At 38.6% G+C, this 71162-nt stretch overlaps 7 protein-coding genes across 8 annotated transcripts; 3 read left to right on the top strand and 4 right to left on the bottom strand.

Moving 5' to 3' along the window:
• Window positions 1-7724: 7724 nt before the first annotated feature.
• On the bottom strand, window positions 7725-8832 carry hamp (hepcidin antimicrobial peptide). Its single transcript, XM_062422694.1, has 3 exons — window positions 8541-8832; window positions 8363-8440; window positions 7725-8201 (listed from the first exon to the last, which is right to left on the bottom strand). The coding sequence occupies exons 1-3, from the start codon at window positions 8625-8627 to the stop codon at window positions 8094-8096; spliced, it is 273 nt and encodes a 90-aa protein (XP_062278678.1). The 5' UTR covers window positions 8628-8832; the 3' UTR covers window positions 7725-8093.
• Window positions 8833-15256: 6424 nt separating this feature from the next.
• On the bottom strand, window positions 15257-32190 carry LOC133982860 (upstream stimulatory factor 2). Of its 2 annotated transcripts, XM_062421710.1 has the most exons (11): window positions 31616-32189; window positions 31102-31142; window positions 30727-30833; window positions 29118-29237; window positions 28247-28400; window positions 23016-23103; window positions 20887-20925; window positions 18894-18952; window positions 18448-18542; window positions 18211-18339; window positions 15257-17332 (listed from the first exon to the last, which is right to left on the bottom strand). In XM_062421710.1, the coding sequence occupies exons 1-11, from the start codon at window positions 31648-31650 to the stop codon at window positions 17243-17245; spliced, it is 957 nt and encodes a 318-aa protein (XP_062277694.1). In that variant the 5' UTR covers window positions 31651-32189; the 3' UTR covers window positions 15257-17242. The 2 variants fall into 2 exon arrangements, with proteins under 2 accessions (XP_062277694.1, XP_062277695.1); XM_062421711.1 differs by lacking the exon at window positions 20887-20925 and having other exon boundaries at window positions 31616-32190.
• A 3636-nt stretch (window positions 32191-35826) lies between these two features.
• Window positions 35827-41362, top strand: etfb (electron transfer flavoprotein subunit beta). The gene is made up of 7 exons (XM_062422833.1): window positions 35827-35972; window positions 37522-37680; window positions 38297-38455; window positions 38592-38654; window positions 39262-39420; window positions 39606-39821; window positions 40685-41362. Exons 1-6 carry the CDS (start codon window positions 35919-35921, stop codon window positions 39774-39776), a joined length of 765 nt encoding a protein of 254 aa, XP_062278817.1. The 5' UTR covers window positions 35827-35918; the 3' UTR covers window positions 39777-39821; window positions 40685-41362.
• A 1178-nt stretch (window positions 41363-42540) lies between these two features.
• Window positions 42541-47572, top strand: LOC133983955 (V-set and immunoglobulin domain-containing protein 10-like). The gene is made up of 12 exons (XM_062423171.1): window positions 42541-42544; window positions 42672-42995; window positions 43967-44239; window positions 44357-44623; window positions 44886-45128; window positions 45259-45537; window positions 46094-46186; window positions 46571-46792; window positions 46904-47023; window positions 47159-47190; window positions 47320-47406; window positions 47498-47572. The coding sequence occupies exons 1-12, from the start codon at window positions 42541-42543 to the stop codon at window positions 47570-47572; spliced, it is 2019 nt and encodes a 672-aa protein (XP_062279155.1).
• A 7192-nt stretch (window positions 47573-54764) lies between these two features.
• lim2.5 (lens intrinsic membrane protein 2.5) lies at window positions 54765-57270 on the top strand. Its single transcript, XM_062422898.1, has 4 exons — window positions 54765-54954; window positions 56089-56238; window positions 56429-56563; window positions 56895-57270. Exons 1-4 carry the CDS (start codon window positions 54777-54779, stop codon window positions 56954-56956), a joined length of 525 nt encoding a protein of 174 aa, XP_062278882.1. The 5' UTR covers window positions 54765-54776; the 3' UTR covers window positions 56957-57270.
• Window positions 57271-57296: 26 nt separating this feature from the next.
• On the bottom strand, window positions 57297-58211 carry LOC133983954 (free fatty acid receptor 2-like). Its single transcript, XM_062423170.1, has one exon. The coding sequence runs from the start codon at window positions 58209-58211 to the stop codon at window positions 57297-57299; it is 915 nt and encodes a 304-aa protein (XP_062279154.1).
• Window positions 58212-61073: 2862 nt separating this feature from the next.
• On the bottom strand, window positions 61074-62602 carry LOC133983583 (free fatty acid receptor 2-like). Its single transcript, XM_062422715.1, has 2 exons — window positions 62553-62602; window positions 61074-62050 (listed from the first exon to the last, which is right to left on the bottom strand). Exon 2 carries the CDS (start codon window positions 62041-62043, stop codon window positions 61123-61125), a length of 921 nt encoding a protein of 306 aa, XP_062278699.1. The 5' UTR covers window positions 62044-62050; window positions 62553-62602; the 3' UTR covers window positions 61074-61122.
• Between the last annotated feature and the right edge of the window lie 8560 nt (window positions 62603-71162).

The following is a 71162-nucleotide window of genomic DNA, read 5'->3' as shown; positions in this document are numbered from 1 at the left end:
CTCTGTATGCATTTATTTATCAGGCCTGTGTGTGTGTGTGTGTGTGTGTGTGTGTGTGTGTGTGTGTGTGTGTGTGTGTGTGTGTGTGTTTGTGTGTGTGTGTGTGTGTGTGTGTGTGTGTGTGTGTGTGTGTGTGTGTGTGTGTGTGAAAGCTTGCTGCCCACACTGGTCACAGCTTATCACAAATTATGAGCTTGTTTATTCTGGCGATGTCTTTGATGGTGTTGCTGTGAGCCCATCGCTGCAGTGTTGCACTCTGCTCCCCAAAGACAGTTCAAAAAATTTGACTCTGTTTAAAAAGATCTTTTATAACATGTACTACACTCATTTTACCCCACAAAAATATGTAAATGTTACTTGTAACATATGTCAGCATGCCTGTGTTTTTATGCTGGAGTATACATAGGGTGTCCATTTAAAACCTGCACTATACAATGAATGATGTTTATAATTTATCATTTAAGTATGATAGAACGACATGTATTTAAAGGTATTATAATAAATTTATGGTGGTCAGCGGCATTTATGTTATCTGAGATGTAGGAAATGAAATTGCTTTATATATTTTTTACAGACAGATAACAAATTACCTTGAAACTAAATGGTTTAGTTTACAGATGATGTGAATCAGATCTCACAACAAGGGAAATAAATATAGATAGATATTAATATTGTGGTGTGAGCACAGTGTTACATATCCTTTAACGTGTATATATCTATAAGCTAACACCTGACCTGTTCTCCACTGATTCTCCTAACACCACAGCTCACTCTCTCTCTCCTCTGACCATTTATTCTCCTCCATGTCTCTCCCTGCTCTCTGGGGCGCATAACTGGCTCCTAATTGTACGGCTGTGGTCCGTCATACGTGTAAGAGTTTACATTTAAAGTTTCCTCAGCGTCAGCACTGGTATCGGTATCCACTGTTTTTTGTTTGTTGTTGTTTATTTTGGGCTTTTTTGCCTTTATTTTAGAGAGTAACTGGCAGAGATGCTGACAGGAAACAGGGAGAGGGGGGGGGGGACCTGACCTGCAGCATAGGTCCCTGGCCGGATTCGAACCACTGCGTTTATGAGGCATGTGCTCTAACCACTCGACCTCGAGTTGAGCACTCGAGAGCGGTCAACTATTGTTCAAGTTCTCCCTCCCGTTAGATCACTTCCGGTTTGGCTTCTTCAGATGCGGGAGTCACAAAAACGACTCCAGAAGCATCCATAGTGTATTTATAAGTATATTTTAAAGAAAGTTCCTACATTATTTTTCTAGACATTCATTCAATGGGGGCTCAAACCTGCAACCTGCTCTTTAAGACTGAACAACGCTCTCCTCCACCATCATGAAGACAAACACTAAATGAGGGGCTATATTCTGGAGGAATGGTGTTAATCCCTCCTGTAAGAGCTCCACAGACTTTAACAATCTGTGATAAGAGGGTTTGTGAGTGCAACACAGCTAACAACGACACCTTAAGTTGCCTTTTTCCTCTAATTTGTCACTGTGATGACCCCCTTGGTGTCATCCTTGTTTTGCTGTGTGATTCACCTGAATGTTTGCTCCACGTTTTGCAGCTGATTGTTAGTGCGACTGGGAAGACCTGAGGGTGCTACCAGGTTATTTAAGTCTGGGCTGCAGCACAGCTCATTCTCTGGCTGAGTCTCTGGCACTCAGCTGCTGCTCCTGCTCTCTCTCCTCTTCCCCCACAGACGCCTTTTTGATTTGGTTATGCTGCTTTAGTTCTTCATCTTTGCTTTTATGCATTGCACACACATATCTTCCACTCATGCACATAACACCACTATTATACTGATCTCCACACCCTATATAGCAAATATTTAGGCCGTCATCCTTATTTATATCTCGTTACTCCTGTATCATGTCTCCTGTTTTATTGTGGCCAAAGAGCGGGGTCATAACTATCACCCATCTGTGTTTATAAATAATATATTAAAAATATTAAGGAATGTTTTTCTGCAATACATGAGGTACATTTGAGTGTTTGTAGGCTTTTTGGAGCACTTAGGCGATTATGCTATTTCTTCATTGTGTTTTGACTTATTATCTGTTGTAAAATATTGTGCACTGCCGGCGAAGAATTGATATTAGTCTAAAAGAAGAAAAGTTGCAAACAGGTATAAAATGTTTTCACAGTAAATACACAATAATTCTGTCCTTCATCACGTCAATTCTTATAATCTGGTTGTTGATTTGTCTTTTTTGCTTTGGCTGAAGAACACAGTCTAAAATATTCTGCATGAAAAAAACTATTTATTCACTGATGATCACATATTGATAAAGAAGGTTGGATGTCAATTATTCTTCAGGGCAACCTGCAGTATAACCTTACTGTTAAACCCAACAGTCCATGAATAAAATCATTTTCAGATGATAATACAGAGAAGAGATTTTTTTGGGTGAAAGCACCACAGGAAATCATAAAACACACAGTCCACTTCTCAGGCTTTTAACCTGATTTGTTGGGTTCGATGTTAGATATCATTCTTACAGAAGTGGGTTAGTGAAGGCTACATATTTGAGTTATCAGTGGTGTTTTTATATGTAAAAAAACAAACTGGCACCACCACTTCGATTGATAGACTACATACCAGGAAAACTTCAGTATTCACTCTTGATGCATTTTTTAAAAACACACAGATCCATGCATGGCTCCACAAAACACTTAATAATAATTTTCACATCTCATTTTCTACTCCATGTCATGAATTAGCGCTCATTTAAATATTTAAAACAAGTTAGTTTTTTTTTTTTTTTTACGATGATTTCTTTGTTTCCCTGTGAAATAAATAACAACAAAACATAATAAAATTATCAATAATGTAGGGATGTCCGATATTATTGGCCCTCCGATATTATCGGCCGATATTCACTTAAAAATGTAATATCGGGAAATATCGGTATCAGGTTTTTATAACCGATATTTGTTCTGTAGGCTTCAGCATTTCCGAGCCTGCATGAACGCAGCATGGGACGTTTACCGGCACGCGCCTGATGACGTATAACAACAACACGCTAGACTCGTGGGTCTCTAACCGTGGCTAACAAGTTCATAGCGTCCACCGCCATGTACATGAACACACAAACAAAATGTTTACCTCCTCGTTGTCATTTTCTCTGTTATGCTTTCAGCGAGTCGCCCCTGTGAAGTCACCGTCAGAGTCCGGTGGGTCCTATCTGGGTCCTACTCTGCTATGGAAACACAACAGCTGAGAGGACTGAGTGAGAGGACGTTCCTATAAAAGGTCCCGCCTCCAGAAACGGGGCTTATGTCTGTGGTTTGGAACTATTTCCAAGTGTTCCCTACGGATAGTAAATTTGTAATTTGCAATTACTGCAAAGCAGCATAATAAATATGGCAGTGCCATATTGGCACTTATTTCCATAGCTTAAATTGAAGTTGTTCTCTTATTTTGCACAGACATTGTTTAAATTTGGAAAGTAATGTTGCAATTATGTATGCATCCAGTTAGGCATAAAATTAGGCAAAATGTGTTAATTCAACAATAGGAGATATGATATGTTGTTACCTAATAGTTTTGGTGTAAAAAGCCTGCAAATATCGAGTGATATCGGTATCGGAAATTAAAAGTTGGGGAATATCGGAATATCGGATATCGGCAGAAAAGTCAATATCGAGCATCCCTACAATAATAATAATTGATAACGATTTTTAAAATAAGAATTTGGCCGATATTATCAATATTGGTATCAGTATATATTTATATATACCGCCCGCAGGTTCTCCAGACTGTCTACGGCTCGGTGGGGGCAGGGCACTATGGGAACGCCAAGACCCTCAACTGCCTCAGGGGGCGGTTCTACTAGCCTGGCTGCCGACAAGATGTGGAGCTACACATGCACTGCTGCGACTCCTGCACCGCCCAGAAAGGACCAACTCGGCACTCCCATGCCCCACTGCAGCAGTACTTGGTGGGGGCCCCGATGGAGCGAGTAGGAGTGGACATCCTTGGGCCCTTCCCGTTCACCGACTCCGGCAACCGATATGTGTTCGTGGCCATGGACTACTTCACGAAGTGGCCCGAGGCATATGCGGTGCCAGATCAGAACAAACATCTCCTCCACCAACCTCTCTGCTGTTGTGGTGGCACAACAGCAGAGAATACTTTGTATTTTGTAGTAACAACTGCGTTTCGGCGTCCCTGCCAAGCTCCACAGTGACCAGTGGCGGGACTTCAAGTCCCAAGTCTTCGGTGAGGTCTGTCGACGGCTCGGGGTGAACAAGACGAGGACGACGCCGCTCCACCCTCAAAGTGATGGGTTGGTGGAGCGTTTCAACCGCACCCTAGCCACTCAGCTCGCCATCCTCACCAGCGCGACTGGGACTGCCACCTAACCCTGGTCCTGTGGTCCTACTGGACTGCTGTCCAGGAGTCCAGCCAGTGCACACCTGCTGCCCTCATGTTCGGGCGGGAGCTCCGGACACCAGTCGACTTGGTGTTTGGTGCCCCGCCTGAACCCGAGATTCCTGGTGGAAAAGAGATGGACTACTTTCGTAGGCTGGGGGATCGTCTTCAGGTGGTCCACGACCAGTGTTGGGGAGACTTAAACTACATGTAGTTGAACAACATAGCTTAATTACAATTTGCTGTAACTTGCTGGTAGTAAAACTACATTCATATTTTGTGCTGCGTCAAGTATTTCAACTACTTTTTGGGTCATTTTTTGTAGTTCAACTACTCAATTTACAAACTACAATTTTGGCCAATAACATGAAATATTTTTTATAAAAAAAAGACCTATATAATATACATTTTATTTTACCATTATTGTGTTCCAGAACTCTCTTTGATAAAAGGCATGAATCATGTCATGACATGCCAACATTGTTGTTCAAGACATCGATCTAGAATATGTCTACCTCTTTGTATTTTGTATTACATTTTTTGTTGACTGATTTAGATTTCTGATTTACATGTGGGTATTGGGTATTTTCTCTTTATATTACCCAACATGTCTATAGATTACCCAGTCATGTTTTAGTTATGTTGTGTGCATGTTTAATTATACCACGTGAGCTCACCACAATACACTGATCAGCACCGCAAAGGTAAAATAAGCGTTCACTAATAACAGCCTATAAAACTATTGATTATTTTATTATTCATGTGGTAAAATGCTAAAAGAGGACAGTATTCCCCTTTTTAATAACGTAAAGGAAAAGTCCAGCGGTAATAAATATAATAACGCCCTCATTACACCAAAATGACAGTTATATCATACACAACCTATTTTTTAGACAACAAAAAATCGTATTTAATGCACTATAATAAATTCAGTTAAATGACTATTATTAATAACTATTAAATAAAAGATTTATAGATTAGAAAACAGTATTAATTACCGCCCACTACGTGACGTTGTTGAACCGGGGAATCCGTGTGTCCACCACGAAAGAGGATTCCCATTGATTTTACATTGGTATTGTTTCCGTGATGGGGACACGTAAATTTGACACATTACGTGTCCCCATCACAAAATTCAGTGTTAAGAAGTCGTGCCCCCGTCACGTATTTCTGAGAGATCAGGCTCGGTTCCTCCTATGGGCAAACTCCTCAGTGTCGTTGGAGTCTTGTAGCTGCTGATGGGCAGCATGGCCTGGCTGTCCTACAGTATAGCAAGTGAAAGTTGTTATCTTTTCAAGGTGGAAAGTTCCTCTGTGGCTCGGATGTCTTCATAGGAGTTGTGATGACATTCAGTAACAGTCTCAACATTAGCCTCCTAAATTGTTCTCATGGATGGATCTTAGCAGAGACAGGGCTATCTTACAAGTATGACACTCAGTGTGGTGGCACATAGTGGTCAGCTCAGACTTCAGCTTCAGCTTCTCTTCGTTTTCTACAGTCAAGCTCAGATGTAAGGAAAGACGGGACAAACTGTGGGAAGAGCGCGCAAACCAGCACAGCGATCGAATGGTCACTTGGATAGATGACTGTGCAAACCCTCATCAATTATTCTCATTAATGCATCCAGAGTCTGCTGATTCATCGTGGCTCCGCAGTGTTGTTTCACACTTTCCACACAGTTTAATATGTGATGATCCGACAGAGCACATACCTGCTTTCCTCCAATTGTTTGTTATGCTAATCAGCTGAGCACCTGTATGCACTGTCAATTTGGGGCAGCTGCATTTACTTTTCCAAGTAAGTTAAGCACAGCTTCAAAGCATTATCCAGATGACCCCCGTTGCTCCCATGTTTTGCAATCCTCTAGTAACCCTTCCTCGACCAGACGCTATTTCTTTGCGAACTGTTCCAAGTTAAATCCGCATTTGTGACTAATGGGCTCCAAGGTGTCTTAATTCTCATTTCTCCTCCACATAAGGGGTTTACAATCTGTGATGGAGTATGAAATCTACTTCGTTTAATGTTTCAATTGTTGGCTAAGAAAGTTTCCCCTTTTTTCAGGCGAGTATAAATTTCAATTTGAAATATTTCACAGCTGATTGGCCACCTGTCAGACGGATCAGCTGTGACATAAGAAATGACAGTAGTGAGGCCATGCCGTGTGCCTACTGCCCAACTTGCCTCTTGACCTACATTAAAATACTGAGCATGCTGTTCATCCATGATTTTTTCACGCACATTACACATTGTATTGTGAGAGAGACAACCTTCAAATTCCCGCCACCTACTGTGGACAGTCTGAAGCAGCAAGGCTTCAATAAACATGAACTACAATCCTTATAAAATGGCATCATACAATTTAAGAACATTAAATAAAATCCTTATAAAAATAACATCATACTATAGTCATAGATTTTATAGCAGATACATTTTTAAAATTGATAATAACAATTTGTTTGCACAGTTCTTTCTGGTGCCATCAGATGGGGCTGTGCTTCCCTCCTACTGACCAGACCCCAATGGACTGATTTAGTTTTACTCGCCAGTGGAAGCTGCAAGCATAAGGGCACACTTTCTGTGTGTTTTCTTGAATTCTCCAATAACATGTTTCACACAAATACTGAGGATCAGACTGATCAGAACTGAAGTAGGCTACACACAGCAACGTATTTTTATTTTCTATTTTTAATATATTGCTTCTAAATGCCACTGCAAATAATGATCAAGTTGATTAGTCATTTCCTGTGGACTGGACTTCTCCCAGAGTAAACTCTAATTCACCCTGTGAAGATCACTATACTCATAACACAATGCTCTGATTAAAAAAAAAAAAAAAAAAGGCTAAAAACTTTAAATATTGAAAAAGGAGCAGGCAATCCTACATATGTTAATGCTTCAGGAGATGTATATCAATTAAATCATTATTGTTTTAAAGTTGTCAGTTAAATTAGTCAGTGACAGAATAAAATCAACAAAACGGGTCTTATCAAAGTTAGTAATCCATATTGGTAATCATTTTGTGTTATGCATTATGTTAACAGTGCTAATAAATGTTAATGTGATTATTAAAGAATAGTGTCTAAAATAAGTATAATTAGTATGTTTAACCAATGAAGTCACCTCACCAACAATATTATCAGAATTGTAAAAGTACTTTTACAATTCAAAGTGCCACCAATGGTCTTTTATAACTTTATATCCCATAATGATTTATGTGACACATATGTACAATATGTACCACAATATGTATCCCATAACGATCAAGACAATTGTGTTATTCAGTGTAGACCTACATCTAAGACTCAATGCTGTTCATTATTTCCTTTTAGTAATGAATACAAAACATTTTTGCAGTTGCTTCAAAGGATCATAATTTATTCGAAAACAAATATTAACTCCGTAGACTTAATTTAGATGAAGAAACAGTCACATCTGAATTATTTTTAGAAACAAATTTACATATTGAGCTTACAAAAAAGACTAACAGGGTGAAAGTATTAAAAACATACAAAATAAATACAAAAGACTAGCCATTTTTTCATTATTTTCCAGTGCTGTTCAGTCAATCACACCTCTTAAAAATATGATATAAAAAAGATAAAGAATGTAGCTCAGGCAATGCATTGGAGAAGAGAGGCCAAGAAGAGGTCACTTCTCTGTGTGAGACAAAAAGCAAAGCAATAAATTAATATTTAGTGGTTGTTGCGGGAATCCTCAGAACTTGCAGCAGAAACCGCAGCCCTTGTTGCCCTTGCAGCAGTTGCAGCACCAGCGGCACAAGGAGAGGTGGCTCTGACGCTTCTGCCTGATGTGATTTGGCATCTGTGTGAGAGACAACAGGCATGAGTAAGGTATTCATCTCCAGCATTTCATCCTCTCCTTGTGTGGAGTGAGCACCAGGGTACTCCGTGGGGAAAACACATCCACTTAAATTTTAATTTGTTCATGTAATTGGCTTAATTCATTCAGTCAATTGAACATACCATCCATGATTCCATTGACATCTCTTGATGTGCCGCAACTGGAGTGTCATTGCTCCCTGCCTCCTCCAGCTCTTGCACCTGTTAATGAATTATGCACGTTTAAGAGCCACGTCTTAGCATCATGACAAAACATTTATGGCTAATAAGCAAATGAAGTGAGTTTAAGTCAAATTCTTACCCCTTTGAATGGGACTGCAGAGCTCTCCAGAATGCAAATAAAGGCGAGCACGAGTGTCACTGCAACTGCAATGCTGAATGCCTTCATTTTAGCGGGGGTTAAATGGTTTAGTTATTAAATCCTTTGAAGATTAGCTGATAGATCTTCTCTCTCATGGGTGTCAGGCCAACGAAGAGCACCACAATATCTTCAATTTATTCTTCAGCCACAGTGATGGACGGTGATTGTTTGGGCAAGTGGATTTCTTCAGATCTTCCAGTGACCCTTGCCAGCCTTTTCTCGAGTCCTTCCACTGTCTGATGGTTGAGAATACTGAGTGTGCTGGTATTTATACACACTTGGGCCAGTGTTGCCTCATCACCCTGGGAAGCCCAGCCCATTCCTGGCAGCAGTTACCTAACTCCACTGTGGAAGTTTTGACTTTTTCCCCTTTCATATTTCTGCAACACTTGGGGAAATTCTCTGATCTATTTATGATTGTGGGCACCACTCTCTGTTCGGCAATATCAAATCAACTATAAACTTTTAAATTAAATTACTTTCCACAGACAGAACACATAATTCCACACATGAACAAGCTGCTGCTGCTGCTGGAGACCATCAGCTTTACAATATATGAAAGCAATATGTATTCTGAATTGACACAGTGATTCATACTCAGAGAGATTCCTCTAAAAAGATGACTTTTCCTGGAAAAGAAAACATGGGAGAGAGATTTGGAGATTCCTACAACAAAGACATAGGCTGCATTGGTCAATCTATTGCATGGCTGACTGAGCTGCACTTATTTTGACCCACGAAATCCTTTACTAAGGAGAGGGAGCCACTTTGGAATATCCATTGCTGTGTCTAAAGGATGTAATTACAATCTCTCAAATGGAATAATTAGCCCCTCATTTTCAACACATTGAGTTTTTGCATAATACACAGGAACCTGCAGTTGAACCAAATTAAATCCTTTTGAGCAGCAGAAGAGTAGCCAGGATTAAAAACCCCTATTTGAAAGTCAAGGTGTTTCAATAAGCAGTAGTTATAGATGAATAAAATGTAATCTGATGAGGTTTATTACTGTATGTGTGGATGGCACAGACTTGCATAGCTCCAGGTATTTTACCCTACAAAAAAACATATCATGACTTAATATCCATGCACAGATCAGTTATATAATAACTGATCTGTGCTTCTTCAGTTATATAATACGTATATATTACATAATAATAATATTTTCAACAGTGTAAAAAGTCAACAGTGGGGATTTAGTGACAATGACATCATGATACTGACCCAAATTTTAACATTTGCACAGAAAAATCACAACTCTAATTATTATTTTCTCCCTTATCACTGAAAGAGCAGCATTAACCTGACAGTTATTGTTAACCTGTCAGTTAAAAACAACTATTCTAAATCAACATCAGGCTGCAAATGAATATCGAAATCAGCAGTGGTGGAAATTAAATAGCAAAAAGCAAAATATAGGTACAAACTAATAAACTGTTAGCTGTGCAAGCTGATAAAATCAGAGGCTGTTTGAATTCTCATTACACCTTCAACGTCTTTCCAAATTGCCTGTGCTGACTCAATTAGTGAAACAACATGTCGCAGGACCCCTGCGTCAGTCTGTCTCGTTTGCTGATAACCTTGCTGGCCTGTGTGCTTGCTTTGGGTGACCACAACGTCAGTGTCAATAAATACAACCATGAATGGCTCCACATCTGTTGGAATCAACCCATATTTTTCGAATATGGAGCAGAGACATTATGTTATCTTTTATTTATGGGTTTGAATGTGTGTTTATGTATGTATGTATGTATGAATGAGAGACCAGCACATCATGTCTACTCATGATGTACACAGGTCATTTTGTTTGCCATTTTCTACTAAGTATGACTCAGGTCATGAGCAATCTGAATAACACTGGTTGACTCCACAAAGACAAATATATATATAATATATACAGAAATTAAAAAGATGACATAAAGCGGAGATAAAAGGAAAAAGTAGAAAGCATATAGATCTGGATTTTCAAAGCATGCGTGTTTGGGTCTGTTCGGGTGATTTCCTGAGCATACGTATCTCTGTACAGCCACTGAGACTATCAGTAGGAATCTTCTAGCCAAACAAAGCTAGGCACCAGCACGGCGGACAGACTCACTTCAGCAGGCGCCACTCCACCTTTCTCCCCTGGTTGAGGGCATTGTCCCCATATGTCACTGTTTCATCATCTTCCTCCACTCTGTTCATTTCTCACCCCCTTTTCCCTCCTCCCCTCTGCCCCTACAAGCTTTATATGGAGCTGCAACACATTACTACACACATGAAACTTGACATTATGTCAGCTTGTCTTCTACAGTCTCGTCTGGTGGCAACACAGACAAACTGTCGCCCCACGTGTTTACATCTTTCCTCTAAACTGGGCCACAGTGTTGGTACATTCATAAACATATCAGTCTTTAAATAAATATGAGAACGTCCCACAGTCATAGTCTCTGATCATGTCTTGTGCACTGACAGCTTTGGACAAAAGCAATGTCATCTTTCAGACTGAGGGGGCAGTGAGGAGCTCAGGTTGATGGGTTGCTGTACTTTGGGATTGATGACTGAGGAGAGGAATTTCCCAGTTTGTGAGGAATGTGAGGCATGTTACAATATGTTATTGGAACTTCCAAAGTATAATTGAACAGCGTCATTTACAAGAATACAAGCCAAAATTCTCTTAGTAAGGATAAAATAAAAAGAAGTGAGATTAAAGTATATTTATATAACACCCCTTATAGAAAAAAAAGAATGTAGCTGAAAGTGCTCTACAATAAAGAGAGCTTTTGCTCACAGAGGTTGCCTCCATAATAAGGGACACATTTCCTTCAAAAATTAAATGGGTTTGCTTAGAAAAAAGACAAAAATTAAAAGATTGAGAGATTTTTCAAGTTTTTAACAACACATTTGAGTCTAATGCACCTTTATTTGCAATAAGGAGCTGCATTGAATGTATTCTATGTGAATGGGTTAGTGTTATGTTAAGGTTATATGAATATGGTCTTCAAGTCCAGTGTTTATAATCTCATGTTACCTGCTTAAAAACAATGTTATATCAGTTATTTAATGTTAAGCTGGTTGTCATAGAGGGCTGCAGCCATTTAATGTATTGAATAGTCGTGAGTGAATTAAATGCATCCAAATCTGAACTGTGATATGTTTGAAATCCCTTGTTGTTGTCAGAATATCTTGAAAAACATATAATGAGTATAATGATCGTAAATAGTGACAGACTCAGGACATTGTTTATCCTCTGCAATATCATATTAAGAATGTGTTAAATATCAGATACTATCACCAGTCCCTTCTGTTTATTCTTATCAGTGGGTAAGTTTGATCTTTGCCTACGATACTGTAGAGTCAGAGACCATAGATCAGTGTTTTTCCATTTGATTTAAGATACTTTACATGATGCTTTTACTGTTTGAAAGGTTGTTAAATCATAGTGATATATTGTCATAACCTCTTTTTGACTGTGGTTTAACTGTACAGGTCATAAACCATTCTGTGTACAACCAGGCCTTACTGAATGAATTACATGAGCTAAATTAATAATTTCAGACAACTTAACATCTGACTTTGAACTTTGAGTCATCTGACGTTCCTTTTTGTTGCCAGAAAGCATTTTAATAAATACAGAATAATAATTAGAAACATTTTCAGTCTTTATCCACTGCAATATTACATTAAATATCAGTCTTAGGTACTACACTCCGGGCTGTTTCTTCTTATTTGTGGTTGCAATCCAACCTGCGGGCCCCAGAGCTTTAAGGTTGAGTCAAACAGGTCTTTCAACATTTGCAAAAAGAATCTTCCTGTCAGTTTGATCAGTGCCTGATACTGCAGAGACCATTTAGATCATTTCTATCCCCCCTATTTCCTGACAGCAGCAGAATACACAACTGTTGTGCTTTGTACTACTATTATAAGCAAGACAGTTGCTGTGTAGTTATTAATGTAAGCCCAAGAAAGATGAGAGTCAGTGTGGTGCACAGGTATAAGAAGCATTGTATGCCAGATGGAAAAAGAATCTTTCTGTCAGCCATTTTCGGCAAATAACAACCTCTGAGAGGAGAGGGAGTGTGAAACAGGCTGAGGCAGTGGACAATACATGTGCCTGACAGGGTACTCCTGTAGCTTAGAGAGCACAAAGGTAAGACAAGCCTGCAGGACATGAATCTGTGGCTTTCCAGCAGAATTTGTTGGCCAGCGTGAGTTCAATGAAAATCAGTCAGCCGTGTGCTGCCTTTGGTGGACGTGCCTAAACACAAAAATTAAAACAGGCCTTTTCCAATGCACATGTAGGATTTTACTGCAGGTGGCTTTGTCCAGCCCTCCAGGCAAATGTGGAAATAGACCAGTACTGACAAGACATAAACCAGTTTCAAATCCATTAAATATAATTTCAGCAATAACAATTTATTGCTCAAAGCAGAGACACTTTCCTCTTCCAATTAATTCAACAATTAATAGTAAGTGAATTATCTCCACTGAGAGGTGAAGTGGCATTCTCCAATACACACTTCATATTGCATTTGAAAGAAAATATGCCTGTGTGTCTGTATGCCATTTAGATTTCCTTTTCAAAGCGACTTAATTTAAACTCAACATGGTTCTCTTCAGAGACCTTTCACAGGTTTGGGTTGAAAAATGCAGACAGACAGACCGAGAGTACATTTGTCCCAATCAGAGAGGAACTTAGGTTCAGAGATCAGCCACTTCAAACAGAGACAGGGACACACAGACGCCTGTCTGGCGAGCTGTGTGTTAGAATGGCAGCTGACAAGCTCAGAAACACTGGAGGAGCACCCGGAGACAAAACTGAGGCAAATTTAATGCACTGTGTCAGTCTAATGAATGCTGATAGATAATGATTCTTATAAATAGTCTTACTGTTTGGACGTGTACTGCATCCCAGCCTGCAGTTTAAGATTATCCAAACCATGCCAGCACCCTATTTAATAATGATGCTTAAATACCTTAGACCTGTGGTGTCAAACTCAATCTCACTGAGGGCTTAGATGTGCTTTTTATCCACCATTGATCTCTCTCACCCAAGGTGCCCTCTATGTGTTTTAAGTACTTACTGGTTTCAATTTTACTAGTGTGTTGATCAATCGATTTTATGATCTAAAGTGCACACTGTGCATACTTTTCCAAGGACGCATAATCCTTCAAATTTATTTTTGCAACAGAAATGTATAAAAACCTTAAATCTGTGAACAGATCTGATTCTGCACCAAAATACATAATGTTAAAGGGGACCTACTATGCTCATTTCCATAATCTAGGACTCCACTAGAGTAGTTTTGCATGATTCACAGTTCAAACAATTCCTTATTTATCTTACTATACTGTACTTATCCTAGATAATGGTCCTTTATGTGGTCCCTCAGTTCAGCCTCTGTCTGAAATGGACCGCTATAGCTCCTGTTTCTTTAAGCCACCCCTCCCGCACAATAAGCCCACTCTGTTGTGACTGGTTAGCTTCCAATGGCTTAGTCATGGCTGACTTCTGCCAGCTCCAAAGGCTACATAAACTATAGAAGCAGAAATTCACTTACTTTTCTCCTTGTTTACTCTAAATGTCAATTTCTTAAATCAACTCTTACATATTTGAGCCCGAATCCGCAGCAACAAAGATTACAGCAGGACATCTCTCAGTAAATATTACACTCATTACCTGCTTATTGTGTGACATAATGGTATAAGTAGCACGTAGGACATGCAATAAAATGCTGACTGAAGTGGAAAACGTCTGCTGTCAGGAAATAACAAAAGTAATGTGGCTAATAAAATGTTATTGTCGCCAAAGGACTATATAGTATCTTCTTGTGTGCACTCTGCCTTGAACAGATGACCATACAAAGAAATCTGTCACAAATTAATGTCAACTCATCTTGAAAGTAGAAAAAATCTTTGGAAACTGAGTGTTCAGTGCAGTCTGAAGCCTAAGCTTTCTGCTCACATGGGATTACTTTTAAATAAGTTTACCTCATTATATGAAATTTTGGTCACATTTAATCTGAACATTTAACACTGTAACATTATATATATGACAGAAGATAAGTAAAAGCAAAAAAGGTGCCCTTTAAATACCCAAACCCTGGATTTTTAGAGAATAGTAACATACCTCTCCAGGAATATTACAAGGACCTACTATTGTTACTAAGGACCACTGAAGTGTGGCCATTAAGATTTATCATGTTGCTGTAGAGCCATCTATAGGCGACACAATCATCATGACTTTTCCAGAATCCCTCTATATGTGTGTGAACCTCCCCTGTACATTTTTGGTCACAATTACACAATGTTCGCACAAATTGAACATTGTGACTTATTTTATGTTGAACATTTGGTGAAGATTAAACGAAAGGGAGAGATTCAAAATAATCCACAATAAATTTAGGCAGAAAATGGGCGTGACCTGCTGAGAGATTTATCTAAAACCATGGAGTCCAACAGAATAAAAATGTGTTTTTATATCCCACAGAACAGGAGCTGTGACCTAAAATGTAATGAAATAAATGTTACTCAAATCCATAACAGTTTTTCTGATATCCTGCTAACTAAGAGACAGTAATATGGGTCTGAAACATTACCTCCTTGGAAGTAGTAAAACATTGATTTCTGTAGATGTGCAAGACCTGGGGAAGTACAATGAGCCACAACCAAGTCTATTAAGGCTATTAGCTAGTGAAATTTTATTTTCCACCATTTTACTTAGAAAAGATGTCTTACAATCTAACCTGAGAACAATGAGGCTGCTACAGAGAAAAGGAGTCTTTTTTTCTTCCTTTTACCATTTCAATAAAGAAATGCGAGAAAAAAAGAATTAGCCACCAATGACCTTCCATGTGAACATCCATTTTTTCCCAAACATTATTCGTGCATTCACATTCTCTGCTCTCCTCGTACTGAGTTGTAAAAAAAATCTACAGCAAAACATCTATCACTCAACTTTGGCTAGAAGCCTCTTTTGATAGATCAGACACTTGCACTATTCATATCAGGTTTGAATCTAGCAGTAGTAGCAGAAGAGCACTTCCAAAGCACAAGCTGTTAACTTACAGAGTCTCAGATATTAAAATGTGATAGTCTGCCTGATTTTGCCAGGGGTCTGAGTGTTGGTTTTGCTTTGCTGGATCCTGAGCTGTTGACACAGGGAGAAGCAATCGTGCTCTAATAAGTGGCTTCGAAGCCTGATGTCTTTCTTCCACTTTCACTCTCATCGCCCAGAGCAGAACAAAAACACATCATGTATATTCATTCCCAAAATCGTCAACAATGTTAATATTGGCTTTCACTGTTTGTACAACCAATTACTGTTTACTGTTTGTTCGCCTGAGTGGGTGGAGACACGTGAGATCATTTCCAAGTTTTCCATTTTCCAGCTATTCCATCATGGAGAACAAGTTGTGCTCGACTAAGAAGTGCAACACAGAATTACTGTGAACTCCTTTTTCCATAGTGAGTCGAGAGTCTTTGAGTGCCGCTCTCCAGGGTGCCTCCCCCCCTTGTGCGTTGAGCTCCATTTGAAGTATTGCAATACCAAAATAGAGCATACAGCTTGAAATGAAACATGTGGGGATTATTCTTACACGTAAGACACCGGTAAATCATAAATGAACAAAAGATGAAAATAAACCCCACAGTACCTATTTATAATTTGGCAAAAATTGAAATTTGCACTGCACTCCTCTCCGGTCCACAATCATGTGCACTGGGCTTGTCAATCATCAACATGTTCCACATTTCACTTTGTTATTGAATAGCTAAACAGTTGCAAGTGATTGTGTTGACTTTTTGAGTTATTTTCCTGGTTAAGCAAATGCCCAACAATTCAAGTATACCATTTTTTTTCCAAATCAAGCTTCACTATTGCACACACTTTATGGTAATTATTATAACAAATGGCCAGCATAGAGTTAATGAGTTATTGATTGTTTACTCCTGGGATAAACTGCTCTAACATTCTGTAACATCTGAATTAAAACATGAGGAGTCATATTTACATTAATCAGCCAGAACCAAAGGCTAGCACAGCTCCTTGTTTGTCTTTGGATCTAGGTAAGCTATGTGTGTCACATTATTTCTGCCTGTAGAATCATAATGGTTTTTTTTGCACACTTTGATGTTTTCTCACTTGAAATTCAATCTGCTTCTCTAGGGTGTGTGAGATTTGATGTAACTGGTCTCCATCAAGGCTTCTGTCAGCAAGCGGACTAATAAATTAAAGCAGCTAAAAAAACAACATATTAATGTAGAACTCAAAAACACAAACAGAATAAGAGCATGAACTAAGTCAAAATTAATAATTGAGGGGAAAACATACAATGACAGGGAACAAAATTAAATGACAAACGTCATAGTCCATGAGTGAAGCTACATAAATACAACCAAGGGAGGAGTTCAGCAGAGGTTCTCTCTCATAGCATCTTTTCTTGGAGCACATTTCAACCCAGTTGTATCTGGTGGTTATCTCAATGGGATTGGAACAGTCAGGTACAGCCACAATTGGCCAGCGAAGGGGTTCACAACCTGGGAATCCAGGGAATTCAGTAAAAAGAAAGTGATTCTTCACAAGTCCTTCATCTCGCCTTCTTTTCCACGGTGTCAGTTATGTGTCTGAGTGGTGGCGCTCCTCCCTGTTCTTTTTGTCTCTTTCACTGCGGTGGTGTCTCCCCAACCATCTCAATGCCGTGCTGCTGGAGTTGCGCTCGGAGCAAAGCATTCTCATTCTTCAGCTCCTCAATCTTAAGAACAAAGAGCAAAAAAAAAAATCTCATTATAAATCTCATTACCAACATCTTCATCCCCATGACAGCTAAATATAGATCCAGGTTTACAGACCAAACTTTTCTGTTTGAAGACTGGGCGCGCTGGCTGAATGTAATGTACACACAGGGCTATGCAATCCCTGGGATTAAAGAATACTGCATGCAGCCCTTTTCAAAGACACCGCTGTCCACAACCAACTGGATTATCAAATCTTGAGGTATGTCATCTCCGCTACATTTCCCTTGGGTGAATCCCGAATTCACCTCCTCCCCACTGAGGGACTGAGGAAAGCATATTGGGCTTTGAGCATCAGAATAAGAATATATTGCCGAGTGCCTTGCAGGCCTGGGATTCAATGGAGCGATATGGCAGTCTCAGAGCAGCAAGATTTCACAATACTTTGAGTGCATTAGCATGCAGTTAGTTCTCACATAACCCCTGTGTATCTTATTCCCACAGTCTTTCAAAGCGATGATTTCAGGTAACACTTCTCGTTATGAGTGCAAACTCTTTGATCCTCTTTGTCAGGCTGTGATGATCAGCTATACAGGCTGCAATCTCAAAGGGTTTGTTTTGGAGAGATGAGAATGCATATGGAGCTATGTGGATTTTATGCTTCTGAGACTTAAGTAAAAGGATGTTGCAGTGCACTCTAAAGCGAACTCATCTATTGACTGCAGTGGCAATCTTCACAGCCACATATGCAGCCCACTATGGTTGCCTTACTATATATGAGTTCATGTACCTTCTAAACCCAAAAAAGGACATCATCATTCATATACCCTCTTTACCCATTACTTAAGCCCTTAGTGCCAATTGAAAAAAGAAGCACCCAAAATATAAAATAAAACACCTGCTGCCTGCACAACTCGTTGTCCACTTGTATCCTCTCTACTTCCTTCAGACTCTCCTGCAGTCGCTGGTTGCTTTGCCTCAGCTCACGGATGTAGTCACAAGCTTTGGACAGGATGCCTCCTTTGCTCTAGGAGGACACACACACACAGACACAGACACACACAGTTGAAAGATGATCATTTAAAAACAGTCCAAAGGTTAGCAGCAGTGCAGAGTCCAGTAAAAGACTGCTTACTGCTCCAGTCTTGGTGCTGTCCATATTGCAGTCTGGGATGATCTTGGAGAGAGTCACGATCCAGTTGTTGATTTTGTCTCTTCGCCGCCTCTCAACTGATTGAATGTTATAAAATAGTAGAAGGTCAAAACATATAATATATACCATTCATATAACAACGTGAGCATGTTAGCAACATGACTAGATAGAGATGACGAGGAAATTTTGGTTTAAAGAACCATATTATTTTCTTTGACTTTATCATTTCTGCTCCAAGTACCAGACTTTGACAGCTCAACAACGACCTCTAGTGGCCACATTGAAAACATGTTATCTACTCTTAACAATATTTTGACAGGGCTTGGTGATTTTCTTTCAACAAAAAATACTCTATTTAGCCGCCACGCCGCATTGTGTTGTGCACTGTCTGATGAAATCAAAAGCCACAATCGTAGCTAATTACCCACCTTCATTATGTTGCGCTCTTCTCCTTTCATCCCTTGGTGTTCGAGGTCCATCCATTTTCCTGCAGACAGACAGGAAATAAAACACTTTTCATGCACTACAATATCTCCCATCTCTGACTACCATACAATTAGGCACAAGTGCAATCCCTCAAATTTACCTAATCCTGTGCCCATTCAAACTCTTCTTTGCCGTTATCTTTAAATTCATGCCTTTTGTAATAACAGCCCTTGCCTACACCAAAGTGCTATATAAAAAAAGGAGCCTCTCAAGCTGTGTCATTTCTGCCTTTGGTAGAAATGATGAATGCACAGCCATATGGGGCCACATATGCAGTCCTGACACCTCTGATGGCCTGGAGCTGGCATGCTTTGACTGGAATACCAAGACCTATACAACCTTCTTATTCTTCCTGGCTGTCCTCTTCCCAGGTGTGGCCCAGAGGGAGCTCACTGTTTTATTATGCTGTAAAATTACAACACTGTAGAAAACCAGATGCTGTCTATTGGAGTCTGGTCGTACAGCTAATGACACAAATGTTTCTTGTCTCTGTGTCTTCCCTTAGGTATTCTGTTAATTAAGTCCCTCAGACGTGACAGGGAGACTTATCCAACCACCCACTCCAGCATGAACAGGCCAGTAACACACTCACATAAAAATATTAGGTGGGCGACATCTCAACCATGATTTCTATTGGTTTCTAATAAAATAGACAATTAATTCTTCACTCGCCCTATTTAAAATGAATCTACATCCATGCAATAAACAGACACTGCTGGAAAATAATTTCATTGCTAAATAAAATGTTATGAAACCTTTCGGTCCTAAAGTAGTGTAACAAATGTTCACTGGATCATTTCTGCTTATTCATGTCATGTTCGGTCATTCTTGTTCCTCGTCTGTCCCTCTGTGACACATCTTTATTCTACAGCCCCAAGATTTGTGTCCCATCAACACAACTGCACTGCTGATATCTTCGTTTGAGATAGTCAGCCAAGCCAAACTGCAGTCTCTCTTGTATCTCAACGCATCTTAATGGGATTTCAGCTGTATAATGGATTCAGCAGTACTCTTAGGCAGAGTGGGGGGAAAAGTAAATGTGGATGAGTATGAATACATAAATGTACAGGTCTGAAGGAACGTCTTTTAACTCACCCTCCTTTTTCACAACTTATAGAGGCACGCGTCGTCTAAACGCTCCTGAGAACTATTTTTCTAGAGAAATCCAGAAAATTAGTGGAGCAGATCCACAATGTCGAGGTGATTTATCTGTACAACTTGAGGCATTACTAAGTTTGTATGGATCTGTATTGATCCTCAAAAGAGAAATGTGATTTTCACTTTGTCTGCCCTCCCCTATCATTAGCCTTCAGTATTATACTGAGCCAAAGCCTGGACAATGAGTATGTAAAATTCATCGATATAGAAAAAAAAATGTGTGCTTTGAAATACAAGGAGCTGCAGCTTCTGTCAATGGGTGTTATGAACAATGTTGAGCTTTAATGATCATTAACAACTTATGTACAAGATAAACTGTCAAATTAATATTGCATGGCTTTCATTAGCTTTATTTTGTCCCCATATCCTTGTCATAGACAAATTATGAAACTTTCACAAGATCATCAAATAATGTTCAAACAGTAGGCTAAATATTAACATAAAAACAAATAAGCACACTTTGATACTAATAAAAAGTGTGGAGTGAGCCATTTGTTTCCAGATGGAGAACAGTGACCTAATTTCTAAGTTCTAATGGAAAAATATGGTTGCCACAAGCACAACTAACAACAATGGATCAGGGTCAACACTGAAGAAACGCTACGTCTGAGTCTCACACATCAAGAGCGGGGAGAATCACCGGGGACTTGTGGGAAAGGAGGGGTGCAGAAAAGAAAAGGGGAAAGGTTTGTGTGCTTCTTCTCCCTTCTTGTGATCTAATTTGATTAGTTCAATGCTGCAAAATGAGTGTAGGAGAAATGTGGAAGCTGTCCTCACCAGTTTAAACCTTCATGTTGCAGCACCTCGTTTTCATCTCTGCGGACGGCAGATAGGGTTGGAAGTTTTCATTCATTTTACTCACACGTCAACCATAATGTCACTGTTCATTAGATCACACTTAAATATAACTCTGAGGCTCATGTCACAATTCATACAAAATTCATGCAAGAGGAAATAAATAGAAACATATTGCAGATAAGCATTCTGAGAAAAGAAAATAACAATTCACTCCACATTTGTAGACGCAGAAATGCAGAAATACACTGCGACAAAGCATTTTCTTCACTCTTAACTGGAAAGCAGTCTGTTGTAGGCTGTGAACATCAAGAAACATCAAAAAAACAGCACAGCTGCTGCAAATTTTAGGGTGGATCTAGAGCTCCCCATAATGCTGCCCACAACAAAGGAGCTTAAGAGAAACTTAAGTATTGAAGTATTTTTCAACCTCGGCCATGTTTTCCCATCATTTTGGGTCTAAGCGTCTAATGGGGACAACAATTTTTGAAATTGAGCGAGATCGTTTCAGCCAGCGGCCATGAAACTGGCTGCAATGTAATTCTTAAGGGCAATTGTGCTCGTCAATTTGCATTCACTAAAAGTGTTTGTTTTTGCCACTGACAGGCTGAGATTGGTATTATAAGTATCTGACAACAAAAGCAAACACAGGAAATAGCTGTATGTAGCAGCATTATGGTTAACTTCTTTTTAGCATTGCACTTCATTGTTTTAGTTGCTTAAGTTCACTGAACGGTGAGTTTTGTGTACTGTTGCACCCCTAATAGTCTCTGCATATTGAAGCAAAAGTTAAATGACTATGATGCAGTTTCACGTGTTAAAGGTTAAGTGTAAGCCTGGTGGAAAATGGAGGAATATTCACTTAGGTCAGTGCTAACTCAATTTGACAATGGGTCATGTGCTCATTTTAGGTGACCACACAAGCAAATGGCTGTGCTCTGGCTTTTGCCTAACAAGAAGAAATCTTAGCTGCTTGACATTTAAAAAACCTTTTATCCCTCAGCAATATGGCTCATTTGTTAACGTGTCTCTGGTATAAAAGTGTACTCTGAATCAGAAATAAACACATGTTGGGATTCCTTCTCCGAATAAATATCCTTAGTGGGCCAGAATCAGGCTGGTGCCGTGCAATTAAAACCATAATTCAGTTTGTCTTTGTTCAGGTGAGCCTGCTGATTATCTTAATAACAGCAATCACCAGCATGTGGCTAACAGTTGGAGAGAGTCTGAGATGTATCCCTTTTGATGCATGATTATAATGATGCATGTGGTGAGTTTTAGAGATAAACAACATAAGAAGATTTTGGAGAAGGAGAAAACGGGCCAACCAGGATGTGATGAAGATCCTTGATATAAAAATCAACCTTCACAGCAAATTCAGAGGATTAATGAGGAAGACTCCCTTTACAGAAACACAGTCTGGTGTAAAAGTTAAAGAGAACAACTATCTAGCATTTCATGTGCATACATTTGAGTCTCATGGTAGTTGCAGTGATCAATATTAACAGATTACATTACATCCAACCTTGCTTGGAAGTCAATTTAGATCCTCCACTTCCAACAGACTTCCTTGGCCTCCTCCTGCATTAGCATTTAGACTTATGTGAATTCACCATGTTTTATTCACTCATTATGAGTTGATGTTCACTAACATGTAATGTATCTAAGGCTCTGGCTGGTGCAGGTTTCTTGCCCTCAAAGAAGCCTGTGTCAAGCTTGTGCAGATTTGTTGGGGAGCTTCATAGGAGCAGAGCCACACTGCTAAACTCAAATGAGTGTTATTGTTGCTCTAAATGGTAAAAAACTTGATGAAAATGCTCAAAAGGAAGAACTCTAAATTTAATTAATAACTGAATGGTTCTTAACACCAAACATTAAAAAACTATCTGTTCCACATCAATACAACAAGCAAAATTCACTTTCAAACTTCAACTGAGCAATTCACAACCTGCCTGTCACCACGAACGGCCAATTTCAAGTGGCATTTACATGGAGAATAACAAGTGTTCTACGAGAGCTGATCAGCAGTTATTTTGTTTTCAGAAAACGCTGTACCTCAGACTGCAACATCAAATGTCTCCTTCAAAATAACTGATTGAGCGGATACTCACGTAGGATATGACTGTGTGCGTGGGGCGATGGTTCGTTGCGTGCCTGTCTGAATGACATCAGGAGGGGTCATCATCACATAAAACTGACCTGTGGAAGGCATGGGAAACATCAGTCAGAAGAACAACATGGCATGAAAAATACACCACATTAAAATATTTAGTGTAAAAACTCGTGACCGAATCCATTTAATCCAACATTTAGTACACTGGAAGCCCTCACATATACAGTCAACATGGAGTCAAAAATACAGCCAAGACTCTCTTCTACCGCTCCTCATGACATTCAAAAATAACTAAAATATCATTTCTAATGGAAAGATGCAGATGCTCTGCTGTTAGTCATGCAGGCACTGTCATCTTTGGCACTGCCACAAGGTCTGTAGGATATAAACACCTCATCCTGCTCCTGCAGGTCAGCCAGATGGCCAACTCTGCCTGGCCAGACAAATAATATAATAATATAAATCATCAACAACGAAATGTACTGCCATTTTAAACAGAGAATATGTGGGACTAAAAGTTAAGGTCCCCTCACATGAAAACCATCCCCAGTAACACCAGTAACAGGACATGTAACTCCTTGACATAGCCAAAACACATGAATGGGGCACTTGTATTTATCAAGAATTTTATCAAATTTGATTATAAAAATACTATTGTCATTCCAAATAGTTGTGGACTGGGAATATTAGTTATAATGGAATTGGTCATATAAAAAAAGAGGGCTGGAGGGGTATTTTCTGGTTAAAGTATGAAAACTAAAGTGATGAAGCTTTCTTATAATCCACATTGGAAAGGTCAAGCCCTTCTTACCTCTGGATTCTTGCCAGGATGTGGTTCATTACCAGAGCCACATGAACTACTCCTCACCTCATAGGAGATAGTAGCTCGTAAAGCACTCTCCACTTACACCTGACAGTGCACCCCTTGGCCAGTGTGTCACGTCTACCCCAGGTTAACAGAGGACAAAGACAATAGCCCACTTCCTCTTGTAAGCTCCTGGTTTGACCTCAATGTCCAAAAGAACTTTTTTACTCACATTTAACAAATGAATGTGTTGTGTTACACATTCATTTGTGTCAGTGCATTTCATTGAGATAATAAGGCATTTATAATTAACGGAAACTAGCAGCAGATTGGCAGCAAGTGCCCGTTAGCAGAGAGCTGCGATGTGGAGTAGCTGGTGATTGATGGGTTTTATTTTGGACAATGTTACCTACAATAAAGAAACTTAAGTCTTCTTCCCCTTCTGTGGCATCACTACGCAGCACTAGTCACAACACCCCTCAGAAAAAAACCCATACAATACTTCTCTAATGAAGTCAGCAGGGTCATTCTGGTGTGTTGGACTAGGATTGGAGATTTTTTCGACAACCTGATGCAGGAGACTGCAGAAGTTGCGTAGTACCCCATCTCAATCTTTTAAGAAGCTCCACACACATCAGAAGCACTACTCCCTACACCAATCTACCTTAACACATTTGCACCAAACTGTACGAGCTGAGAACCCAGAAACACTGCAGCATTTTGTAGTTTTCTTCTGCTGCAAAGGTCACATGATTTGACTATCGCAGTACATAACAGAAGTGATAATTGAGGTGCATCAGTTGACATGGTTCAATGTCATTAAGCGCATCTGACTTCCTTGGATGTGTGTCATGTGATGCAAGTACAACACAAAATGCTCAGTGAGTGAGAGAGACAGACAGAGTGTGTAGATGTGATCCATTAACCCAACAAGCTACAGGTCAGTAATGGATGAAATAAACCAAAACCGGGCAAAAGAAGAGCTTTTAAAAACCCAAGTGACTCTTCATTTTGACCTTGTATGGCCCATGTTTGTGCCTGTATATAGTTATTAAGAGTATGACTAAACTGAAACATTCTGCTGGGAAAGATGTTCTGGGTTTACAAGCCTCGTTCATCGTGCTAAAAGCGAATGTGAGTTTAATATTATTTAACAGGTAAGGCAGGTGGATTATAACCAGGGTCTCCCATACATTCATTTATTTGTGGCGGTCCGCCACATACTGATTTTCTCTTTTCCGAGCTGCATGCCGTGCAATCGCTCTCTCTCACAAACACATGACAACACACCGTGAATAGCATGATGTTACACACTCTGGTAAAGTAGGTAGCAGCATGCACTTTTAACATCGGTTTGTAGTGCACCAGTAACACCAAAGAAGAGGAGTGGTACTACTCATAAGGCACATCATTTCAACTCTCAAATATGAAAAAGTCAGCTATCAATATGTAGAAAATACAAAGTAACACTTTAAACTCTAACGTTCTAACTAAAAATCAATGTACAATTAACACTTAATACTTCAAAATTACTTCATACATCCATTAATTACTGAAAGAACACAACCAAAGAAAATAGCAATAAAAACAGCTGCAACCTGCAGAATATGTCTAAATAAAATATTGCTTATTTAGTTTGACAGAGTCTAAAATTATTTTCAGCCTCAAGATGATTTTATAGGAGACACGCAGCTGTGCAGTGTCATATTTTCCTGAAAGAGCTGAGACGTACTTGAAACAGAAAAGAAGAAAGAAGAAGCCTTTGGCTCATGATGAAAAACAATAAAGTAACAAGAGTATTTTTTGTGATTCATTCATGATTCGCTAATTATTATTTCATGAATGAATATGAAAAGCTACTGTTGGTGCCGTCATTCCTGTTCCACAGGTAGTTTTCCCCACATCTGCTGTTTTACAACAACAGCCTGACTGTTTACTGAAGGAGATCACACATGGTTAGTATCATGAACACCTCCGCACAAATCTGTCTAAAACTGATGCACTCAAGTTAACGTCCATCTATGTTCTTCACACAACCTCAGCCTCAGCCCCAACTCTTCAAATAAGTTATTAGCAAACATGCAGGACTTGAGCAGACTTCTCGTTGTCCCAGGGAGGATATAACATTAAATTAAACTTTGGACGAGAGTTGGAAACACAATGTAATTTACATAAAATGTCAATACAACTGCAACGTTATTCATTAATTCAGTTATGCATTTGTCACAAAGTACTTAGCAATTAAAATGTTTGCAGTGGAGTACCTTATATGCAGTAGTATTCAATAATGAAATAATTAAGCCGCAGTCAGCTTAGCAACCGCAACAGATAGATTCTAATTCTGTGGGAAACACTGAAGGCTATGAGATGCTATAGTGTCATGAGCTGGACTTTGGCTGAAATGTGTGCAGTGTTTTTGGCACTGAAGAAGTGAGAGAAATGCTTTATTATATATATATATATATATTTATATTTACAGTTAAATTGAGAAAACCTTTATGAATATCCATAACAAACATATGTCTTTGTTTTAAGGGGAATAAATGAAATATAACATCAGCTCAGATTGGGTTTCAAATCTAGTTCAGTCAGGCTGGGTCTTCAGCTTCATTTGAGTTTTTTTCTTTTTCTTTTTTTACACCTGTGGAAATCTTTAGTTTAGGCCAACAGCAGGAGGCACAGACACCAACAGATATAATAGGTGAGGAATAATAAGTTCCTCCCATAAACACTGTCCAGACTCAAGCTGCCATGGTTGCTGCATAACAGCGGTAACGCAATCACGTCACGCCCACCGCAGAGTCAAGCTGATCAGCGCTTCACCGCTGAGTGAGCAGCTCAAGTGATGGGACATTAGTTATTCTCTCAGGCCTGACACAAAGCATGACGTGCCTGCCGAATGCCGACAAACATTCCTGCAGAAAAGTCGGGTTCTTGAAGACAACACTGGAATAAAGATAGACGTTTACGCTATAGAGGCTACAAAGAATAGACGACTACAGGAATGAATGCTTTGAAAAGTTTACTGTATTGGTCCGAATATAAGACAAATAATATAAAGACACACTTTCTGGATAAAGAAAATTCTTATATTCAGAATGCAGACGATTACGTGTTGACAACATCAGATATTCTTTTTGAATGGAGAACCAAATTTACTGGTGTAAAACTGACTCATACATGGAGTGTTGCAGCCTTAATGTTCTAGGGTAGTGAGTGTCTTAAAGTCTGTTTATAGTGAGTGTGTAAGAGTCATTCAGCCATAAAACTTTTGTCCTGCAGGAGTTTCTGAAGGATCATGTAACATGTTTTTCTGCCACAGAGGAAATAAAAGTCATGACAAGTGAAAAAGAGTCTAAAAGATCTTCGAAAGTCTCTCCACAGTAGAGATGCTGGAAGACTAAAACATTTGGTGGTGGAAAAGGGGGGTCTTATATTGGGGGCAATACAGTATTTAGGACCCAATTATTTTATAACATCCGAGGTTTAAATTATTTTTTATGGTTTGAATGGCTTCACTGATTTGTGCAGTAAGGAAAAAATCAATACCACAGCAGCTCTCGTCCAGAAACTACATTTTCCCTCAAAAAACCCTAAGAGACCTCCTGGGTTTCTGCTCCTCTAAAACCATCAGGGAACACTGACAATCGACCCCCTCTAACTGCCAACCATCTGCAACAGTGTGTCTGCTAGATCGATCAAGACCTGGCTCTGTAACACAGAACAAGCAGATGCTGGTTGTGTATAACAGCCTACGTCACTGCTCTCCAGGTCAACCAAACCCTGACCACCCTCATCAAAAGCAGAAGACAGTAACTTTCAGCCAGCGATGTCTCGACCAACCTCTTCTGGATCGCCACCATAAAACTGCAGGGACAGCTAGTACAGCCAGACGACAACATATGGTGGTTCAGAGGAAGAGAAGTCGAGTGGGAGGACATGCGATTTAAGTAAATAGTAAATATAATCAGCGTAGCTGATTTCATTTAGGCTTCTGATAATATTTGACTTATGTAATGTACACACTGTAATAGGGAGCATATTCTAACCATAGTGAAAATGTTGTCTGCGGATTACTGATATTGATACTGAACAAAATATGTTGCGCTGCATCAAGTGTATGACAAAAAAAAATTCAATATTCAAATATGAGAAAACCTTAATATGAGGCATCTACATAATCTTTCAAAAAGGCACTACTCAATTTAGGGAATTTCTAGGAAAAGTCTGTACTTCGTTCTCTACTTTCTTTCACGTCAACCAATACTGTGATCACAGTTCAATCGCAACTACTGAAAAAAAGGGCTGTTGTCTTCTCAGTGTGGTATTCTTCAATACACTCCTGTTTGTCACAGAAAATAATGGCTAAATTGTGGTAAGCTGTGGTAAGATTCAACCCAAATTAAGTGTGAGGACTGACTCACCCCCTGCCTGTGTGAGTGTGGGGTCTGCAGCGGCCTGCAGAGACACAGTCCCGTCGCTTACTGCGGTTGCGGGGAAGTAAGCGAAGCGCGTCTCCCCTCCCACCGCCTCTCCTGCTGGGCTTCCTCCATTATTGAAAGGGTTTTGGATCACAGCCTGTGACAGATAAGAGACAGACAGGGGAAAGCTTGAGCAAGTAGCAATGGAGCAGTCACAGCAGGTAAAAGCACACCTCAGTCTCTGTCAGACTCAATACTGGTATCCCCTCTAGACCACCAAGCAAGACACAGTGCCGTCTGACAGCTGGGATAAAGAGAGGAAAAGGAAGCAGCGGTGAGCTTGTTAGCAGAAATAACAGCAAGGTCAGTAAAGCCATCGGTGTGACACAAATGAAAACCTGTTTGTTGTGTTCTAGCAAAGAAAATTGCATGTTTTTATGTCTAAAAGGACAATTTGAATTTAGCTGCAACTATTCTGTAATTACACATTGCTACTGTCCCTTATTATAAAAACAACTCTGAATTTTCAGTCTCTGCAGGTAGTTAAGTGCTGGGCAGACATCATACACGGGCTTCACTGTTTAGCAAGTTTGACAAGCTGAAAAGAATTAACTACACACGCAGCTTTAATTACAATGACGGAATAAGTCACCAAGTACAATGGTATGTCTGTTTCAAGCGTTTTTAATAATGTTTGGACAATATTGAAGCTTTATGGCATGAGCAACATCAGCCTGTGTAAGGATAAACTATTGGAAATAATAAAAAGCTAAAATATTTTAAGACGCAGCTGAGGAATCAGTTACCCTTTAAAAACAGTAAGTCCATACTACCAGTTGGTTCTCAATCAATAAAAAAGGGGAGATTGTGTTACCTGAGCCACAGCTTGAGGAGCCCCAGTGAAGGCAGCTGTAGAGACGACGCTCACTGCTCCTCCTCCATCATCTCTTCCCTCAAGGTGCTGATCAGTCACCTGAACAACACGGTATGTCACCTGCATGGTGGAAAGAGCGACACATAAAAGTAAAAGAGAGAATGAGTGAAAAACAACAACAGACAAACAACTTTTATGTAAGTTTCTACAGTTCGAGGTGTAGTCACACACAAATCAAAACCTTACCTGACTTGTAGATTTGTTTATCATATCTAATGCTTCAGTTCAGCCAAGCCTTGTGTCTAACACTCCAGTCCTTATTTCAGCCGTGCACTGGTTCAACCATTCCACAAAATATGCTTATGCCTCAGAATGTCCCTGATTCGATTTTAAAAACAAGTCAAGAAAATGAGCTTGTTTGTTTCAAGAATCAGTATTTGTATCACCATATCATGTGACTCTCCTCCTGACTGACATGTGACAGCGGCCCAGTGCCAATCCCAGACCAGACTAAAATCACATGATCGCTCACACTAGCCCTGTTTACCCCAAATGAGCCACATGGATCACTGACTTCATTCCTTCCAGTGTAAATCATCCAAATAAGGATAAACCAACTTGAAAGTCATATTACTTTTCTCAAATCACCATGCTATAGTCCATCACTGACCACCGCTGGAGTGAATACCACATTAATAGAAAGCAAGGAGACAATCTAGACAAAAGTCACCAGTCAATCAAGGAGCTAGAAAAAGAGGAACACACAATCATACCCTCAGGCCTTATAGAGCCTGTTATCCTCCTGACTGACTTGTCTTTGGAATAGGGGAGGGAGCCAGAGCATAACAAGAACATAACAAGAAAACGCAACCTTGCATCTTACACAGAGAGTACTGTTTGTGAGAAGAACTGGAGTTTTTCTCACTGCGATGTGACAGAAATAACACAAAACCCAATATGACAAAGCATAAATCACAAAAACTACTGTAAATAATGAACACATATGTGGCGTGAAATGTGAAAAAATGTGAAATTCTGTCCCAATGTCACGTTGCATTATGCATATGCCCACATCCTACCTACCACATTTATCAATATGTAATGTGGAGCTCTGTCAATTAGTTAATTATATCTTTGCGCAAACACCCCTTGGACATTTATTCAACTTGACATCCAAAGTAATTATAGACTCTATGGTTTTCTGTTGTAGGTGCTGAATTGATGTAATCTTACCTCTAAAACTCTAGGCCCATATGACATTAGGAGCATTTAAAAGGTGCAGTGTGTGGAATTTAGTAGCATCTAGCAGATAACTTTGCAGGAATGGTATTATAGTATTAATAAATGTGTTTTAATAAGTGTATAATCACCCGAAAATAAGAATCATTGTGTTTCCGTAACCCTAGAATGAGCCTTGTATATCAACAAGGGGAGTGAGTCCAACTACAGTCAACTACACATTAGAAAAAAGTGAGGGGAAGAAGTACTGGAGATGAAGAAGATACCACTAAATCCTACACACTGGCTCTTTAACAGAATTTCTTAAAATGGTAGTAAAAGAACAATAATCAAATATACTGTGTGTGTCACAAATCTATTAATTCCTCACCTGCCCACCCTCAGTGCGGAACTGGTATTGTATGTTGTGGTCACCAAATGCTGCAGCCTGCTGAACACTGGCGATTGTAACTGCTGTCTGCTCTTCTCCTGTTCCGTCTCAGGGGCAAACATTAAGACAGAAAAGCCAGTTATGAGAAAGGAAAGAAAGCAAAACTAATAAAAAAAGACAGCCACCAAGCCCTGAGCTCAATATCAGCCGCTTCATGTACATGCATATATTGTATTAAACCTGTTATTTGCCAGCTAAAGCAATTTATATTTTCCGTGACAGCCACCAGACATCAGCTGTTGGCTGTCATACAAAATATGCACATCACTGTAGTTCAAGTGCCAGATGGAGAAGGTAGATTTTATTAACTCTTACCTTCAGATGTCTGGACAACCTCTTCTTCTTGCTTTTCTTGGCTGCACACCAAAAGCACAAATAACTCAGTTAGTTAGCAAAAAAAGGATGATTAATGACCCACAACTTTTATTTTTGGCAAACTTGTGCAAACTTGTGCAAGAAGGCAATCGACCTGCAACACATTCACAATCTAAAACACACATCGCTACTGTCCTCATGTTACCTACAGAGGCTGACACCACAGTTGTTTGTGTTTTAATAGCTAAGCGTATGCTAACCCAGCTCGTATACTCTTATTGGCTAATTATGGTGATGTTTCTCAAAGCTGTAGGTTACATACAGGCAGCTAAGTGGCTAAGCAAAGCTGCCCATGTGTCTTGCTAACTTATCTCCTTTCTATACATTGTATTCATTTTGACAGCAGTTTTTTTTTAAGGTCAGGCCTTTTGCTTAGCTTTGTAAACTAGCTATCCGAATAGCATGTCGTAGCTAGCTTGTCTCAGCTAGCCATTTTTTGACAGACTCGGGTTACCTTGCGCTGTCCAGACTCTGTTCAAGCATATCCATCAGGGTTAAAATAAAAAGTGATATTCGGTGTCACAGAGACGGAGATGGAAGTGCTGATCACGGGAACAAACACTCGGGTCATGTGAGAGAGACAGCCCAGGACACGTGAGGTGCAGCTCGGTGTTGAAGTCAAAATGGAGGCCGCTGCTGCTGCTGCTGGGTGAACCGAGGTGACTCCTCTCGATCAACTGCAGGATGTACAACACAAGCGGTGGCGATAGTACAGCCAAAACACTTTCAACTGTGTTTATTCTCCCACTGTGACCCAAAAAAACACTTAAAAAAATTTTACTGGCTGGATTCAAGTCTGCGATGTTGGGAAGGATAAAAACGATCACAAACAGAGCAGCTATAATTAAAAACAAACCAGTGTCATCTGTCAGTGTCCGAGTGTTATACAAATACTGCAGAATACATCTTTAATGTGACACGAATGCATTATAGTAATAGGATAGGTAACTTTTTTTTCAAGAATGACTTAAAACAACAATCAGGTGCCCCAAATAAACAGTGAAACATGTTTTTATTGTTTTTTTTTTCTTTTTCTTTGGGTGTAATTAGCCTACTTCCTGTTCATACTGATCCCTTCATAATGCACTTGGGGGGTGGTGATGATGGGGGACAAAATCCACAAGCCTCGTTCCGATGTGCAAAAATGAATTTGATTTGAAGCTAATATGAGGCTTCAGCCATCCAAATAAGTCAAATTGACTGGGCATCTTTACTCTCATTTATTTAGTCCTGAATTCCTTCTTTTGGTTATTGTCATTCTGGAGTTGAACAGGAAAGCATATCCTGTCTAGACACAAAGAAGGTTTCTGTTGTTGTTGTTTTTTTTAAACCAGAAATATTACATTTTCATCTGTTAGTGCACTAACAGTAACATGTTGCAAAATGCATACTTTGTGTGACAAATCCATAGAAGTAAAAGGTGGCTCAAAAGATAGGTTCACATTTTTTTCAAGACTGACTTAAAACAACAATCAGGTGCCCAAGTACACAGCAAAACATGTTTGGGTTTTTTTTGTTTTGTTTTTTACTGCTGTACTGACCAGGGATTCCTTAATGCATTTACAATGTAAGTAATAGGGGACACAATCTACAACCATCTTTCCAAAAAGGAATTCAACATTTTATTTGAAGCTTATACAGGACGTCAGCCATCCAAACGAGTACAATTTAGTAGGCATCTTTACTGTTACTGTCATTTTAGTGTTGATTTCCTTCTTTTGGTTAGTATCCTTCCACAGTTGAACAGGAAAACACTGCCTGTCAAAACACAGAGAAGGAATGTGTCTTAAATACTTCATTTTCATCTGATAGTGTACTTACAGTAACATGTTGCAAAATGCATCTTTTGTGTGACAATTGCATAGAAGTAAAAGGTGGCTTAAAGGATAGGTTCACAATTTTGCAGGTAGGACTTAAAACGGTCAGGTGTCCAAATGAACAATGACCATGATGTAATCATTCCTCCTGTTCATACTGACTGTTAAGAGATCCTTAATCCTTTACAGTGTAAGTGATGTGGCATTAAATCAACAAGCCTCCCTCCAAAAAATTTGCAAAAATGTAATCCAAAGTTTATTTGAAGCTAATATGGGGCTTCAGCCATCCAAATAATCAAATCAAGTTAGTTCAAAGTTACTGTCGTTTTAGAGCTAAATGCCTTCTTTTGTTACTTTTCTTCCAATGTTGACATGGAGTTAAATTGGGATTTTTGATGATTTCACTGATTGTCATTGGAAACATATTATCTTCCCCCGTCACTAACATTGTAAGCACATTTGCAGGGGATCTTATAATAGCCAGTATGAACAAGAGGGATGTTTACAGTGAGAAAAACCTGTTTAATGTTCATGACTTTTTCGTTCAGACAGACTTAAAAAATGGTGAACTTATCCTTTAAGAGAGTGTGGGAGAGACAGAAACAGTCACAACAGACCAATTAAAACAAAAACTGTTTAATCTGTTAGTGTCCTAAAAGTAATATGTTGCAAAATGCTTCTGTAATGTGATACAAATGTATAGAAGTAAATGTTAGGATAATTATCTGGCTCAGAGTTGAACAAGCGTTAAGGTTTATAGGCTCTAATATATGATTACTATTGATCCCCAGAGAATGAATAATGATGGGCTTGCAAAATGCAACATCTATAAATATCCGAGCATTTGTGGTTATTAAATTATAATTTTATCAATTACTTCATAAAGCACTTGGTGATGTTAGTTTGAATTTATACAATTATAGGGAAAGTCAGTTCCAGCTACTGGCAGAGTCTTATATACAGCCAACTACTTTGTTCAAGTAAATGTCTGCCAAGGTTTGGTTGAAGATATAAGACTGCGATAAATCCTGCATGAAGGATTTTTGTTCAAACAGCTTTAGAGAGATTGATTTCATTTTTATGGTGATTTGGAGCTGTAATATTGTTCTGTGTTACACATATAATATTTTTTCCACCCCATTTATGTCATTTAGTTTAGCCTGATATAAAAACACCTCTCTTTATAATGCAATGCTGTCCCACAGTATCACAAATTACAGCATCCAAAAAACATAAAGTTCAATTGACACTTCTCTAATATAACAAGCTGTTGTTGTTGTTTTGTCCTGAATGTATTTTGAGTTGTTTGCTAAGCCCTTTTAAGCAGCAGCAGCACCCTCTTCTTGTAGGTTAAAACTACTTATCAAGGCAAACAATGATCAAGTGAGATTTTTATTTTATTATATCTGTTATGGAAAGGGGAGGAAAAAAATAATTGCTTGCACATACAAAAGAACATTTGCAATGATATTTTGATCTAGTTTGACAATCTTTAGTGGATGTTGTCATACTGTAAGTGGTACAAAAAGCAGCTGAAACAGGTCAACAGAAGGTAAATGTAGATTAGCCTGTTGGTTTGGTCTTCTTAAAAATGGAGAGAGGAATAAGCATCAGCAGGAAGTGCTTTTCTACCTAACCCTCCAGATGTTATGAATATCATTATATCATCACTAGTTATTCAAACCTGCCATAAGTATTGCTGTGGTGTTTGGTCCACAGCCAAAACAGAACTGCTAGACTAGCTCTGCACTGATCACATGAGCACTGACAAAATGCCCCCTTCTTCTGACTACCTGTGAAAACCAGACAGTCAGAAGTAGTCTGTTGTCTATTTGGAAAACTATCTTCTCAGGTAAATCTTCTGTTGAGTATTTTGTAGATGCTTCTTTTATGTCTCCAAGACCTAAAACAAATTATTTGAAAAGCAGAGCTTCCTGAGATTGTAACCTCGGACCAACAGACATTAAATACATTTCTAATCCAAAAACTTTTAAATGGCAATGACATTAATATTAATTAAGTTGTAATGCAAATATGCAACATCGCTTTTCTCTTTGTTTTGGTTATGTTCCAATTTCAGTCTTGTTTTAAACTGTATAATTAAATATTTTATATTTATTTAGTTTCATATTCCTCATGTTCTTTGTCTTTAATTACTGTTAAAAGATCTTACCCCACATATACCTGTGTGTATTAATGGGCCCCAGGAAGACAGGCAACCTCTAGAGAAAATCCTCTTTACAATAGAAAAATAAATGTACCATAAACAATTATATGAGACAATTAGATTAATGAGATTTATCAATATACAGTGTTCTTCTATTACTCTCCAATAATATAATAAATATGGTCCTAAGAATAGCCAGACATGGTTCAAATCAAATCATTAAATCATAAACTGTCATTAAAGGTGACCAAGTAATGGTTTTGTGTAAACAGACATGTATTATTTGAAGCTCAAGTGGCATGATCCTCATTATGACTCTACTGCATGCTGTGAACTCTGCCCCACATAAGCGGAACGTTTCTTCTTCGGTTTTGTTTACGACACAGATCACTAGAGCACCACAATAATTCACAGGTGATTTGTCGTAAATGAAAGATTTTAAGCTGTTTAAAAGCGATGAGAAAATCGATTATGATTTATTTAAGATTAAATTCCCCAAATCAAAATGAGTTTAAGTTATAATTAATTTAAAGAATCCGAGGCAGAAATGACTTTGTGTTGAATTTGACAACGACTTCAACCGCGTCTCAGCCAATCAGCGTAGAGACCCTTCATGTCTCTTGCTTCTCATTGGCTGGATTGGTAGGCGGTCCCCTCAGCGCCTGCCCCTGGAATCACTCTAAAATAAGTCCGACTTCTCCTCCTTGGGTGAAGGTTCATTGCGGTGACTGGGTCACGTTAGCTGTCTGCAATAGTCCAACTCTTCTGCTACAATGTCCGGACGTGTCCTCGTTGGAGTTAAGCGTGTCATTGACTACGCTGTCAAGGTAATATTATTGGACTGTTTCAACTTGCTGCTTTCGACTTCAAAGAAAACCTCCTCTGCTCACTACTCTGCTAGCGTTAGCTAATGTTAGCCTGCTGAGGCCAGCTGGCTGTGGCACAGGACCACACAATTGATAAGTAACCTGTTAACCTGCAGCTAGTCACATTACAGGGTGTTGCAATTATGAATAGTTAAAGTGTCTTGTGTAAACAACTCTGCAAAGTATGACTGCTTCCTACTTACCTGAACAGCTGTCTGGCTGATGTTTCCAAGTTGTGTAACCTAAAATCTGGAAACACCATTTGCATGTTCTCCTGAGCAGTAACCTTGCTGTCACACCATTATTGTGATTTCGAGGTGCTGCTTTCATTTCAAGCACACTGTTTCTCAACGATGAAGCATAACATCATAATCGATCTCTGTTTGCAGCTGTTTCATGTGGCAACCAGAGCTCTCCTGCCTCAGCTGCCCTTAACAGGATCTGTACAGTATCAGTGCCCTACACTAACTAGACCTGCAACGATTAATCAGTCAGCTGATCAAAAGAATATTAACCTGCAACTATTTTGTTTATTGAGTTATTTTTTAAGCAAAGAATGTCCTTTGGATCAAGCTTCTCAGATGTGACAATTTTCTGCTTTTCTTTGTCACATATGACAGAAAAATTGAAATGTATGAATTTGGACTGTTTTGTCAGACAAAACCAATAGATTGAAGAATCAGCATATGCTCTTATTATTGTATTTCATCAAATGTGTCAGCTGCAGCACCTTTTAACTTGTTTAAAAATTACATATTTTTGCTTGTTATGTTTATTTTGTTTTTGATTGAATTGAAACTGTTGCAATTATTGTATTGTTTTTTTAAGTGATTTTTAGTTACAATGCTGTACATGCAGCATTATCTAATGCAGGTACACTATCTGGTCCAAACTAAATGGGCCGTTTACTTCTTTTCTTTAACGTCCATTTAGTTTTGTGTATGTGTGTTTTTGTGGGCTTAGGCAGTTTATAATGGTTTTGGATGTATCTTAGTGATATAACATACTATGATATTTTAGGCAATAGTTGTGCTTCTTCCCTTAAAGCTCTAACCGTTTAATCTTGACGACACCTCCAAACACAAAGGTCCATAAAGAAATTGTTTTCCCATTTTGGTGTGGAAAAAAATGGGTGGGTTGCACAGAGCCCTGACCTCAACCCCATCCACTGTCTTTGTTATGAATGTGGAGTACATGCCAGGCCTTATCATTCAACATTGGTGCCAGATCTCACTATGGCACTTGTAGCGAATGAGAGCAACTCCTTCAGCGAGCAGTCTTAAAAATGTTGGAAAGTTTTTCAAGATGAGTGGAGGCTGTTATAGGAACATATTATGTTTATATATACATACATCATACATCACTAGATGTCATTCTTTTCACCCAAAGACACACTCCTTGCTCACTGCCTGTGTCTCTGAAAGTTTGTCATGGAGTCTAGGCTGTCTGAGTTGTTAGTCATCTGGCACCCCCACGATGACTCTGCTCTGCTCTCTTCTTTTTCCTTTAGATTCGTGTGAAGCCTGACAACAAAGGTGTGGTGACAGATGGTGTTAAGCATTCGATGAACCCCTTCTGTGAGATCGCTGTGGAGGAGGCGGTCAAAATGAAGGAGAAGAAACTTATTAAGGAGGTTGTGGCTGTCAGCTGTGGGCCACAGCAAGCACAGGTTGGTAGATTGGACCAGGCTGTGCAGACCTGCCTTGTTAACAAATGTCCTGGAGGAGTACAGTGTATTGTGACTTTTTTTCTGGTGGTTCCAGTCTTTTAAAGTTTATTCTTGGCTATACCTTTTTATCTGTAATATTGTTAAAGTGAAATTATGCTACAATAAGTGTTATAATGTAGCAAATACCAATGAGAAGCTTCATGAGATGTAATGTATCCATGTGTCATTTTGCCATTGTTGCAAAAAGCATTATTAAAATAACATTAACTGGATTGTTATTCATTTCTACCATAATTTACATGCCACAGTTACTTATGTTTGACATTTTATTACATTTTATTTATAATAAATAGCTGGAATCCCATGTGTATAAATTGAGGATACTTACAACAATCAGTCACATCTAAACAGGATTTCAGGTTCAGAATGTTTAATTAGCCATGTTGTAATTGATCAGGGTGGACTTCAGTATTGTGCACAGATATAGTAGTTATTGTTACAGTTATATATATTGAGATAAATATGATATAAATATTAGTTCATATAGCTTTGCCATATTGTGTTGATTCCAGTTCCCCACAAAACCAGTTCTTGGCCTGTGTATTCCCTCACCTAGGAAACCATCCGTACTGCCCTTGCCATGGGAGCAGACCGTGGCATCCATGTCGAAGTGTCTGGGAAAGACTATGAAACCCTCGGACCTCTGCAGGTCTCCAAGATCATGGCTGCTTTGGCCAAGAAGGAGGAGGCTCAGCTTATCATCTTAGGCAAACAGGTAAAGCTTCAGGAGTAATTTCTCTTAATATACTCATTTAAAATCAGATCACACTTTCTGATCTCATACTCTGATGATCAGCCAGATCTTGCACTGTTGTCACCTCCATTTAATGTCTCTTCTGTTACTTTCATAGGCCATCGATGATGACTGCAATCAGACTGGCCAGATGACCGCAGCCTTACTGGACTGGCCTCAGGTGAGCTCTACTGTGAAATTGTCACTTTTCCCAATAAAATAAATGTTGTTTTAAAAAATATTCATGATAAAATAATTACTTTAAGTTAAAGTTACCACAGTGTATCCTTTACCACAATGTCAAATGTGTGACACAGTAGTGCTGATATCAGGCTATGTCCCAGTGTGCCTTATCAAGGTTAGCAGAGACTAGTTTGTGTCAGTAAGAGCTACTGTGATCCTGCACATATCAGCAAAGCAGGTCAAAGGTTCTTGGGCAGTTGGGGTGAAGTTCCACTGACTGGCCAATAGAGGGCGAACTTTGACGTGTTATATCACAGTGTACAGGCAGTTTGAGGCTCAGATTATCATGTAAATCTAGATGTCTAACCATTTCATTTCATTTCCAGTGTTACTACCTTTTTTATGACTTTTCTATCTATTGTTACTACTGTCCTTTTTATAATTAATAGTTATTTCTTATATTTACATTTAAAGTGCAGTTAGATAAGCCAGCCAGCAGATGGTGCATTGACTATTTTATGACCTAAAGAGACCACACACCACTGTTGTCTTCTTTCTGTATTTCATTTTTTATAATGTGTGCTGTTTGTAATATCTTAATGCAGGGCACCTTTGCATCAGAGGTATCACTGGAAGGAGACAAGATAAAAGTGGTTAGAGAAGTTGATGGTGGCCTGGAGACTATTAAGATCAACACACCAGCAGTGTTGACCGCAGACCTTCGACTCAACACCCCCAGATATGCCACTCTGCCTAATATCATGGTAGGTTGCAGGAAATTGTGCTTGGAAACACAAGAGGCAAGAAAGCAGAGTTCAGTAAATGTTGACATGTTTGTTTCTATAAAGCTCTTTCCATAATTGACTGGTACTTTTTGAAAACAAAGTCTCTCAAGTGAGACATTAAGGAGCACAGATGTTCCTCATCTCCTGTGTTTCCCCTCTTTCAGAAAGCCAAGAAGAAGAAGATTGCTAACGTGAAACCTGCAGACTTAGGGGTGGACATGACTTCACGGTTGGAGGTGTTGAGAGTGGACGAGCCCCCACAGAGGCTGGCAGGAGTGAAGGTGGAGACAGTGGACGACCTGGTGGGCAAACTGAAGGAGACAGGGAAGATATAAAGCCCGTAAGGGCATAAGCCAGGGAGCACGGGACTTAACAGAAGGGTAAGTATCAATGTACCTGCTAGGATGTCTTAGATTTAGTCATCAACCAATTTGCAATGATAAAGATTTTTTAATTATCTCAGCTGATGGATTAAGATGATACTTCTGTTCTCCTGCACAGTTTTTGAATTGTAGTTTGGAAAAGCTCCTGTGCATATATCATATTATTAAGTATTAATAATATAATTGCACCCAGAATTGTTTAAAACATAATTATATTATAAATCTTTCAATGGCATCTGTCTAATTCCTGTTAAAGTACTCCTCTTGCGATGCAATTCACTTGTCCCAGCATTCTTGGAAGTATTTCGTGTGGTCATCTTTTGTTACCGTGTCCAAAAGCCTCCTCCTATACTATTCCTGGATTTCTTCCACTGTATTGAATTTTCACTCTTTGAGTCCCAATTTTTGTTTCACCAAGCTAGTCCTGAGCCATCAGTGGCTTCCAGGAATTTTGGGTCCCCCCTCATATATTTATAGTTAGGCAATAGGTCAAGATTTATAATAAAGAATGGTTATCTAGGAAAGTGTGCATTGAACCATCGTTGAATAATTTGTAGGAAACCTATATATCACAATTACATTACACAATCTGGACATACAATATTATATATCTACCCACTTGATACACTCCAAGCTTTTCTATGCAAGCCGCAAAGTTGTCTGTTGTGATGAATGATATAATTGTTTGCTTGGAATATTAATGTTATACCCTTTTAATCTCCAACTTTTCATTGTTTAAAAAAATGATTAATTGCTTTGACAAAGTTTCTTGCAACAACGGGGGAAAAAAAGCTAATTTAGGATTTTAATTGCAACTCTTGTCTGGTATCACATATCTTCATTATCCTCTCTCATTGTAGGATTCTAATGAATAACTGGACTACATTACATAAGCACAGCCAGAGGACCAGCTTATGTATCCGTCTAATCCCTCTGTTTGAGACTGTGACTCCTGAGGATACGCAGGGAGGTACTGACAGGAGAGGAGGAGTACTGAGAAACACTGTCCTGCAGCAGACCCAGACAGCCCCAAAAGGATCATCTTGTCTTTTATGTGCATTTTAACTTACACGGATGGTTCTATGTATCATAAGCTATTAATCTACTGTTAGACAACTTGATATGGAGTACCCTACTGTCATTATGCAATAATTTAAACCCAGAAACCTCCAGTCATTCATGCTGCTGTTTGTATTGCACTGTACATTAACGCCACCAGTACGATGCATTTCACCAACAGTTACTTGATTCAGCTTTGTTCATCTTGTAAATCTGTAGTCACACATGTTCAGAGGTGCAATTTCTGTAAATGACAATGTAAATATGGACCCAAACATGTTGACTATGTACTTCAAGATTAATGTTAGTCTGGCATAATTTGTATAGTTTGTGTGATTGAAACTGGGTTTCAGGACTGCCTAGATTGTGTCTCTCAGTATGAGCAGGGGAAGATGATTTGATTTTACCATAAGCGCCTCAATTATCTGATTGTACAGAACATTACCATGACAATAAATCAGCAATCTTTTTCATATCCACCTGTGACTGTTCTTTTGGTGTTTTTTATTGTTTGAACACAGTGCTTGTCTTACAAAAACAATTCCCCACAGTTAATGGTCTGCATGTAATGGACTGGTTTCCATTGCATATTCTGGATATCCTGGATAAATGGCTCTACTCCTGTGTCTGGAAGGACCTTGATGAGGATTTAACTGCAGAAAATCCCCCTCTTATTGTCCTTAAAAGTATGTTCAACACACTTTTCCACATCATGTAATTTTTAATTGAGAGACAAAATAAACAATTATTAATTGGTAAAACATTGTAGAAATGGTGATTAGACAAGGGGATTTATGAGATCAAATGTGTTGTATTATTGCAGCATCAGTGTTCTAGCAACAGTGCTACAAATACATTTGGCCAGAAACCAGTTTCTGTACTGTTATGTCACGTTGACACAATCAGCATATACTCAACATACAGCTTATGTCAGAAAACATGAACGGGTCATTGTCCCATATCAGGTTCTTCTCATGTTCCCACATTACTGTTTGTCACGTTGACTGGTTTCATGAGGGTACCAGCAAGATAGAGCCCAGCACAGAAACACCACTGCATAATAAATACCTGAATTTAAATGCCTGTAATTAAAGTCGTAATGGGCACTCATCTTTTGCTGTATTCAAAGGCAATACATTATAACTAACACTGGATTCCTAAGAAAAAGCGAAGTAGATACTGTTGTGTGTAATTAGATGGGAGGCGTGGCCTCACCTGCACAATCAAAGCTTTGACTCAGCACAGGTGAGCTACTCAGCCGTCCTGCTGACAACTCCCTCGCCACTGCACAGAGAGGTATACACGGTCACTGCTGTCTAAGACTCCAAGGACATTTCTTCTAAGTCTTTTAGTTGGCTCTCAGAGGTGGATACTCTTGATTTCATGCTTTGCTGTCTGAGGTCTTTTTATTTTCATGAAAATGAAGAGGCTGGATCAACCTGACCGATTAAGTGCAATATTTCTGATGATTATTATTCTTATCTTTACTTCTCAAGGTAAGATTTGTATTCTAACTTTCAGTTTGTGATTTTAAAGTTCATCTTCAAAAATTGTTTTTACTAAGAGGGGGATTATGAGCATTGAAAAATATCTTCGCCTGTTCCCTTGAATCCCACTGAACTATATTCTAAATACATGTGTTTAGATTTTGTTAAATATGGGTAAGCATGTACAGGATATTAATTCCAATGTATGGCTTTACCCCTACATAATCCCATCAAACATGTAGAGAAGGGAGAACTAAATATTTCCTTTTTTTAAAATAATTACTTGGCTCCACACTTACAGGTGCTCACTGTGAACTGGTTGTTTCTCCGGCTCATCTTGCTCGGGTGAATGCTGTCGCTGGTAGCAATGTGACTCTGGCTGTGTCTTTCAGTGGTGCCCCTGATCCATTGATTACCTGGTTTAAGGGTGATTTACCTGTCGTCACCTGGACTATTGGCTCGGATATTCTCGCAGTCATAGCTGACACAAAGGTGCTTCAAGTCGAGCAAAATGGATCTCTCACATTTGTAAATGTGATGGTTAACTATACCAGTGACTACACCATTTTAATGACAAAGTCTGGACTGGGTACAGCTTCCACGGATTTCACTCTGACAGTATATGGTAAGTACCTGAATAGAGCTTTTGCTTGGTCATGTGCTGATGAATTGGAAATGGGATTTATTAGCTATATAAACCTGTTAATAATATTAACCACCATTTTCACCACATATTTTGTATATTCTTGTTCAGCTATTTGTATGACTGCATACCATTTTTAGGGTTTCAGCAAATGAAGAAGGGAAAAAGAGAGAAAAAACAAAACCAAGCAACACAACATTTTTTGTGTCTAGTTGATTACCTTCTGTCTCAAATATAAAAGGCCTAGAACAAGACCAGCTCCAACTCTGCTATTGTGGTTTTTGTGACACATTTTTGTAATTAGACAGTATACTTACAGTGTGCATATAAACAATATAATCAATGATGTATACATGCACATGTTATTTGGATACATGCATTGATATTTGCCTGGTTGTGCTTTTTGTCATTTTCCACCTGACCTTTAATCATAACATCACAGCTGCCACACCCATCCCATGGTTCTCACCAATGTACATCAATAGTTTCCTCCAAAAACAAATATTACACACTGAAAAGAGCATCTTATGAACTTTTGAACCTATTGAATTGGAAATGCTCTAAATATGTTGATAAGTTTACAGGTGACTTTTTAAAGTTAGTTAGAATGAGTTTTACCAGAGGATTTATCGTGGGCCCTGCGTACATTCTAGCTAAAGTAATGATTTGACTTTCTGAGCTGCAACTTGAAGAATGTGTATGTTTTCTTCTTTGCTCTTGCTTTCATTGGTGCTATTGTGTTGTTACCTCTGCACGGTAAATGTTGTCAAGCAAGCAATAATGTACTGCAGAAATCTCGTAAGCTTTAAGAAAGTTTCACAATGGATTATTTCATCTAGATTCACCAGCATAAAAACATTAACATGTTTTTGAAAAGAAATCAGATAATCGCCACAATGATTACAGTATGTAACACACTTGTTCCATCATCCATTTACCTTTTTCCTTCACAGAAATTATCCAGAATGTGACACTGAGCACAGAGTCTGCATTTGCTACAGAGGGAAGTGACCGGATCACACTGCAATACAGCATGCTGCAAGGAGTAGTTGAGCAACAGATGTGGTTTTTCAGTGGCAGAGAGATAAAAAACAGCTCACATTACTCAGTAGAGCAAGAGAGCCTTGTGATCCTCAGTCCGAACAGAAGTGACACAGGACGGTACACGCTGTCACTGACGAACCCTTTCAGCAGCGTGACAACTCACATGAATGTCACTGTGTTGTGTAAGATTAATAACTGACTGAAATTCTTCTTTACATCCATCTATTTAAAAGGTCTATTTTTGTTCGTGTCCTTATTGTTTTATGACTCATCTTTCCCTTATTTGTGGTGTATCATAGATGGACCAGATGAGCCCATACTTGAAGCCAGTCCAGCTAAGGAATTTTATGTATCAAATGATTCACTCAGCCTCTCCTGCCAGGCTGATGGAGTCCCTCAGCCAAGAGTTAAGTGGGTATTTCGTGGTCAGAATCTTTCCGATTCCCACCAAGGAGTTCTCAATCTGACCAATGTACAGACCAGTCAAGGAGGTGTTTATAACTGCACGGTGCACAATGAGATGACTAAAGCACAGCACCATAAAAGCATCATTTTAAACATTTATGGTACGTGAACATGAATATAATCTTTTAAGCATGTTTGCATTTGACATTTCTGAAAGTTAAATAAAATAAATCATGTATTGAAGAATTTTATAAGAATAGTATTATTTGGTTCACACTTAGACCAAAGTCCTCCAACCCTTCCATGAAAAGTTGACATTTTGTGATTTGTAAATGCAGGACTCTCACTTGACATTGTTCATGATTGAAAATGCTGCTTGCTTGATAAACATTTAATTATGCATGACACATTTTCATTGGACAGAAAAGCCACCAGGAAACCCAGTGTGCTCTGTGCAGGCGGTGAATGACGTCAAACTGCAGTATCACTGTCAGTGGTCAGGGGGAACCCCGCAGGCCCAACTTTCTTTCCCAGACTTAAATGACACTAGCAGTGGTGCAGGAAACTTCAGTTTGACTGTCACCGCCTCGGAAAACCTGAATGGGAAAACCATCATCTGCATGGCAGAACACCCAATTGAGAAGAATATGTGCAACATTACTGCAAGTAAGTTTCAGATTTTTTTTTTAATGGATCACCTCTCCCGATGGATTGTAAATCCTAACCTTCAAAACAAATGAAAAATACAAAAATGTTCACCATATTGGACTTTATCAGTGGTATTTAAACTCTCCAGGTAGTCCAATGGCGTTCCTTCCAGCTGTGAGAACCACAGTTAACTCTGAGGGCAAAATAGTGGTCAGTATCCACTGTATCAGTAAGGCCTCACCTAAGGTTGTGGTGTCATGGTCCAAAGGTGCTGAAGATGCCATCAACACAACAACGGACCAGATTAGCAACGACACCACACAGCTCATGATTCGTCATTACAATGTCAGCATCTTTCTCCTCACAAACTACACCTGCATCTGCCGCAACCCACTGGGCAGTCAGAAAAGAGAAATTCAGTTACAAGGTACAGTATTATCTGTGGAATTACATACCTACTCCCTGCTGCTGTTGGCCTGTGGTCTGCCTGTCACCATACAGCAGGGATGAAAAGTATGTGACTCAAGTTATGTGCAATTTCTAAGTGCTTGTATCATATCTTAGAGGAAATGATCATACTTTTTACACCCCTGCAGTAATCTGATGGCTGAAGTCACTTGTCATGTGGTTTTGCATACAAAACGTATCAGTTCATTTAAAGTGACACATTATAGGTCACATCACAAAATATTTAAAGACTATATTGTAAGACTTGTTGTTTTTATTAGTTTTCAGCCACTCATACATAACATGTGCAGTGATTGTTTGTGCTGTCTTTTAAATATTAAGGATTCTGTTGCTTTAAATGTGGAATAGTAGCATTATTGGAGTGAAGGGAAACAATGGAGCCTCAGATAGAACGCTAAGTAATACCTGAGGTTGCTCTTTCCCTTTTAAACAAAGCTCTCCAGTCTTTTTATACAGCCCCCCACTCCCCTGGCCTCTCTTGATCTCACCCTCGCTCACAATCCCTCTCTCTCCAGGACCGTTGATCTCAGATTCCGGTTTGGTCCGTAATCAAGATGGAACAGTCATCACGTTGACCTGGGAGGTCCCGCCTACCTCTGTTGTTACAGGTAAAGCAGTGACTCACTCTAGGAAGGCAGCTTCAGACCAGACCCAGTCTTCTTGTTTTGAATTTGCACATCTCAGCAAAACAGCTCAGGATGAATGCCAAGCACAGTGTTGAAAACAGAAACTCAACATAGGACATAGGGGTGTAAATATTGTCTAATGTGTGAAGCCACTAGCAGGAAAGTTTTTTTTTTTCTTGGGGGGGGGGGGGGGGGGGGGTTAATTATATATGTACAATGGAGAGCAAATGTCAGTTTTTCTTTGTATGTACAGCACAGCATAAGAGTTTTATTTTTTATTTTTTATTTTTTATCAAATAGCTCTCAAATGTTGAGATTCTGACATCAAGAGGACAGTAAACATGACTCAAATGTGCCTTTACACAGGGTTTGACATCCAAATGAAAGGACCAGATCTCCCAAGTGGAAATCTTAATGGCACCCAAACTAAAGCAAGCTCAAACAGATACCGCACCATCCAGACAAAACCTGGCACTGCCCGGAGTGCAGACATCTTTGTTGATCCTAAATCAATTTACCGATTTCGGGTCATCCCCAAAGCACGTATGACTGAAGGAGAGCCCTCTGAGGTCCATAGAATTGGCCCAGGTATGGTAAAATGTTAGATTACGTGTGCATTACTATCACAATTCATATCACACGCTTAATGATGATAATTAAGTAGTAGAAATCATTGGTTACATTGTGCTCTGGTGATAGGTGGGGGGCTAAGTGGACCGGCCATCGCTGGCATTGCAGCTGGAATTCCCTGTAGCCTTCTCTTCCTGCTCCTGCTTTGTGGATTAATCTACCTCTGCATCTACTGCACCAAGAACAAAAGTAGGTGAAGTATGCTTGTCTTGCACCAAAGAAAAAAAAAATCTGAATTAAGGTTTTAAACATGGTAATATTTTGTATTTTCTTGACTCTCCTTGGTAAATATTTTTGACTTTTTTCCCCGCTTGTGTTTTGTAGGTCACCAGACAAGATACCCAGTGTCCAGAGTGGTTGAGAAGGTATATTCAGTATATTCTACATCAGATATAGTATGTATTTATTAGTTTGTGTGTTGCACGATGATTTCTGCATCTATTATTTTGGTTGGTTGTTTCAGCTTCTTTTCTTCTATCTCACAGACAATAACACTTCAACCGGATGTAACTCCTCATAACCTGCTGAGCGGAGGGCTGAAGGCTCCCCCTGATTACAACAGAATGCAGCAGGTAGTCTTTCTAATAAAAATATCCAAGTTGAGTATTATTTCTTTTGTCAGGTTACAGCAAATGATCTGGCTTGTTTCTGTTTTCTTTTCAGGCTCCTTCTGAAAGGTCAGTGGCTCTCCCCACATTTGTTCCTCCACCGCCTGTCAGAGTCGCTACAACTGTCTAAATTCCTGCATTTGTCTTGAGATGTATTTTAATTTTGTATAGTGTGCTTTATTTTTTATTTATTTATGTGTTTTTAATTTATGGGATAACTGAAATAAGCATCAGTGTCGTTAACTATTTTCAGTGAAAACTGAGCTTTGTACCACTATTCTATATAATCTGCAACTTTTAATTCTCAATCATTTTGTAACAATATTTATTGGTAATAAATCAACATTTTCTGCTAAATATGAAAAAAAAAACAATTGTTTCCTTCTTGTACACTTTCTACATTATGATCATAAATCAACATACATATCAATCTAAACCAGTTTCTATATTTTTAGGCATGCAGTTTACTATTTAAACATTTACTTTTTGAAATGTCTGACCAGCACTCAGAACTCTCACATTTATAAAATTGATTGAAATAAGGAATTAATTGTTTTTGGAAAGCTGTAATCTCAAATTCCTGTTTTATTTGATGAGTAAAATTGGAATCCCTTCATAATCTGCAAGATGTCTTAATTTCCATTTGCCATTTTCTGCATGCTTTAAGTTGTAGTTTTGCTATTTTTCATTTGTCATCACAGATAGTGATTTAAAAATACTACTTGTATATACCAGTGGACACAGAGCAAGATTTGAAATAGCCCTTATCTTAAAAATATTATTGTTTAGTTCAGTCTCTGATACTTTAGCACATTTAGGACTATATATGACTATTTGGAACATGTAATTAAAGTTTAATATTGTGTAAACAAGCAAATTGACACCATTGTCCTGACTGCACATGGAAAAGGCAGAAGTGACAGCGCAGAAAGCACTGAATTCAGTATTAACAAAAGGCTCACGAAACCTCCAAGGTAATGTTATTATCTTGATGACATAGTATTAAATTACATACACAACTGAATGTGAAGAAAATGGAAACACGTTTACGGTTTAAATGCATAATAATGTCAGGCTTAGAGTAGAGTAATTAATAGCATATACTGTCATGATATTTTTATGTGTTTGCTTTGTTTACGCTTCCCTCATAGCGCAGGCTTTCCCAGAGAACCTCACTTCTGTCATCCAAGGTATTCTCTTCATTTTTAAGCTTTTCATGGGTTCAAACCATTTTGTGACAGTGATCTGCTGCTGTATGTGGATTCACGATGGCCATGAGTGGGTGGATAATGAGATTAAGCATTTTTCATGATGTTGGATCTGTTTTGTTTTCCTCCAGAGACATATGCTGCTGTGTTAACTGTCATTCTATGTTTCTTACCATTAAATCCCATCATTCTCTCGTATTTGCTTGTGCTTTGATCAGCTTCATTTCTGTTTCCCGCAATGTGATGAGTGTTGGTAACGGGTGACAAGAAAAGGGGATCTGACTTGATGGGATATTGTTGGATCACCCAAATAACACAGTTCTCCTGAATGCACTTGGTATCTGTATCCTAAACATTTTACCCAATTATCTACAGCAGCACACACGCAGTCCAAAGCTGATAGAGGAGGAAACCTTTTGGTGGAGCTAAATGCTAACATTTAGTGAACTCTTATCACTACTGCACACCTTCCAGGCCTGATGTGTCCACAAACCAGTCAGCATCATGGTTGACCTCCCCTCTGTCTTTTTACCCTCCTGCAGTCTGGAAAAAAAAAAAACGTACAGAAGCAAAACTCGGCAACAGCTTCTACCCCTAGGTTGCCTGAATGCACTGTCCCTTAAAATTGGATTTTCAATGAGCACAGAGAAACGTTCCACTTTAAGAAGACGAATGTGAAAACAGCCCTTACGTGCACATAGTACATCATTCTGCACAGAGAAGCTCAAACATTCAAGTATAGGAACAAGCAGAAAAAAATATTTTTGAGTGGAGTGGGACTTTTTGCACAGAAACAGCAACAAATCCAGTGATGACAGTCAGTGTGGAGGGATGTGCTGTTGAAATAGTGGTGAAACACAGGAAGGGAGGTGGCTGTTGGTGATGCCTCTCTTCTCAAGAATAATGTGTGTTGCCTAGGCAGAGAAATGGAGGTACGTTGGGCTTTAAGGTGAGGTCACAAACTGAGGAAACAGTGCACAGTATGACACATGAGTCAATCTGCTTCGGTGGTGGGCGTACACACTTAATACATCTGTTTCCATCATGGTGTTATGGTGTTTTTTCAAACTTGTGCAGGAGATGGCGATGTTGTGCAGTAATGAAGAAACACAATTAAAGGATCGATTCATAGTCTTTCAAATCTGTCTAAAAACAGCAGTCAGGTGGCAATATGACATATTGAAACAGGTTTTGCTCACTGTATCATAAACCTAATTCCATCAAAAAGCAATCACCACAGCAATATGAAAACTGTTCTTGTGCTACAACTCAACATGTACTCCAAAGTGCAATGGCATCATATCTCATGAATATCTCATCTATTTATTTTTAAAAACTAATATTTATTTATTTATTTTAGGCCTTGTGTTGTGCGAGACAAGTTATGCTGTGTTTTTAATGCATGAACTACGAGTAGCACTCCTAATTAAAGTTGTATTTAACGACAACAAAGGCTTTCTATTTCAATATCCTGTTCATACTGGCCCTTAGAATGAACTTACAATGTATGTAATGATAATATGAGGCTTCAGCCATCTGAGTTAGTTGAGTAGATATTTACTACAATTAGAGTCTTTTTAGTAAAAAAATGTGTTGACAGTGTTTTCCTGTTCAGTTGCAGTGGAAGGACCTTAACAAAAAGAATGAATTTGGCACTAAAAGACAGCAACTTTGAAAGATACTGACTTGATTTGATTAACTTGGATATCTGAAGCTTCATATTAGATTCAAACAAACTAAAATACGTTTGTGATCACTTACACTGAAGGTGCATTATAAGAGAACCTTTTAACAACCAGCATGAACAGGATGAATGCAGAAAAGCATGTTTAAACGTTCATTTGGACACCTGACAGTTGTTTTGAGAAAGACTTGAAAAATTAAGAACTTTTTATGACAATATAAGTTTAAAGTCATTAATCAAATTTAAATGATAAGAGTTTATAGTTTAATCAGGTGATTTGATCACCTTTCTGTATTACCACAAATTATTTAAACACATCTTTAAACATTTATAGTCACATCAGCCAAATGTGGCTGATGAAATGTGGATGCTACCAAAATTTCAAAGCTGTCACATCCTGTTGTCTGTTGTTTTGTTTGTGTGTTATTTTCAAAGTTATTTTCTCCTTGTGTATGTAGTTTGTTTTACTTCCTGTGTTTCCCTACCTTAGTTAATTTCCTCATGTGTTTCACCTGTGTCTTGTTTCACTCACCTGTGTCCTGTTTTGTAATCACCCGATGTCTATATAGGTTTTGGTTTCTCTGTTAGTCTCTGTGTTAGTTTGCGCTGTGTGTTTTTGGCTGTGTTATTTTTACCCTGTGATTATTCATCTGTTGTACTTACCTCCGTTTGTTTGCTTTTGTGTTTGGAAAAAGTAAAGTACCTGCCTTAGACTCTGCCCGCAGTGTTTGCATTTGGGTCCTACCACCTCCACCTGCTCTGCTACTCTGTGACAAAACCACTCATAAACTGACTGTTAGATCATATAATACAGGGACTGACCACAACAATGAAATGTTTAAAAATGTCTTTTTTTCTTTTCTGATGCTGTCAAAGCCTCTTCTTTACATTATATGTATACAGGTTTATACATTAAATGCTTATCAACTGAAGAACACAAAATGTCAATGGCCATAATCTGAAACCTTTTAAACTGTGAACTATGCTGAAATGTTTTTGGTCAAAAATACATATTTGGCCTTTAAATTTTGGCTGCAACAAGTGAGTGAAAAAAAGCATGAAATTGCAGATATATTGTCTGTAACTATAATCTAAATGTACTCTTAGCACAAGCGTATGATGGTAAACCTCGAGCCAGACACTTCCTGTAGGCACTTTCTGTGTAACGACATGAAGGGTAGACCTCTCAGAGCCAGAATGCACATACCATCATGTGCACATTTTACACTACATATTAATCAACACAGATGCCTGATTGCTGTTTGTAGATAGTTTGCTCCTGAAATATTTTGGGATGACATAATAAGCTGTTTGGCTTTTTTGCTCTGCCTCTTTGTAGGATTATTTCTTTGTGTTTTAACCTGTTCTAATAATATTTTTTCGGACTTTTTTTTATAATGTATCTTCTACCATAATATTGTGCACATGTATAAACAAACAAACAATGGAGCTACCAGATTGCAAAGGCAATAAATGATCTAATACATCTTATCAAGGAATTTTGGATTTACACACTTACACACTTATCATGTTTGATAGTACATGAGGTCATAAGGTGTGAGGCCGGGGTCATCTGGATAACTAAAGTGCTGTCTGCACCATAATCTACACATAAGCATGGGAGAACCTTGTCAAATAATCTCCCACACCATGTAGTAACACATCTTGACCTAGCTACTTTTTGAAATAGCATTTCTTTTAGCATTTTTAAATCTATATCATGTGATATGGCTGTGACAACAACACTCTATAAAAGAGATGGATTAGCCTGGATGCTAATACTATAGCCCATTACATTACATCTGTATTTGGGAAGGTTTTCACTATGAACAGTCATGTGTAGACATTACCTGAACAGACAGGATAGAGAAGACACATCCACAATAATTGATTGTCCCTCATCTGTTGTGTAAACACATTGTTTACTTCTTATGAACACAGTGGTGTAAGACATGTTGAATGCACAAATAAGGAACTAGAGATGAATTTCCCTATAATTGTGTGCAAAGTCATTGCTAATTTTTTTCTTAATCATGCAATGTTTTGAAAAAATACTTAAACCTTTATGCCTGCAACTGCATCGGACATATGCCTTTTATATTTATTGTGTTTTCTTAAATAATATATGTTCAAGGCAGTTTGTATATATGCTAATACGATTGTCCAATAAACCCAATCACTCATGAAAAGCCCTGCAGATATAATTAGTAGTGAAAAACAAATGATATGATTACTTACTTACTGGACATTAAAAAAAGGATAATCTGAGATGTAATCATGTTTGCACCTATTTCATTTTTCTTTTCTCGATAACCCATTGATATGGCAAATGCGTCAGCAGCTGTGACCATTTTGAGCACGTGTGAAAGCCATGTGAATTAGGTTGATGCGTGTCCTGTGGCTTTCTGTGTTAATTCTGATACCACTTAATGACATTGGGCAGCCTTTTACTGTCATTGCAATGTTACCGCAATGTCATTACATATTCAGGGTGAACATGTTTAGCGCAGTCTGCATGCACAGTGTTACTTTATTAAGCAACTCTTAGATCATGTGTCTGTTCTAAGCGTGTGTATGTCCCCATGACCACACCCCAGCCACACTGAAAGAAAATGTGTGCTTCAGCATGTTCCATTGACCACTGCAGTACTGCAAGCCTTTGCACATCCACAGTTCCAGAATGCCTAATAGAACAACAGACAAGGACTGTGGTGCACCAGCCTCGTATCCCAGACCCTCCCCCATCCCCAAACATCATCACCCCTCCCTACTCCCCTGACCCCCCAAATACACCCATGTAGTTCACTATGAAAGAGTCACGTGGGTTTTGGCCCACCAGCTCAAGTGCGTTTGTTCTGTGCTGATTGTTTTAAAGGATTTTGCCTCCATCGACAGAAAAGTGGAGGGGATAACTTTTTGGAATTCAGCCTAGGGCTTCCTCTTTGACGTTTTGCTCACTCCTGGCTTGCACTCTCTCTCACTCTTTCCCTGAGGAAAGGCTGATACTTAAGAGGGTTGGTGTATCCTGAGGAATTCAGGTAAGATATCTTTTGTTGGTGGCTGATGCCACTTAGATGCTAGGAATGAGTAGGAGAATAATAAAGTAGAAAGTTTATCATGGAAAGCTAATGAGTGCATATCTCACAGGTGGGCCAAGAGGGCCTTCACCAAGTGATAGTGACAAGCTTTCAGGGGTTCAGTTTAGACACCATGTGCTACATTTAAACAACATACATTGCTTTTACGTATGATACATTTCTTAAGATTTCTTAATCTTGAGATTCAAGATTTCTCTGGTTTCTCTTAGACCTTCTTTACCTAAGCGTGTGGATGGTGTATGTTGTCTCTGATAGGTTGAAGCAAAAGTGACACAGCAGATGACACAGCTGTGCAACTTGCCCTGCTGATTGCTTCGGCCAGTTCATATCAATTTATTGTGATACTTAACTCCCCCCCAAAAAAAAAAATCTGTTTAGGAATAGTGTTTAACTTGTCGAGTTGCCTTGAATGAGTCAGAATAATGTACAGAAAAGTTATTACATGCTTTAATATGCTGTCATTGTTCTCATTTTAAAACTAAGCTTCATTTTTATCAGCTTCTATCAAAGCATTGTGAGTTGTATGGGTATTTTTAGACTATAGTCTTATTTGAGTTTTGTGTGGTTGTACTAAAGATATAGATTGGCTATTAGCTAGCATTACAAAAACGTGTTCAAACAGACTACATGTTGCTATGTGCTGGTTGTATAGTGGTTAATATGAGTACTCTGTCCAGGTGAGTAGCGCTCATGAAGACGTCTGTGCTTTGTTGTTGCAGCTAACTGCGTAGTCGAGATAAAATATGCATACATGGATTGATTGACTCTAACATCCTCATGTATGTACAAGCAGCTTATGAAAAACTGCTTATGTTGCTATTATTAGGGTAGTGTAGGCCCAATATTTATATGATAAAAAATAACAGAGGTGATAGTTGGAGTTATTTATGTCCGTGAGGCAATGGAGTGGTATAAATGTAATACTGCATGTAGTGTTGATGTAATGGTTAGAAGATGAAATATTGTGCATGCCAAAAAGGATGTTGGTTTGAGCTCTTAAATAAGTCTAAACAGGAAATATGAATTGATGTCTTCATGATGTCCTCACTATAGCTCTTAAATAAATCCATCTTCTACCTGTGGTGTTGCTGGCTAACACCACAGCACATAGGCCACTTTTGGCAGCTCCTAGATCAGTACATTTTTTCTCTGGCCATACTCCTTCAGGCCATTCCTGTTTCCTTAATACGTCTCCTACTGAATAAACGTGACAAACTAAATTTACAAACCCTGTTGTACAAAATTACTAACTTCATTACTACAAGCTCACTTTCACTACTGACTCTCATCTTCTTTTCTCTTTGCCCAGTGCATAAAGCCTTAACTGCTGTCATAGTGTCACTCATGATGTACAGCTTCATGGGAGGGGGCCTATTTTGTGCCATTGTGGGGAACATCCTGTTGGTGGTCTCCACAGCTACAGACTACTGGATGCAGTACCGTCTGTCAGGCAGCTTTGCCCATCAGGGCCTGTGGAGGTATTGCATGTCTGGCAAGTGCTACATGCAGACCGACAGCATTGGTAAGTGGGACAATATCCTTGCACCCTCAAAAAATGATCTTGGGTCTCCCTCAGGTACAGCAATGCTCACCAGAGTTCTGGTCTACTTCTTTGGTTGAAACTAGCAGTGATGTTTGAATGACTGTCCCTACTTGTGAGGTAGAGAAACAGGAACCTTTTGAAGAGACTTTCATAGGATGAGTAGTGCATACTGGCATATTGTAAGAGTAAAAAAAACAGACAAACAAAAACATCTTACTTAAGTACAAGTAAAAGAATATATGTGTTATCAAAAGTTTTGATTCTGATCTGTCTCTCACAGAGTCTCAGTGTGCTAACGTGTATGTATAGTATCTTCTTCAGTCCAGCAGGGCCGGTAGTTAGTCCATTATTATGAACACTATACCGATAAGAGCTGCTAAAATGCACAGATCATTAATTTAAATTCTTGTCATGCTTCAAAAGTTTCCAAAGAGCAGTAGTGTAGTATAAAAGGCATCTTGTGTTTGACTATTTCACTCAGATAATAAGATAATATGAAGTGCTGGAACAAATGCAAAATATATAGTACATACACTGCTGTAATACAACCTGGACAAATACTTGTTGGCTATTTTGGCAGCAGGTTAAGGCGGCAATAGGTCTACCCACTCAGTATATAGTGGGCAGTTATTGCCATGCATCATGTTTTATTACAGCACTGCATTATGGTTTTTTATTACACTAAAATATTTTTTTTCATGGAGATTCTTATTTGGCTTATAACGAGGGGTGGTGTCAAATTTAGAATAAAGCTCCTTTAGAAATTAAATGGGCAAAATATTTTTAACATACAAAATTAAAATCAAAGTACCAGTACCTTAAAATTGTGCTTAAATACTGTAAATTCACATAATGTATATGTAAGCAACCAGATCAGTTGATGATAGTCGGCTGTAGTCCAGCAGTGCACTGGAACAATATACATGTAGGACAAAGGTTATGTTGAATAAATAAAATACCCAAGGTTGTTTTTAAAGGCAGATTAGAATTGATTAATTCCTATTGAGTTTGTTAAATGACTAGGTTCTTCAGATCAAATAAGGTTTTTATCATTTATCATTTATCATCATGCATGTCTTTATGCTTTCTTTCTCTTGTTTTACTCCTTCTTAGCCTACTGGAATGCCACTCGTGCTTTCATGATCCTCTCTGCCATGTCGTGCTTTGCTGGCATCATTGCAGGAATCCTTTCCTTTGCCCACTTCTCAGCCTTTGAGAGGTTCAATCGCTCATTTGCTGCTGGGATCATGTTCTTTGTTTCAAGTAAGTCAAGCAAGACTTGAATACATCACATGGATCCAATAATGATCCAAATAATGTAACATTACTTTTGTTTTCTATATCACACATGCTATAAATGTAGAAATATTCAGTGAATTTGCATATCATGTAAATCTCAGAGAGCTGCCTTCACTGTAAAACACACTAATTTATACATGTGTCTCTCTGCCAGCTCTCTTTGTTTTGCTTGCAATGGCCATTTACACTGGGGTGACAGTGAACTTCCTGGGCAAGCGCTTTGGTGACTGGCGCTTCTCTTGGTCCTACATACTAGGCTGGGTGGCACTGCTCATGACCTTCTTTGCAGGTTAGTTCGTAAACAGTTTGGCATGTTTCAGTGTACTTATTGTATCTAGCTGATGAGAGTTTTCATATGCATATTACACAACTAATAAAAACAGCAGCTCAGTCTATTATTTATAAACAAATCAAGACACTGTTGTCAGATGAACAGTTTAATTTTTCTTGATACCCACTACATATTTTCAAACTCACACATCAGTAATTATGTTCAGTAGAGGACTCAAAAAAAGTACAATAATTTGTTATTGTGCTATTATATTATACTTAACATGTAGACATGATCTTTGAGATAACCACCATACCACTTTACAGCTTACCTATGCTTTGCTTTTCAGGTATATTCTACATGTGTGCCTACAGAATGCATGAGTGCAGAAGAGTGGCTGGCCCACGTTAAAATGAACAGGAAATAATGAGTCTCGGGTGCAGATTCCTATTCAAAAACAGAGGACTTATATACAATAATAAAATCTGGAATTGCATATGCACTTAATGTGTTTTGTGGTTTTGTCATGAGATGGTCTACAGTGGTTTGGGATAGAATGCAGAACAGTACCTTTGAGCAGGATTTAATCACTCTTAAAAGCAGCTATTGTTACCCAATAGAGAGCAAAACTATGTTTGAAACATTGCCATACAAGTTAACTGTTAAAAATGACCATACAAGGTCGTTATACAGATACAATACAATAAACATTAAAGCTGGGTATACTGAATAGCACTAAAATCATTTTTCACTATTGGCTAGAGCTTGCACCCTGCTTATGTAATCCTGATGCAGGTAATCTACAGTTCCTGAAAATTGACTTTTCACCAGTGCATCGGAAGGCAGAGGAGGAAAAGTAGAAGATTATGGGATCAATACAGGTGTTGAAGGTGCAAAGCAGCAGGGTGTAGTACCTCCATTTTGGGCTGTAACCCTGAAAGAAGCCCAGTAAATGAGAGAGGTTATATGGCAACACACAAATGAGAAACACAGCTAGAGTCCCCAAAGCCATGCCGATGGCCTTCTGCTTCTTCATCGGGGATATCCTGGGACGGCTGTACAGGATCAAGATGCACTGCAAGTAGCAGTAAATACAGATCAGAAGAGGTATAAGGCAGATCACAATAAAAACCTCCAAACGTACTGGGAGGAGGATCTTCAACTGCTCCTCTGTAAAGTTCTCATAACATGCTGTGGTGTTGTTGTTGGACAGGGAAGGGTGGTGCTGAATGAAGAAAGCGATGCTGCAGTGTGCTGTTGAGATGAACCAAATAATAGCGCAGATCAGAATGGCATGCGAAGGTTTTTGTAGCTGACGATAGGTGATAGGAAAAGCTATCCCTATGTAGCGAAACACGCTCACTGCCATCAGCAGCAAGGAGCTGGCGTAGATTGCAGAAAAGAAGGTGAAGGATGTGATGGAGCACAGGAAGTTGGGTAGATTCCACATCATGTCTGACGCTGCCTCATGCATCTTGAGAGGAAGGCTTGTCAAGAAGAGCAGATCAGAGACAACCAGATTGAGTAGCAGGATGTCTGTTGGAAGCGGCTTGGAGCGAATCTTGACACTGAAGGCATAGAGAGCCAGGAGGTTGGCTGGCAGGCCGATCAGGAAGGTAATAATGTAAACTGAGAGAATGACTTCACTCCTCACCACTGGCTCCATTATAACCCTAAATAGAGCAAATAAACAAACAAACAGAATTAAGGAAAATAAGAGACATGCAAACAAACAAAAAAAAACAGAATCGAAAGATGATTGAGAGAGGTATTAAATAACAACTAATACAGTAAAAGAAAATGCTGTTTTTCTATCCATAAATAAAATCTGTCTTCAATGTAGTCAAATACATTTCTGACATCAAAGATGTCAAATAAGTATATTCACAGGTTTATCTCAGCAATTTGGTTGATACCGATAGCACAATTTTCAGTCCCTATTATTTTGGCTAAGTATGGATAGAAATTGTTGGGAAAAGTTTGTTTTTTTCATGTCAAGACACTATGGCTTAAAAAAAGAAAAGAAAAGAAAAATCACCCCACATGTAGAATTCCAAGAGCAAAAGAGAACTGCAATATAAAGTTTGATAGACGTGAGATAAACATATTTACTTACCAAGCTGAAGAAATTTTCAAAAATGTGATAAAAACACTTCTGTGTTTGCCTGGCTGTGTCTTTTACGCAAGACGACCTTTTTATAACTGAGTTCAAAACAAGATGATATACAAAGTTATCAGGAGGAAACAGTAAGTCCCATTTAAGCTCTCTGTGACATACTAGTGCTCTACCCATGCTGTAAGCAGCAGGCAGATCCCACTTTGTTAATATTAACTAAAATGCAAAACTGCGGCTCATTCTTTCATTCATGTTGGGTTTAATTTTGGACATGTTAGATATGGATCTCCTCCCACTAGATTTCTGCTGCAACATGAACATGATGATAAGATTCACAATTTGAATCAGGCCATGATCCTACCTTTTAAAAAAAAAAAATGCCTACAACACATACTTGCTTATCATTTCAGATAAACAGATTGTGTTTCCACAGAGACATTCAATTTAGTATATCCTTTGCTAAATTCAAATTAAATCCAGTTTGTTCCTGTGGAGACGGAAGGGAAAAGATTATGGGACAGTGTAATTCCCGTCAACACTCCCGTATACAGAGGCATTAGAGGATGCCTCAGCCTGGCAGACAATCCTCAGGTGGTAAAGGGACTAAGGTAGGATTCCTGGAGGATCAAGAAAAATACAAATGAAACAGTGTTGCTATTTAACAAGTAATTAAACTTCTCTGGCCTCTTGGGTTTATGATTTTAAAAACTAATCAAGTCAAAGACACATTGTCATCAAGCTTAAAACATAAAATATATCTACCTATAAAAATTATGATTTGGAGGCTTTACAAGTCTTTTCATCCAACCCAAAGGCTGAGGAGAATTAGATTGAGTAATTTCTGGTGAATTTGTTAAATGGTTAGGGGGATTTTGAATTAAAAATCCTTCACATGAAATAAATGATTGATCATTTTTCATTTATCGTCATGCACATATCTTTACAGTATGCTTTCTTTCTCTTGTTTTACTCCTTCTCAGCCTACTGGAATACCACTCATGCTTTCATGATCCCCTCTGCCATGTTGTGCTTTGCTGGCATCATTGTAGGAATCCTCTCCTTTGCCCACTTATTGGCCTTTGAGAGGTTCAACTGCTCATTTGCTGCTGGGAATCGTGTTCTTTTTTTTTAAGTGGGTCAAATAAGATATGAATAAACCGCACAGATGTTATCCAAATAACGTGACAGTTACTATAATTTATATATTGCAAATGCTATAAATACATTATTATTCAGTTAAATTACATATCATGTACATTTCAGAGAAAGTCCACTAGGCCTTGTCTGCAATGCCACCTGTCTTTGTTTTTCTTGCAATAGCCATTTACACAAGGGTGACAGTGAGCTTCCTGGGCAAGAGCTATGGTGATTGGTGTGCTTCTTGATCCTATACTTACAGAATAAATAATGGTCATTATTATTTTGAGCTTGTGAAATGGTTTGTGAATGTGTAATAAAGTGTTGCAGCTGTAGAAATATTCTGTACATGTATGAATGTGTAATTAAAATATGTGCAGACATATTTTCAACATTGAGGTTTCCCAACATCTGAGAGATGGATGCAACAATTTCCTTCCTGTTTATGTGACACTAAAGTTACAAGGTACAAACTACAAGTTTGTAGTTACCATTATTTTAATCCACACATAGCAAGCTGGGTGGCTCTCTGCATGACTTTCTTGGCAGGTTAGCTTGTAAAAATGTGGTAGTTGTGTGATTATTATATGTATTATATTGTTACAGCAGCTCAGTTATATGAACAAATCATATACCTTCATATAACTTATAAACAAATCAATACACTGTCAATTGAAAAGTTTGAAATTGAAATTTTATTTACAGTAATTCTTGGTGTCATTTGCTGTTTCACAAAAGCGGAATTCATTAAAATACCCACTAGAGTATATATTTTCAAACTCACACATCAGTAATTATGTACAGTAGATGACTCAAAAAGAAAAAAAGATACAGTAATTTGTTACGTGCTATTACTTAACATGTAGAAATAGGCTTTAAGATAACCACCATACCACTTTACAGCTTACCTATGCTTTGCTTTTCAGGTATATTCTACATGTGTGCATACAGAATGCATGAGTGCAGAAGAGTGGCTGGCCCACGTTAAAATGAACAGGAAATAATGAGTCTTGGGTGCAGATTCCTATTCAAAAACAGAGGACTTATATACAATAATAAAATCTGGAATTGCATATGCACTTAATGAGTCTTTTTAGTCATAAGATGGTCTACAGAAGTTTGGGATATAAAGCAGAACAGTACCTTTGAGCAGGATTTAATCACTCTTAAAAGCAGCTTTTGTTACCCAATAGCCAGTAAAACTAGATTTGAAACATTGCCATACAAATTAACTGTTAAAAATGACCATACAAGGTCGTTATACAGATACAATACAATAAACATTAAAGCTGGGTATACTGAATAGCACTGAAATAATTTTTCACTATTGGCTAGAGCTTGCGCCCTGCTTATGTAATCCTGATGCAGGTAATCTACAGTTCCTGAAAATTGACTTTTCACCAGTGCATCGGAAGGCAGAGGAGGAAAAGTAGAAGATTATGGGATCAATACAGGTGTTGAAGGTGCTAAGCAGCAGGGTGTAGTACCTCCATTTTGGGCTGTAACCCTGTAAGAAGCCCACTAAATGAGAGAGGTTATATGGCAACACACAAATGAGAAACACAGCTAGAGTCCCCAAAGCCATGCCGATGGCCTTTTGCTTCTTCATCGGGGATATCCTGGGACGGCTGTACAGGATCATAATGCACTGCAAGTAGCAGTAAATACAGATCAGAAGAGGTATAAGGCAGAGCACAAAGAAAAACTCCAAACGTACTGGGAGGAGGATCTTCAATTGGTTCTCTGTAAAGTTCTCATAACATGCTGTGGTGTTGTTGTTGGACAGGGAAGGGTGGTGCTGAATGAAGAAAGTGATGCTGCAGTGTGCTGTTGAGATGAACCAAATAATAGCGCAGATCAGAATGGCATGCGCAGGTTTTTGTAGCTGACGATAGGTGATAGGAAAAGCTATCCCTATGTAGCGAAACACGCTCACTGCCATCAGCAGCAAGGAGCTGGTGTAGATTGCAGAAAAGAAGGTGAAGGATGTGATGGAGCACAGGAAGTTGGGTAGATTCCACATCAAGTCTGACGCTGCCTCGTGCATCTTGAGAGGAAGGATGGTCAAGAAGAGCAGATCAGAGACAACCAGATTGAGTAGCAGGATGTCTGTTGGAAGCGGCTTGGAGCGAATCTTGACACTGAAGGCATAGAGAGCCAGGAGGTTGGCTGGCAGGCCGATCAGGAAGGTAATAATGTAAACTGAGAGAATGACCTTACTCTTCACCACTGGCTCTGACTCCATTATAACCCTAAATAGAGCAAATAAACAAACAAACATAATTAAGGAAAATAACATACACACAGGTGGTAGACAACCGCTGAAAACCCTTTTTCTATTTTGAGAACAACCTTTGACTTGATTAGTCATTGTATATGTGCATCATGTGGGAACTGCCCTAATGACAAAACTTACTTTCTGATACTTCATGAACAGAGATTAAATTAATATTTAAAAGCACATCATATAAAGAACATTCATCCCTAATAAAATTACGAGATTGTATATTCACTGTATTCAAATACATTTCTGACTTCAAAGATGTCATATCAGTATCTTCACAGGATTGAAAAATGTTGCTTTTTTTCATGTTCATGAGCAACATCCCAAAATAAATGAACAATTCTATTAGAAGATGCTATTTATAGCTTTAAAAAGGGAAATACAAAAATCACCCCAGATGTAGAATTTAACGAGCAAAACAGATCTGCAATATAAAGTTTGATACATGTAAGGTAAACATATTTACTTACCACGCTGAAGAAATGTTCAAAACTGTAAGAAAAACACCTCTGTGTTTGCTGGGCTGTGTCATTTACTGAAGATAAACTTTTTATAACCTCTAAGTGAAAAGTTGATCTGATATGGTGTAAGCAGGAAATAATGAGTCATATTCAGGCTCTGTGTAACATCCTTGTGCTGCAATCAATGAGCATACAGTAGTTTGTCAATATTATTTAAAATGCAAAACTGTTACCCATGTTGGGTTTAGACAATCTTCAGTGACACATTAACTTGATATTGGACGTGTTAGTGAAAGACCTCATCCCATCTTTCACTACTGCAATAAACTCTGCTGCAATACATTATGAACACAGATTTGAATCAGGCCATGAGCCTACATTTATTTAAAATAATGCCTACGACACAATCATTTCAGATGAATAACTTATGTTTCCACCATAGACTGTATATAAAAGGTTTCCACACAGGCATTGTAATTTAGGACATCCCTTTCTGAGTTCAAGTCCAATATGGCACTGCTACTCAAAATTGAAAATCACTTTATACAGAAAACAGCGATACATAGCTTGCAAGCGTACACTGTTTTGTGTTGCTTGGAGACAGCTTTAGCTTTAGTTTCTGTCCTATCTTCACTTTTTATGTAAGACTGGATTCACAAGAAAGAACTGTTTAAAACTGCCACCACATTTAATTTAAGCCATGCATTTTAGTGGGGGCTACTTTAAGGAGCTTACCGTATGAGAGCAGAAGCAGCAGATGTCATCCAATTAGTATTTTAGATAGACATCGTTGTTGTAAACCATACCCTGTGGGAAGTTAAAAGTATAGTTTTAATATTTCTAAATGATTGAAGAACAAAATCAATAGCATGAAAAAAAATCATTCATGTATGTGGCTTGAAAATGTAAACTGTTGCATGATTTTATTTCACTTTTATGACAATCATCACCTCATCCGGAGGCTGAGCTTTGTCTTGTCTTTGGAGCGTTGGGGTATCCTGGTGCTGTTGAAATGGTCCACGCATTTCTTCCAAAAAATCATTGTCATAAACATCGGAAGGGCCGTTCTCCTCTGCATCTCTCTCAGGTCTACTTGAACTTGGCAGAGCGGTGTCTTCTTGTGATCTACTAGCAGGAGGGAGGCTGGAAAATGATAAGATAGCCAATTAGGTGCCTTGTGTATCTCCTTGAATGTTAACCCTAACCCTAACTCACTTTCAGTGCATCAATACATGGGCTGTTGTCAAAAACTATGTTAAAGGTCTTAGAGGGCAGACAAAAATTAAAGCCTATTAAATTAAATTATTAAATAATGATGCCAAGAATTTGTACTGAGAATGAAATATAAGATTGTTTTCTTACCTTTGTGGACTCATGTATGTTTGTTCTTGTGTAAAGTTCCACAAACTTTGTGGCCTTAAAAAAAGGCAAATATGTTTTTGAATGCAGTGAAATTGAATTAAATCATTATCAACTATTAAACACATGATTGCAGCTTCAATGCCTTAAGAGATAGATGCTAGTGTTCCACATAAAGCTCAGCAGTTGTAATAATGATAAAACGATAACCAACACAACCATAATCTGTGACAAGGTGTAAAGTGTACTAACCAGTTTCTGAAATATTTTCTGTAAATGAACATTGCACATCCAAGTAAAAAAGCAATTCCCAGTGGCAATAACATCAACAACCCCAGCGAAGAAACTGTAATATGAATAAAAAAAGCTTTATTAGGGAAGATGATACTGTCATTCGACTCTTTGACGTGATCTAAAAAAGAAAATCATCATCTACAGTGTAGAGTAACTTACATGTTTTTGATGATTTGTTAATGGCCAGTTGTTTGGTGTCGTTGCCCAGTGGGTTGTTGGCTATGCAAGATACAGTAATCTGGCTTTGAACTGGACCTCTTATTTCCCCAGAGACTATATTTTCCATATTTGTGGAGTTGGAGGTGAACGAGGATGGGAGAGTGTCATTTCCATCAACAATCCATTCTATAGAGGCTTTAGGGAATGCCTCGGCCCAGCAGACACACATCAGCACCTCCCCCGTCAGGTTGCAGGAGGACTCAGGTAGGATTTCTGGGGTATCTAGAAAAATAGACGTGAAAGTGTTGTTATGTAATTAATGAACAAATAATAATACATTGTCGTCAAGCCAAAAACATACAATTACAGCCTTATTTATTGCATATAATCTGTTTCTATGCCCTGCTCTTTTTCAGTATTGTGAGGGAAATAGCTTTTAATGATTTTAATGATTTACACTTCATTTTTGTATGCATGCATGTTCGTTGTGTCTTTGCCAGTTGCCTCTTATTATAATTAGGTTTTCTTGCTTTTAATTGTATGTTTTAATGTTCCGATCTTTACTGTTTAATGTTTTGTTTTTACGTAAAGCGCATTGAGTTGCCCCTGTGTATGAAATGTGCTATATAAATAAAGCTGCCTTGCCTTGCCTAAAGTATATAATAAAACTTTAACATCTAAATCATTTTAATATGAACTGTGATCTTTTTGCATCTCGCAAACACAGTGAGTAAATGATACTATCATAGTGACATTTGTGTCTGTTTATCTTTGACCACTGATAATGTCTCAGTGTTTGAGTTTTACCACATCAGATTATTTTTAGACAATCTGCCATCTAATCTGATTTGGTTAATCTCATTATAATTATGGGCAAATATCATATTCATACTACAAGTGTAAAGGCACAAAACCCTCATTTTGCTTTAAGGATTTATTTTGTAAATTAATTTAAATCACTTGAATGTGTAACAAACAATAACTAGAAAGAAAACATTTAAAAGTATTAAGGCTATTTCACATGAGAATAAAGGGTTGGTCTAGATGGTAATAATTTGGCTGATTATCCATATAATAGGTTGGCAGTATTCTGTTAATATGTTACTGTGTGTCCTGTATACTTGTATTTCTGTTTTGTTTGTATTTCCTTCTTGTCTGTGTTAGATTTGCATGTGTTGCGTGTACTCCCATGCTGGTGTTATCTAATGTACTTCTATGTGTTCTTTGACCCCAACTTGAAATTGATGTCAATCTGTTGGCATCGCCATGGCAACCCTGAGACTTTGATAGACCAACCGCAGGTGGAATAATGGCTTGATTTTTATTAACGTTTTCCTGAGACAGTTTACCATCACTCTGCACCAAGTTTTTGTTAAAATGGGAAATAAAGCGTCTTTATTTTTTAACTGTTATTGTGGTTTTTTTTCTTCACATTGTTTCTATTTGTTGTTCTGCCTACATTATGAATGCTTGTGGTGGGTTAGGGCTGTGTATGCTTAATCTCCTAGTGTAAACATTAGTTACTGTAGTAGTGTAAGATGAGATTTATTTTTGTGAAAAATTGGTTTGAAGAATATAATATTTTGGTATTTGTTTGGATGTTTTAATCGAAGCTTGTGAAGCGCAGTTTCAGGAGCGGGAACACACCCCAATTACACCCCTTCCGGCTCCTATATAAACCAGCCTAATCCCTCTTCCCCCTCTTTCGCTCTCGTATTCGAGTTCCTCCACCCCCCCGCCCTCTCTTTCTGTTCTTCTCTCCTTTCTCATAGGTTCCAAGGGGGTCCTCGTTGCCCGGGCGCAGCAGCGGATCCTTCATACGGCCTCCCCACACCGCATCAAGAGCACAAACGATTCATTCAAATCTTGTTAATAAATTTGTCAAACGTATCTCATTGGTGGTGTGGTCCTTGCTCGTGAAATTATTTGAATAATTGTTCATGATTTTATAAATATATTATTTATATTGTTATTTATATTGGGAACTACTTCCTCCTATGTAGTTTGTCTTTACTGTTCACATTACTTTATATTGGACGGAGTGATACGCCGCTCAGTGAAGTTATCCATTACTCAGAAGTAGATTTAATTAAAGTGATGCTAACATACGCCTAGCATTACATTAGTTACCTTAGTTATATTTACCCTAGTTTTGTGCCAGTTCTCTTGAGGTCATATCTACATGGTAACCCCAGACCTGTTAAAGATCGAACAAGAGTGATCATTTTAACCCAAACCATTGCTGCTTCCGAATTACATACTTCTACTTTTTACTTCTAGTACATACTACAGCTGCCCTTACAAAGTACATGCTGTTGCATGCAGTATGGATATAATTGGGGCATACTATTTCCATCTGTCATTGCGGCTTCCTTCATTGCACTGTCATGGTCTATGCACTCTAGGCAGCCCAGTTGATGTGACATACTTTTTTCTTGTGCAGAGGATTGTGGTTCAGAATAGCCAGAAAAGCATGCTGGCTTGCATACTACAAAATGCGACCAGATGTACTAGGGCATCCTGGTACTTTTGGCATATTTCATTTGACATGTTAAATCTTTTTCTGTCATACTAAATAATATGGTAGTACAAGTATCAGAAGACACCCCATGATCTTTCCCTAACCTATAACAAAGTGTTTGCCTGAGCAGTACATGTGTGTCACTGAACTCCTGCAGCTCTCATGCATGTGGCATCCACACAGACAGTGCTGCTGCTGCTACTGCCAGCCCTGTCTTTCTACATAGTTTGACTTGGATAATGGCCATCAGTAATAAGGAAAGTAACTGGCTAGGCATTTGATTTTTATAGCCGTCTCCCATATCCCCACTCAATTATCGCCCTGCCCAACTTGCACAAATATCAGCCGCAAATAATTTGCATCATCAAATCAACAAACTCTTGACAAACCCAAACAGAAGCTGCTGAACTCCTGTTCACACATGTGGCATCCACACAGGCATTGTTGCTACTGCTACTGACAGCCCTATCTTTCTACAAAGAGTTTGACTATGGTTATGGCCATCAGTAATAGAATGTTTCATAAAAAAATCCTTTACATTTAGTTATGAAAGAAAAAGGTTGACAAGCATATGTTCAGTTGTGAAAAATAAATAATACAAGAGGTGAAAGTGGCTTTCTTTTTGACAGGCCTGGAGGGGGCCAGATGAGGCTTCTTCTGAGTCAGCCACATACAGTTCGCACACAGGACTGTTTTTTTATTGAATATATTGAGTATTCAGCCAGTTAAACCCCTGCTGTCAGTGCTCCAAGTGACAACAATCCCTCCAGTTCCCTGAACGAGACAAACACACTCCAACAAACAAACCTTCAAACTACATGTCAGGAACGAAACTAACAATATATAAACAAAATAACAACACCAAATCTCCATCTGGAAGCAGGTAAAACAACAGGTTGGAGTCTGGGTTTTAGTTGAGAAAAGAAGCTCCTTGTGTCACCGATTTCTCTCAATGGAGTTCCCTACCAGTGAGGCTCCCTGACATATTTCAGACAGATATTTAAACTATAGTAAAGTTGTAATGATGCTGATATAATGTCAGTATGACTATCATATCGTTTTCAATGTCTCTTTGTGCTGGGAACTGTGCATGTCATGCAGAAAAAATAGGTGAGACAGTGAATCTCTAGATGACGTGCCGCTGCTCACATGGGATGTGCGGCTACTTTAATCAGTTAACATGGGTGCCGAAATAATAAGCAAGAGGTCCCATGATGCACACCCACTGCTCATACAGACAGTGTGTCCCAGGTGTTAGGCTACAATGAGAGCTGTCGTGTGAGATGTACAAGTAGCGGTCTCGTCAGAGGAATAAAACCTAACCAGACGCTAACCACATTTTCACATCATAAAACTAAAAATTGTTTTGTACAACCTACACAATAAAGTGACGTGTTCCAATCTTGCGAGAGTTCAACAAATCTAAGGGTAACCATCTACACACGACCATTGATTGCGTACCTACATAGCTACTTGTTATTTCTATCTATCTATCTATCTATCTAACATTGCTCATGTTAAACAATTTCATCACAAGGTTATGTTTTGTAGCTGTTCTGGAGACTTTAATTGTAGCACATGATCTTTCTCAGTAGAGTTCCCCAAAATGTCATGTTAACGTCCCCTTTTTGGAAAGATTAGGGACTTCTCATCCACGTTGGCTTAAAGATTGAGATTGTGAGTCTAGTACTTGACAAAATTGACTGTTTGATTGAGAACTCCCGGAAAGCTACTAAACAGGCCTTGTGATGACAGTTTCAGTGTCAACCATGTGTAAGCCATGTTTCTAACTACTGCTTATATTGCCTGGTTCTCGTGCAGAACTCAACGTCCAGAGCTCAAAGGTAAGAGAGAATATTACAATATCTTCTTGGTCTGTATGAACTGTTGTACCACTTCATCCCCTAACTTAGAATAGAAAAAAGAAAAAAGAAAACTTTTTTCCATTTGTTTGACAGTATCATAGAGGGAGGAATATTTTAAATAATCTAATTGTGATTATTTGACAGATATAGCCATTGCAATATGATTCTGCAGCACCACAATATTTAATTTCCGACAACATAATAACAGTATTTCGACATATATGTCTGCTTTTATAAATATTGTGTGTCCTGTGATTTGAAAATTGCAGTAGGCCATATTGCTAGTTCTGCAAGTTTTTGAGTACAGATTCACATGTGGGCTGCTACTTGTCATATTGCAAGCAGAAGCCTAGATCAAGTAACTCCCTGGTGTGAATGTGTGGTACCATGCTCTGTGTTAAATTGAAATTACATTAAATATGCTGTGGTGCAGGAAATAAAATGAAAGATTTTTACATTGAACATTAATAGCCAGCCACTCAGACTGTCCTGCTCCGATGTCATTGTGAGCGATGCAGGAGACAGAAGTATGTCGTGTGATGTTGCTGAAGATCTTTTTTTCCTGAGTTGAATTAATTTCATGGTTCTGACCCATCTCTCTTCTGAGCCATGAGTAGGTGTGCGGTGATGGGTTACATTCAGCAGCACACCCCATGATCACTTTGCTACCCTCTGACACTGGTTTCTTCTCCTGTACCAGGGTCACAGTTAAAGGTTTATCTGTGGATAAAGGAGGCCATTATATATATATATATATATATATATATATAGTTAGTATAGTAACCCAGATGATACACAGCCTCTTTCACATACAGAACAAGTAAATGCACTTCTATTATTTAGCTTACAGGAAATGTTGAGTGTTAGTTGTTGACTTTTTGTCACGAGTGTTCCGAAATTTGCAGAGCAACTCATGTAGCCATTATGCATTTTATATGTTGCAATCCCTCGCAGTGTCTCCGTGTACAACCATAGCCCCTGTACTTGCTCACTGGAGGCCGCGTAAGAGGAGTTTTCCAGAAGTGGATTCATATCCCAGTGAAGCTTTGGTGGTGAGTCAGGACAGGCGAAGTTGACTCTGCAGTGGGCCTGGAAACTCTGGCCATCCACTATTTCCTTCTGAATGGAGATTTGGGGATTTTTTCTCTCTGAAAACAAAACATATTGATAACTGAGATATGATTATCCAAATCTTTTAATTAACAATAGTGTAAATGAGATGTACAATTACAGAAATTACGTCAATTTGCTTTGTTTGATAGTAAGATTTTCCCTCTATAGGTTAAAGTCCAGATAAAGTTTTCAATGTTTAGGATCTGTCATTTTGTAGCTTTCAGGTGTAGTCAGCAGTGGAAGTACACGTTTAAGTATGGAGGGACAATAAAGGAAATATAACTTATAAAAACATTTTATTTAATTTTACTTTAATACAGTACATTTATAAACATCCACTTACCAACTTTAATAGTTACAATTTGAAGATTGAGTTTTTCAGAGTCCGGGTTGATCCACACATATATTTTAAGGTTGTTGTCTGCTTGTCGAACTTTATCAATCTTAAGGGAGCAGTTCCCCTCTGTAGCTTTACCCAGTACTGAGGTGCGTCCTCTGAACTGGGGTTCCACTGAATTAGGTTTAACTCTGTCAAACACCACAGGATACTTTAAGTTATGGTACTGGTACCAGTTGACCCGCTGATATTTTTCAGTCTGACATGGTACCACAACACAGCTCCCCTCCACTGCAAAGACTGTTTGGAGTACAGTTATTTTCCGGCTTCTCACCTGCTGGAGCACTGAGAGGCCTTTTATAGCGTGAGAGGAAGAGTAAGGAAAGGTGACAAGGGTATCACAGAAGACAACAAGTGTTAGTTGTGGTTTTTCTGTTTTATGACATGATTTCTGGAAATGAATGGGAACATATAATACGTGATGCACAGCTTGAAACACTGACACACAGAGATATAACTGTGAAAGCCGTTTAACCACAAGGCTTGGTTTCCTCCAATAGATTGTAATCTTTTGTGAATCATACCTCATACCCAATTGTTTGCACGTCTACATGTTACACTGTGGTTGTCAAACAGTGTCCCACGCATCACATACTGTACAAGTTGTACTAAGGGACTGTTTGTTATTTATCAGAAGGGTTTTTTTTTTTTTTTTTGTTGTACTTTTATCTTGACCCTCCTTGGAACCCTATAAATAAATGAAGCTTAGTGAAAGTTCAGTCAGTCTTTTTGCATGCTCATGTCTGTAGTTTTATTTCTCAACCCTCCATCACTCTGATCCCTCTCACAGCTCACTCATAATTTCCTTGCTGTCCATTCTGGGGCATCAATTAAGACATCAGCCATGCTAGGAAACAGGAAGTCAGTCTGACTCTTGGTGCGAGAAGGGAGAGATGGTTGTGTGAAAGATA

This window comes from Scomber scombrus, chromosome 7, assembly GCF_963691925.1.
Source record: "Scomber scombrus chromosome 7, fScoSco1.1, whole genome shotgun sequence".
Classification (NCBI taxonomy): domain Eukaryota; kingdom Metazoa; phylum Chordata; class Actinopteri; order Scombriformes; family Scombridae; genus Scomber; species Scomber scombrus.
The sequence above is the reverse complement of the archived record's forward strand: the minus strand, read 5'-3'. Positions and strand labels throughout refer to the sequence as shown.

Excerpts from the sequence above, each read along its gene's own strand:
- LOC133983954 (XM_062423170.1), bottom strand. The coding sequence starts at position 58,211 with ATGGAGCCAGTGGTGAGGAGTGAAGTCATTCTCTCAGTTTACATTATT.
- etfb (XM_062422833.1), top strand. The coding sequence starts at position 35,919 with ATGTCCGGACGTGTCCTCGTTGGAGTTAAGCGTGTCATTGACTACGCT. Across the intron at positions 38,655-39,261 it reads CCTTACTGGACTGGCCTCAG|GGCACCTTTGCATCAGAGGT; the intron begins GTGAGCTCTACT and ends ATCTTAATGCAG. Across the intron at positions 39,421-39,605 it reads CCACTCTGCCTAATATCATG|AAAGCCAAGAAGAAGAAGAT; the intron begins GTAGGTTGCAGG and ends CCCCTCTTTCAG.
- lim2.5 (XM_062422898.1), top strand. The coding sequence starts at position 54,777 with ATGATGTACAGCTTCATGGGAGGGGGCCTATTTTGTGCCATTGTGGGG. Across the intron at positions 54,955-56,088 it reads CATGCAGACCGACAGCATTG|CCTACTGGAATGCCACTCGT; the intron begins GTAAGTGGGACA and ends ACTCCTTCTTAG. Across the intron at positions 56,239-56,428 it reads GATCATGTTCTTTGTTTCAA|CTCTCTTTGTTTTGCTTGCA; the intron begins GTAAGTCAAGCA and ends TCTCTCTGCCAG.
- LOC133982860 (XM_062421710.1), bottom strand. The coding sequence starts at position 31,650 with ATGGATATGCTTGAACAGAGTCTGGACAGCGCAAG. Across the intron at positions 30,834-31,101 it reads GGTTGTCCAGACATCTGAAG|ACGGAACAGGAGAAGAGCAG; the intron begins GTAAGAGTTAAT and ends TTTGCCCCTGAG. Across the intron at positions 20,926-23,015 it reads CGCACACAGTCATATCCTAC|AGATGAAAACGAGGTGCTGC; the intron begins GTGAGTATCCGC and ends TGCCGTCCGCAG.
- LOC133983583 (XM_062422715.1), bottom strand. The coding sequence starts at position 62,043 with ATGGAGTCAGAGCCAGTGGTGAAGAGTAAGGTCATTCTCTCAGTTTAC.
- LOC133983955 (XM_062423171.1), top strand. Across the intron at positions 46,793-46,903 it reads GGTCCATAGAATTGGCCCAG|GTGGGGGGCTAAGTGGACCG; the intron begins GTATGGTAAAAT and ends CTCTGGTGATAG. Across the intron at positions 47,024-47,158 it reads CTACTGCACCAAGAACAAAA|GTCACCAGACAAGATACCCA; the intron begins GTAGGTGAAGTA and ends TGTGTTTTGTAG.
- hamp (XM_062422694.1), bottom strand. The coding sequence starts at position 8,627 with ATGAAGGCATTCAGCATTGCAGTTGCAGTGACACTCGTGCTCGCCTTT. Across the intron at positions 8,441-8,540 it reads CTGCAGTCCCATTCAAAGGG|GTGCAAGAGCTGGAGGAGGC; the intron begins GTAAGAATTTGA and ends ATTCATTAACAG. Across the intron at positions 8,202-8,362 it reads TGTCAATGGAATCATGGATG|ATGCCAAATCACATCAGGCA; the intron begins GTATGTTCAATT and ends TCTCTCACACAG.